A 72,089-nucleotide genomic window follows, 5' to 3' on the forward strand; every position below is an offset into this window, starting at 1 on the left:
AATTGGTATTCAAGAATCGGGGCGTTACAATTCTCCCCCACTTGAACTAGACTTCGTCCTCGAAGTCTGCTGCGGTGAACATCCTCGGATAGTGCTCCCGCAACTCTGCCTCCAACTCCCACGTCCACTCGGACCCTCTTTGGTGCTCCCACTGTACCCTTACCAAAGGTACCTCCTTGTCCCGCAGAACCTTCACCCCTCTCTCCAAAATGGCCACAGGCATCTCCATATAATCCAGACGCTCACCAACCTGAATGTCATCCAACGACACTATCGCCTCCTGATCCATGATACACTCTCGCAACTGTGAACTATGAAAGGTGATGTGAATCCCCAACGAACCTTTCCATAAGGTCTATCCTTCCTGCCATTTTGCCATCTTGACAAAATCCTGATGATCCAAAGTATCGGAAATCCATCTTTCCCTCTTCCTGGGCGAACCCCTTTGTGCTGACAGGACATTGGACTAACAAAATCATACAAAATCAATCCACTAAAACACGCATACTCAGGTCTGGCCCAAATCAGCCTCAGGCTGGAATACCAGGCGAGCCTACGACAACTCCAAACACCCTAGGATGGAATACCCTGGATTGTAATGCTTCCATGAACATAACTCGGGTCTACTCATAACTTGAGATCCAAGGATCTATCCTTGCGTCTCATCCACCATCCTCAGATTCGTCACAACCGAGTGCAACTCCCCCAAATATTTAACAATACACCCAATCCGAACGCTCCTACAACAGACATAACCAACTCAATCTCTATGCCCACAGTCTATGACTGGAATACCCTTACGTGGTCCTCAGCATAGGTCTGGATTGCCTCTGAGCCCACAGCATGAGTCTGTTATGCCCTCCCCGGCCCTCAACGCATGACTGGAATGCTCCAGATGACCGATCGACACTACTGTCGTCACTTCAGTTGCCCACCACTCCGACCCTGCAGATATCCCCTTTCCTCCGCCACTCGAAGGGCCTAATCGATGCTCCTCTCATCAGCAAACAACATAACGATACAAAAACTACTACCGCACATGAATCCCAAGTCATAAACCCACTTCAACTCTTCCTGCTACCGTATGACGTTTCTCAAGCGAAGTCGAAACCTCCTTGGTCCCAAATTGTCTGCCCACAATCCGAACATCGGACACCTCACCGATTACTGAACCAAAACACACACACACAAACAGCAGTCCCACGCGTCTTCCCGAAAAGAAACCGACTGGCTGGACTTGCTTCCACGCCCTGCCACCAACTCCTGCCAACATAATAAACGTTACATGACCCACGTCAGCCTCACATCCTACCTGGTCTTCAGTGACCCATCTTCTCCTTACTTCAGACATGCTATGGCTCTATCACAGATGAAACCAACCCAAGACACATCACAAAAACTCAACCCATCATCGACATACCTACCACCACCGGTCAACCAGAATACACCGGAGTCCTCAGCCTACTCCAGCAGCATGCTCAATACTTGGAACAGACCTATTGATTGTTATAGCATAGCACCCTACTCAATACCCGAACATAGATCTACAAACATATACAGAGTCTTCAGCATGACTGGACCGCCCTACCAGGCCTTCAGTCTATCTGGACCACTCTCAGAACCTTCAGCATGTCTGGACCGCCTCTCTGGGCCTTCAGCCTGTCTGGACCGTTCTCCGAGCCTTCGGTCTGACTGGTACGCCCCACCGGCCTTCAGTCTATCCGGACCGCTCTAAACTGTTGAGCATCTCCCTGGACCACCCCTCCTGATGCTCTCTTCCATGCATCCTGTTCTCACCCACTTGGGGCTTCGAACTCCTGATCTACTATGTGGACTATATCCCCAGCCTAACCCTAGGCCTCATGTCGATCGTCCACCCTCTCGGAAATCCGTGGTCTGTTCCCTGACCCGCGTGTCTACCACACACGCTAAATAACCCGCACTCTCATGCTGAATGTATTGTTGAGCCCTGGAAGCTAACAAAACCCTCAATCTATCAATCCAAAAACCCTCAGAGTCGAGCACACCCTCGACCGAATACTCGAACTGAACTTGATTCTTGACTAGAACTTCAACCTGGTTCCCCAACTTCTGCTATCAAGCACCCAGAAGACGTGTTCTTATGCTTGGGGGTTTTGCCGAACCCCCAATCAACACAACCCTCAAACCAAGCAGCTATTAGGGCCTCCATTCTCCCTGTCGGGTTGTGAAACTTATACCCGTTTCAAAACCTCTCCCACTTCCGCATCTCGGGGTAACACTCCCCCACTTAGATTCGACTAAGCCTTCATAATACATGAAAATTGGAGGATTCTCAATCCTTCTCACTTCCCAACGATCGATCTGATGATAATCAACTCTTTCCCACTAGTGCTCCATTGCTAGTTAGTCCCAATTGATCACACACTTCTAAGAACCATATGAACACAACCTGAATCCCAGTGAAACTGTCAGCCACTAATGCTTGAACGATCCCACACTCATGTCCTGAAGACCAAAAGATAAATGCTCCAACTAATACCTCGGCAACGAACCCCTTCCATTGGCGTTTTCGTCCGTCAATCACGAACGGTTGCTAAGACCACTGAGTCCTGACAATGCTGAATAACCATCCTGTGGAACCCTGTCCGCAGACTTCCCACAAAATACCCCTTTTTCAAAGGTGTTCCAAACAAGCTTCCCGTTCTCGGGCTCTAGAAATTATTCTCTTCAGGGTTCCCACCCTGACTCACTTACCAGCTCATACGCCCACAGCTGAACTGCAGCAGCTGAAACAACCTCTGCCCTAAACCAGGCTACAAACTACTCCCAAGACATAGTCTACAATTCTAAAAGTGCAATAGGTCGCACAATCAATCCTTACCGTCCGATACAAGAGATCTAAGGAAAATCGGACCTCACAAATAATTATGCCACGTCGACCCACCTGCGCTCACCGGCGCTGAAATAATGTTGCCTATTCCTGCAACCCACTGACTCCGAGCTGGGATACAACCTGATCCTGGGGTCACAAGCCTGCTCACTCCTTCGAGCTCGAAAAACTAATAGGGCACAATCCTTGCTCTACAAAACGACAATCCAATCCCTCAATACACCATTCCCCTACCAGCTGCAAAACCCCAGCTGAACATAATCATCACTCCTTTCCGGAGTTCTCGCGACCCATATTCCGGCCTCGAGCGAACCCCCGAGCCTCAAATCTAGAAACTCGCGTGCTAGCCTCTCCCGCTTCACCCGCAGAAATATAACGAGTACAGATCATATTCCCGATCCCAAATAGCTGCAGCACTCTGCTCATCAGAATATGTACCAGTGACAAGTCCCGGTACCAGAAAGCTCGACCAGCTCTTCTCCCTGCCGTCGTTATAGCTGTAAGAGCTGCTGCGGCAGCCGTCTCAACAATGGTTGCATGGCGCTCGACAAAATACTCAACCATGGCGGTTTTGAAAGAGCCAATCATCTCCGGAATTTATCCCCGAACGAGCTCGATCACCTCCTCCGGGATGATCTCCCTCGCGCGATCCCCTGAAAATGCTGGCCTATCTTGGCTGCCCGCTCCCGATCCTAAACTGGATCCGGTCTCAAGACGTTTTGTAACCACCATTCTGGTAAAAAAACCAGAAAGATCTCTGATAACCCCTATAATAATAGGGAACCAACTCCCAACCCAACCCTAGGGGTTGTGACTTCCTTGATACGCGTATGGGTCCGGTGCTTTCAGTAGTACGGGCCCATACTACCATCCACACCTACCCATATTTGTCTCAAGTATCACCACAACACCCTACAATATACATATACATAGCGAGCGATAAATCCTCACTCCTAAAGGAATGCTAAATATCTCATAACTGGCCTCCCGACCTCTCACTACCCACCCATCGATGAAACTTCCACCAACCCCTGCAACACTAGTGTATGCTAGCCATACACAACGCTGGACCCTATAGACTTTCGAATACCCAATCCTACCCTAAGCCCTAATCAATAAGAGCAGAACATAAGGCCAGATCAAACATTCTCAGGCTATAAGATCTTAATTATATACAGCTGTGACGCATACACAAGTAACTACAGTAATGATGTCAATCTCATATAAGAAAAACCCTAGGCTAACAGGCATCATGTAATCAGACAATTCTATCATGCAATTCCTGAAGATCCCTAGCCTTGTACTAGCATGTTGTTCTAACATATCACAATATCAAATAACCGTATCGTATTTTGGGGTCTAATTACTGGCTCCGGCTGATCGTACACTTCGCATCCTCTTTTACTTATTTTGAAAACCATTTAAAATCATTTTGAAAATCTTTCCTTGATTTGAGACTGGATTCACACGAGTGTTCCTCCAATTCACTCAAACCAAGGCTCTGATACCAACATGTAACACCCATAAAACTCGAGCTAATTTAAAACTTTTTAAATCATTTGAAACCATTCAATTATTACAATTTGTTTTCAAAATAGTTTATACATCCGAGTTCCCAGAAATCATAATCGTCAATCGAGGAAGTGTACGGTCACGCCTTCGCCTACCCGCGGTCATCCGCTGAACCTGAAACAATAAACTGAAACTGTAAGCCCGAAAGCTTAGTGAGGTACCCCCAAAATACCAACCTCATATAACCATAATCATATCATATCAACAAATACAGAACAACCATGCATCTCGAGTCTACAGTGTGACTGGTCTGCCCGCACCGGGCCTTCAGTCCACCTGGTCCACTCTCTGAGTCAACAGTATGACTGGACCGCCCGCATCGGGCCTTCAGTCTATCTGGCCCACTCTCCGAGCCTCGGCACGTCTGTTCTGCCCTCTCGGGGCCTTCAGCCTATCCGGACCGCTCGTCGGGCCTTCGGCCTGACTATGTGCCCTCCCGGGTATGCATTCTATCCGGTCCACCCTGGGTATGTTGGCCTATAGCACGAAGCAGGACCCGCCTCAACCCAACCCCCAATCAACAACCATGTGCACATATAACAGATAATCACATAACAGTCTATAGTCAAACAAACCGATCTAACAGATCATATAGCATATCAACATCCTATAACCAGGATACCGACCCAACCAATCACTAACATAACATCATCCTATATACCAGGATACCAACCTAAACCAGGTCACTAAACTTAATACCGTCCTAACTACCGGGATGCAGATCTAACAGATCAGTAAACATATCATGCAAATACCCGGATACAAATCTGATAAAGGGCCGGCCTTGGTGCCGTAGACCCTGTTGATATAGTGAGGATAACTCACCTTGCAATGCCGGACTGAACCACGAAATCACGCTCCCGAAACACTGCCCCAAACTCCAACACCTATAACCATCAATGATCCAATTCATAAATACCCGCTTACCAATTATCCTCAAAAGTCAAAACGGTCAACCCTTGGTCAAAGTCAAAGTCAACTATCAAGGTCAACAGTCCATGTTGACCTCAACTCGTCGAGTACCCTCAGCTACTCGTCGAGTTCCTTGAATAACTTGCCAACTCGCCGAGTCACCATGCCACTCGTCGAGCCCAAGGCAATCTTCATCGGACTCGCCGAGTTGTTCATCCAACCCGTCGAGTTCAAGACCATCTTCATATGACTCGCCGAGTCCCTTCAGTCCTTCATCCATACATATGCTTTTTAAGCCATGCTAAGGCTCCATACTGTAGATCCAACTTCCCAAGGCATGCTTATCATGTGAAGTTGCAAACTTTACGTACATGCAAGGCTCTAATGACTCATAATGCCAAATCCAAGCTTGAAATGGGGTTTTACACTTAAGGAGGGGTTCATACTTGCCAAAGCTGAAAGCTTTATGGACTTACAAATCAAAGAGAGTTCAGATCTGAAGTTACAACTTCAGATCTGAGCTCATACCCAAGAATAGCTTCATAACCAAGCCAAGAAGCCCTAAACTTCATCCAAAGAGATCTAGAAAAGGAATGAGGCCAAGATCATGAATTGATACCTCAAATGAAGCTAGCTGCGATATACTTCAGACCCACAAACGTTCTTGCCTCCAACTTCTTGGTCTTCAAGCTTCTTGCATCAAGGTCTTCTTTCCAAGCTTGAAATTTACACTAATATGGAGCACACACACGAATTAGGGTTTCTGGACTCTCAAGAGGCTACAAAGGGACTAAGGGAGGCTAATGATCCCTTAAATAGGGTGCCAAACCCCGAAAATTAGGGTTTCACCCTCTAGCTCCAACTCGTCGAGTCACTCTTCCGACTCGGCGAGTTGGTCACTTAAACACGTGACCCAAACCCGCTGCTACTCGACGAGTCAGGCAACCAACTCGTCGAGTAGATCTTGAATTCATGAGAATTTATAACCATAAATTGGTATTCGAGAATCGGGGCGTTACAGTTGACTATCACTTTAGAGGTGTAGTTGACCATTAACATCAATTTTCAATTCTATTAATAATCTGTACAACCATATTAACTCATAAATTCCTTGTGCAATAGCATGATACTCTGCTTCAGTACTACTTCTTGACACGACTAATTGCTTTTTGCTTCTCCAAGTGACCACATTTCCCCAAAACTTGGTACAGTACCCTATTGTTGATTTGCTATCTGACCATTTTGCATCAGTAAATCCCTCAATCTTTCACTTCTCGGTTTTTTTTATAGAGAACTCCTTTTCCAGGTGTTCCCTTCAGATATCTAAGTATTTGATCAATTGCATTTTGATGGTGATTAGTTGGAGCGTGCATAAATTGACTTACTTGGCTAACACTATAGGCAATATCCGGCCTAGTGAGTGATAGATAAATCATTTTTCCCACTATTCGTTGGTATCTTTCTCTATTTGTTGGAGGGTCTTCTTCGGTCAACTTTTCTTTCCAATTCTTTTCCATTGGATTAGTTGCTTGTCGGCAACCAAGCTTTCCTGTCTCTTGTAGGAGGTCTAGGATATATTTTCTTTGTGAAATGAAGATTCCATCTTTGCTTCTAGCAATTTCCATCCCAAGAAAATATTGTAATTTTTCTAGATCCTTGACTTTGAATTCTGATTGCAGTAGCCGTTTGAGGCTGTTGATCTCGTCAACATCATCTCCGGTGATTATTATGGCATCGACATATACAATCAAGATACATCGTTTTATGTTCATTGAATCTTTAACAAACAATGTGTGATTTTCTTGTCCTTGGCGATATCCAAAATTCTTCATAACCTTGCTGAAATGAGTAAACCAAGCTCTGGGAGATTGCTTTAACCCATATAAAGCTTTTTTTCAGTTTGCATACTGATCTGGTTTTTTCTTTGTGCTCGAAACCAGGGGGTAGCTTCATGTACACCTCTTCTTCTAGTGTACCGTTTAAGAAAGAATTTGATACATCCATTTGATGTAATTCCTACTCAAGATTAGCTGCAATGGATAACAAAACTCTTATAGAATTTAGCTTTGCAACAGGTGCAAATGTCTGTTCGTAATCGATTCCATATGTTTGAGTATATCCTCGAGCAACCAGACGGGCTTTGTATCTCTCAATAATCCCATTCTTGCCAACTTTCACAGTAAAAATCCATTTACATCCTACTAATTTCTTTTCTTTAGGCATATCAACAACTTCCCATGTCTTGTTTTCATTTAATGCTTTTAATTCTTCAAAGACTGCTTCCTTCCACTTTGGATCCTTTAACGCTTCATGAATGTTTGAAGGAATAGTGGTGTCATCAAGTTGAGATACAAAAGCCCTATGATTTTTAGATAACCTTTCATAGGACAAGTGTTTTGAAATACGATGTTGAGTACAAGATCTTATCCCCTTTCGGATTGCAATAGGAGCATCAAGATCATCCACTTTGGATTTTTCTTGCTGCAATTCTTGTGGAGGATCTGAAGTTGGTTCTGATGGTTGGTTTTGCTGAGTTACACGTGGTCTTCTTAAGTAGACACATAAAGATGGTTCTTCCCCTTGAACAGGTTCCGAAATTTGAATTGGTTCAGGGATGATATTTTCTGTCACCGGGGGTATAGATGGTGATATAGACTCAGAAATAGGCAACATTGGAAGAGATATAGATGGATCCCAATGATTCTCTTCATTTAAACTCTCCCCCTGAAGAGAATCATAAGAGTAAAATGGTTGATTTTCAAGAAATCTGACAACATAAGATGTAGAGAACCTTTTTGTGTGGGGGTTGAAACATTTGTACCCTTTTGTGTAGACAAGTAACCTACAAATACACATTTTGTTGATTTTGGATCAAGTTTTCCTCTGTTGGGACTGATATTGTGAACAAATGCTGAACACCCAAAAACTTTTGGAGAAAGAGAATTAATTAGTCTGGACTCGGGAAAGGTTTTTTGAAGAACACTGATTGGTGTTTGGAATTTTAATGGTTTTAAGGGAAGTCAGTTTATTAGATAGGAAGCAGTTAGGATTGATTCTCCCCAAAAAGATTATGGCACATGACTAGAGAACATGATTGAACGTGATTCCTCTAAAAGATGTCGATTTTTACGCTCGACAATCCCATTTTTCTGGGGAGTTGAAGCACACGAACTCTGATGTAAAATACCATTTTCTGAGAGGTATCTTCCTAAGTTACTAGAGAAATATCCCCCCCCCCCCCCATTGTCTATTCTAAGTATGTGAATATTTCTTTGGAATATGTTTTTTTTTATCATTTTGTGAAGTTTTATGAACACATCCACAACATCCGATTTTTTTAGAAGAAAAACCCAACATTCACGAGTATGGTCATCTATGAAGGTGATGAACCAACTCTTGCCACTTGAGTCCTTGACACGAGAAGGACCCCAAATATCACTATGTAATATGGAACGGTTTTGAGGGTTGGTATACACGAATGGGGTAGTTTCTTCGTGTTTGTTTTGTGAGAATACATGATTCACAATAAAATGAAGAAACACCTTTATTGATGAAGAGGTTTGGATACAAAAGCTTCATATACTGAAAACTAGGATGTCCTAACCGTTTATGCCAAATGATTACATCAGAATTTAAGATAATTGATGCAGATAGTGCTAGACACGAGGTTGGAAAATTAGAATGACCAGTGAGGTAGTAGAGACCATGTTGTACCTTAGCATTGCCAATCATCTTCCCTAAACGCAGATCCTGAAATACACAAAAACCACAAAGAAAAATTACTTGACAATTTTGATCTTTTGTTAATTTTCTCACATACATAATATTATATTTTAAATGTGGCACGTGAAGGACTGATTTTAAGTGAAGTCCTTGAAACTTTGTATCACCCATTTCTATAACCGGTGACACAGTGCCATTTGCCACACATACTCCAGGTTCATCACCACATGTTCTATAGTTGCTTAAGTTTCTACAATCTCTGGTCATATGGTCAGAGGCACCGGTATCAAATATCCAGTCATCTAAATCTGTTTTCTTTGTTAACAGAGACATTTTTATGTTACCGTGATGCGTAGTTTCTATTTTAGGGGCTGGTTCAGGTGCTCCAGAGCATTGTAATTCACGAAGAAGGGAATTTAGAGTCTCCATTTTTTGTGTAGTGAGTTTGTTGATGTTGGAGCTTAGTGGCTGGGTTTGCTCGACTACATGAGCAGAAGGAGTTTCTCTACGCTGGCTTCGTGACTTCCAATCCTTTGGCTTTCCATGTATTTCCCAACAGGTTGCCTTCGTATGGAAAGGTTTCTTGCAATGTTCGCACCAATGACGAGCATCCTTGTTTGCCTTATGATTTTAAGAATGATAAGACATAAGGGCTGATCCTCGCGGTTGTTCTTCCGAAAAAATGCCCTCGTTTGATGTGAGCATAACTCTACGTCGGATTTCTTCTCTACAAACTTCAGAAAAAACTTCTCTAAGCGAAGGCAGCGGTTTGACTCGAAGAATACGCCCTCTTACTTCATTAAGATCCTTATTAAGTCCTTGAAGAAAATCAAAAACTCTGTCTGTTTCAAGCATTTGGTTATATGTGTTTCCATCATCACTGCACTTCCAAGGAATAGAATAGAATAAGTCCATATTATGCCATAAATCAACTAACCGGTTGTAATACTCAGTAACCATCATTGTTCCTTGGCGATTGGATCTTTGGATTGAGCGAATCTTGAAACACTGAGCTGTGTTTTCAAGATCTGAGTAGATATCTTGGACACCTTTCCAGATTTTGTGGGCATTGTTGTAGAATAAAAATGTTTTGCCGATTCGTGCCTCCATAGAGTTGATAAGTAATGCCATGATGATGGAGTTTTCTGCTTTCCATTGTTTATAACCCGAATCGTCCTGTTTTGGTTGACAAGTTTCACCAGTAAGATAGCCTACTTTCCCTTTCCCTCGGATAACCAGCAAAACAGATTGATACCATTCTCTGAAATTCAACCCATTTACTTTGTGTTGGGTGATTTGCAGAGTATGTTCAAGGTCAGGAGTAGAGAGGAGAGTGGATTTTGCTGCAGATGAAGCAGAATCACTTGTGACATCGGATTGGTTTCCCCCGGCCATAAATAGTTTAGTTTAGAGAGAAAAAAAAACTTAGGAAATAAAAGAGATATGTTTGATCAGGTCTAGGATGGACCTGCTCTGATACCATGAAACAAAAGATGAAAAACTTTTCAGTCATTTTCTTATTCACATCACAACTGTTTATATATAGGGAAGAAATAGCCTAAACTAGGAAAGAGATAATCTACTCTAATTACAAAATTAAGGTCTAAAAATACATCTAATATAATGGCAATTAGAGAGCTAATTTAGGCCAATATACAACTCTTAAATATAGCAATCAACAGTTGTATAAGGTACAACTGTAATATTTCCAACAAAGTGTTGGTTGTTGAGTCCAAGTTGAACGCATGTATTTGGAGTCGTTCGAGTCGAGTGTTGACGGTATTGATTAGAGTCGATTTTGACGTGTTTTTTAGGTTACTAGTCGAAAGCAGTTTACTTAGAGTCGAACATGAATTTCCTTGGATTCGAATTCGACTATGACTGATGGTGTTTTTCAATTCGCATCCAGAACCAATTGGGGAAGATGAAGACTCAATGTTTTATTTAGAGCCCCTGCAGTTTAAGAAATTTGACAGTTTATACCCAGTTTCGCATTGGGGGTATAATTCTATGAAGTGAGAGGATTTTTCAGATTCGGTCCCTGAAGCTTATGCGAAATCACACTTGACACCCACTTTCACATTTGGGGTAAAGTTTCGCATTTGAAGCTGATTTTTCGCAACGGGTCCCTGCAGTATTTTCGAAAATGACAAATTTTGCTCACTTTTCGAATTTTTTGAAACTCTCACCCAAAAGTCAAAATCTTCACAACTTTTGAAGATTTTTTCCTTGACTTTTTGTGATTGTTTTTCGTGCAAGATTTTCGTGGTTTCATTTTTGTCACACATCGAAGGGGAGTTTCGTCACGTTTATCCCTCGAGAGCTTCTCATACCCTTGTGGGTTGTATAATCATTTGTTAATTATAAAAAGGGGGAAACTGTTAAAATGGGTATTCGAATATTATCATTTCAAAGCGGATTTGAAGACCGGTGTTACTTTGAGGGGAGTTGGGTCTTGATCGCATGGAGCTTGTTTTGAAATTGAAGTCGGGACATCCAATCCTAACTTTGAGAGGGAGAATGTTAGGGTGCAAACTTCTCCTTGGATGTGGCTTACCCTATTTTGATGTGTAATGGGTTTAGCCTTTCCTATAAATAGGAGGTGAGTGACTTTCATTTAATGTAAGAACCATTTTGAGAAATTAGACTAGTAAGAAAATTCTTACATAACCCAGTTTGTAATAGCTTACTAGATCGAATGAGAGCTTAAACGAGATTATTTACATTGTGTGTTCTTCAATATTGCTTTAGATTCACTTGATCATTACAATTGCGCATAAGTCATCATAATCGGGTCACTACAAACGGCCAATGAATGGTTATAGATTTGTACAATGGACGCACATACACCAGATTATATGAAAAAATCCACCTCCTTTTTTTATTTAATTTCATTTCGGCCATGTTTTTTTTATCGAAAAAGAACTAAATATACCATTTTTCACGATTTTTTTATCATTTTTCCATGTAGATCTATGTTGATATATAAAAAAGAAACTTTTTTTTTTCGAAAAAAAACTCAGTTCATTTTGTTGTTTTTTTTTCAATATTTAGGTTTATTTTTTATCCAAAAAAAACTAACAATATCAAAAATCTTAATTTTTTTGTCATATATTAATATCTAGGTTCTAAATAACGTAAGGCGTGACTTGGAGGCAATGTTAAGCCTCAAGCTTTTTCAAGCCATGACGAGTCAGATCGTTTGTAAGGCGTGACTTAAGGTGGCAATTTTGTATATATATATATATATATATATATATATATATATATATATATATATATATATATATATATATATATATATATATATATATATATATGACTCAAGGCGACATTTTGTCAAAGCTCAGCGGCAAGTACAAGCCTTGGAGCCATTGTGTGCCATGGCTAAGCCATTACGAGCTTTTTAAAACCTTGATTAATAGAAATCATCATCGATAAAAAAAAACACCTTGATCTATTCATATTCACATTGTGAATATGAACTATGAAATCTCAGGTGTAACAATCACAATGTGAATCTGACTTACTATTTCAACTCTTGGATCGATCACAAATTAATTTCGTGAAATTTAAATATGAATTGAAACATATTTCCATGTAATTCTATAATATTTTAACGTTTTGATTACTCATAAATTAGTTTTGTAAAATCAATAAATTGTGAATCTGAACTGTAAATAATTTAGTTTTCATAATTAAAAAAATATGAATCTGACTTACTATTATTCATACGGTGAATTTGAGCTGAATATAATTCAGTTTTCAACAGATTCATAATATGAATCTCAGAAATTTCGAAGAATTTGTTTTTACATCAATATGAATCTATGTATAAAGAGTACCAAAAAATATGAATTTTGATAAATCTATTAATTTGTTTCGATAAAAATATACCTTAACTTTTAAAAAAACAAAGAAAATGAAGTGAGTTTTTTTTAAAAAAATAAAAGTTCGTTTTTTATACAGTAATATGGATCCTTATTTAAAAAGTAGGAAAAATCATGAGTAATGGTATATTCGAGTTTTTTTCCTACAAAAACATAGCCTAAAAAATAAAACTAAAACAAGGAAGTGGGTTTTTGATATAATCTGATTCATACGCATCTAATGTACATATCTACAACCCTTCATTTTATCGTTAATTGCTTTAAATTTTGACGATTTGGATTGGTTTCATTGATTCCTTAACTAATAATGGTTGTGTAGTGGTCTTTTTCATATACATATTTCAGAAATCAAAAAAATGAAAAATATTTATCTAAACTTTTCATCACCTTTTATCTACAATTTAAAACTATATATACAACAAAGAAAAATCACAATTTTAGTGAATAATTCAATACAAGATTACTTATAAAAATATACCATATGTAATATTATATTCGAATATTATAAAAAAATTCAATTATACATACTCTAATATTTGAATTGAATATTAAACAATACATATTTTTATAATTAACATTCTATAGAATAATTCACTAGAAATATATATATATATATATATATATATATATATATATATATATATATATATATATATATATATATATATATATATATATATAATTCAATACAAGATTACTTATAAAAATATACCATATGTAATATTATATTCGAATATTATAAAAAAATTCAATTATACATACTCTAATATTTGAATTGAATATTAAACAAGACATATTTTTATAATTAACATTCTATAGAATAATTCACTAGAAAAAAAAAAAAATATATATATATATATATATATATATATATATATATATATATATATATATATGTTGTGTGGTCATCAGAACAATTATGAGCCAATGAATGGAAAAAAATGAACTGTTATGATCTTAAGGTCTATATTATTAATATGGAATAGCATGTACCACATAATCACCTAAATTTTATTAACGAAATATTTTAGTCAATTAAAATTGATTTAAAAAAGGAAAATTGGAATTTTAAGGGACAATTAACTTTTTAATTCAAAAAAATTTGATTTTTAAAAATTAATTCAATTTCAAATTTTACATGATTTTTAATTAATTTTATTTGCATTCTTAAAGAATGGGTATCCATTATAGATAATTTTTTAGCATTAATATAATATTGGAAAATTTATATGCATTTATTCTTTAAGAATTCAAGGTTCATGAAAATCCATGTTTTTGATTTTTTTTCAAGTTTTTGAATTCAAGGTTCACAAAAATTCATTTCTGCAGGTATTCTTTAGGAATTTTCTATCATTATTGTAGAATGATTGTGTTTTTTTCTCAATGTTCTTGAAAAGTGTTAAAATTATACACATATTCTTTAAGAATTTATTATAATTCTTACATAATGGTTATGTATTCTATAAGAATTCTTGTCGTTCTTAAAGAATGGTTAAGTTATTTTTTTTTCAATTATCTTGAAGAGAATATTAACATAATGCATATTAGATACATTATTTGCATTCGTGCATTAAACAAACTATAAAGCTAGAGAAACATAGTCAAATCGGGTTCTCATTCAACCAATTTTACTTGTTCATAAAACTATAGATCCTTCTGACTTAAAGGTGTCATCTTTGTTTCTGTCTGGAAAGTGCAACATCACTTCCTTATCTACAAGAGACGAAACTTTAATCAGTCGTATATTCATCAAACACAATAGTCATATTATATAATGGTAATAAAAATGTAAATTATATATATATATATATATATATATATATATATATATATATATATATATATATATATATATATATATATATATATATATATATATATATGACACCAAAATCACGTGGTTCCAAGGAGAATTAACAAGTCAAATAATTGAAAAAGCAACACTAAACCATGACATATATTAAGATGATAGAACATATCTGCAATACCCCAGGGACCAATCAGAATATGATGAATCTGTATTTCAGTTGAACCTTTTTATTTTATATACAAAATTTATTAAAAGGATAAAAGACATTAATTAGTTATTTCAAGAAAACGTAAATCAATTTGATGATTTGCAAGCAAGTAATTATCCGATTTTAACTTCCAAGAAAATGATCTGAGTACCAAAATTGATTATTTTTTTAACTTCACTATTTTCTCTACGTGGATAAAAGCAAGTAATTATTCATTCCAAGAGGATGTAAACCAGATATACATCTGCTCAGGATTTAACTTTCGGGTTAAAGAATTGGATTAGATTAGTAAAACTTACTTAAATTATGTTAGGATTAGGGTCGTGATGGTCGTCGGTGGGCGGAGGTTTTAGAGAAAGAAAGGGAGAAAGATAATTAGGTTTAGAGAAAGATGGTTGTTGGTGGTGTTTGTTTCTATCGTGGTTGTTGGCATAGTTGTTAACTCGTGACTCGACTCGTGACTCGAAATCCTAAATTTTAACTCGTGACTCGACTCGTAAGAGTCATGACACTAAAAATTATATATAACATCATGTGTCAACAAAATATAAGCCGAATATTTAAGCACATTTACTAATATGTTACAAATTCACTAGTTAGGGTCATACATGTTGTAGCACCCGATTCCTGGTACGCATTTAATTCAAGAATTTTTATGTTTTTCCCTGGGACTCGACGAGTCGGAGCACCCATTCGTCGAGTAGAGTCGAGACCCGCAGACATCTTAAGTGACCTACTCGACGAGTCGGAAGACGGACTCGGCGAGTAGGCGCTGTGCGAGTAAAACCCTAAATCTGAGGGTTTGCACCCTATATAAACACATTAACTCAGCCTCCCTTGTCCCTAACACTCCCTTAGAGCTGGATATCGAAACCCTAGCCGTTTGTGTGTGTTAAGGCCATTTTGGTGTTCTTGGTTGGTTTGTGAAGCATGGAAGGAAAGGGGAAGCTGGGATTTCGAGTTGGGACTTGTAGATCCAGAGATCTTACTTCATCTTCAGCTCAAGCAAGGTAAATGCCCCCTGTTTTGGTCTTCCTTTTTGGTTGTTCATCTTTAGGGCCTAGAGTCATGGTGCATTTAGGGCTTCTTAAGCCATTTTCGGAATTGTAAGGTGATTCATGGGGTTCTACTTCCAGATCCGAGTCATTTGAGGGGTTTCATGGCATAAAGGTGCCAACTTTATGGCCATGAGAGCCCCATGAACATTGTAGAGCACCTTCTATGGACTTTTGAGCTAAAAACCCCATGCATGTGCATTAAGTTTGGAACTTTACGTATAAAATGGACATTAGGAGGCCAGATCTATGGTTTTGGTGTGTTAAATCCCATGTAGATCGACTGTATAGAAATGGTCAAGGTTGGACTCGGCGAGTCGTTCTTGGGACTCGACGAGTCGTTCTTGGGACTCGGCGAGTCGGTGCGCTTTCAGCCATCTTAAACCCTTCAGCGATGGTCAGTTGTTAGAAGAAGGAGTCCCATAGCTGTTTAGACGTGTTGGGAGACCTGGAGTTCATAGGACTCGACGAGTGCTAGAACAGACTCGGCGAGTCCAAGGCAATCTCCCAACTCTTGAAGATGAACTCGACGAGTTGTTCATACAACTCAGCGAGTCGAAGACAGGACTGGTTCATAGGATGAGGATGAACTCGACGAGTTGTTCATACAACTCGGCGAGTCGGTTGAAGGTTCATTCCATGTTCGCATAAAAGGGGAACTCGTCGAGTCATTTATAAACTCGACGAGTAGAGTCGTGGATGAGGACAATTAAATGGATAGGGACTCGACGAGTTGGCGGACCAACTCGGCGAGTCAGGTCAACTGGAAGTTGACTTTGACTTTGACTTTGACTTTGACTTGGTCTTGGTTAGGGGTAAAATAGTCATTTTACCCTAAGAGTAAATATCAGATTCTGACTAAGTGTTTTGTGGGGATTATAGTTGGAGGATTTTCGGAACAGCAGCAGACAGAGACTTCCCGCACAGATTATCAGCAGCTACTCGTTTGAGGTGAGTTACCATCCGGTAGCGGTGGGTCTACGGCCACAATTCCGGCCCACCAGTAGGAGTTGTATGTTAGATGATTGTCTTTGTGATATCATCTAGGTTTGCTACTACCTGATATGTTATATGTTAGCATGATATGTTATATGTGATAGCAGTAGATTTCGGTTGCTAGGACCGAAGGGTAGGTCAGACACCTCAGATACGTCTGACAGTATGTGATGATATGTTTATATGCTGGCATGATATGTTATATGTGATAGTAGCAGTAGGGGGTGGAATAGTCCCCGAGAGTCAGTTGTTAGGACCGACGGGTAGGTCAGCACCCCAGAATGGCTTGACATGGGTAGGTCGGCACCCCAGAATGGCCGTACGGGTAGGTCGGCACCCCAGAATGGTCGTACCGGGTAGGACGGGCACCCCAGAATTGCCCGGCAGTATGTATTCTATGTGAACATATGGTATGTGGTACGTTGGGGGAACTCACTAAGCTTCGTGCTTACAGTTTACAGTTTTGGTTTCAGGTACCTCTTCAGCGAAGGGGAAGGAGGTGGCGCGGTAGCAGCACATCATACACACACACATTGATTTTCCGCACTTGAGATATTCTGGGATTGTACTCTGACATGTTGCTATTATATGTTTTGGGTTTTCAGACATGATACATTGATTCACAAAATGATATCTTGTTACGTAGTTTTCTTATGAATGTTTTTATAATCAGTTAATTAAAATGAAAATTTTGGACTCGAAATTTGGGATGTTACAAGTTGGTATCAGAGCCCTGGTTTGAGGGATTCGGACACACCCTCGGGGGTGTCTGGACTCAAATCGAGGGATTAAAAGTTTTTTACAAGAAAATGGTTTTCTAAAAGATAAGTTAAAGGAGTTTTGAGAAAGAACGAAGTGTGTGATGTGCGCGACCGGCCGAGCTCAAGTAAGTATTCCCCAAAGTACCCATACAAGTTTATGTTATGTTTATCAGCTTCAGTAGAACAGCATGCTAGAATAGGACTAAGGATCTAGGAATGATGCCTTATGTGCCTGCTTTATATGTTTTAGTTTATGAGAATTGCATGCTAGTATTGAGTAGACAGCAGTATGATAGCCTGTTTAGGTTATGCCTGATAGTATGAGCTTAGCATTGTATGCTAGTACAGTTTCCTGTTATGAGGATAGGATTGTTTGAGATCGTTCCCTTTGTCTGAATGATGCACGCTTTGTGCTATGTGGGACTCTAAATAATAGGAGATAGCCATTAGGTGGATACGTCATGTCACATGTGATCAGGGTTGAATAATCTCAGAGTGCTGGATTTGGCCCTATTGCGCAGCTCTTGTCTGAGTCTAACCGTTGTAGGGACGAGTCTTTTACTCGAAGGATTATCTGAGCCTCGTCACATGTGATGGTATTCAGGTGATGACTAATTGGCATTACGAAGAGGCCTTCAGCAGCTGAGGACTGGTTTGGGTAGAGTCATAGATTTCCCTAGGGCAAGCCTAGGATGAGAGTAGCAGAGATCAGTAGTAGTAGAAGGGACTTGGTGGAGTCGAGGCGGTTCCTGAGGAAAGTACGGATAGATGTGGAAGGTAGTATGGGCCCGTACTACTGAAAGCAGAGGATCCGTACTTGAATCGAGGAAGGATGAGGCAAGACCAGGGAGTTTTTGGATATGAGATAGACTACGGAGACTGTGGCGGAGATCACCGCCAAGTTCCGGGAGAGGGCGTTACTGGTGCCCCAGTATGCGGGAGATGAGGATATGAGGAGGACCCGCTACCATGACATGCTACGAGCTGACATTCGGGAGCATGTTAGTTTTTCAGCTTGCCCTACCCTGGATTCCATGATTGCCAGGGCAATGGAGAGGGAGATTGATCTGGAGCATATCCGGAAGAGGAAGGTAGATGAGGGACAGACGACTGGGGCTTCGGGGAAGAAGCCCAAGGGATCAGATGGTAGGCCGAAAGGCTAGTCAGGACAGGGCCGCTGCAGGAAATGCGGCAGGCCGCACGAGGGGGCGTGTAGGTTGGGATCGTCGAGCTGCTACAAGTGCGGCAAGACGGGGCACTTCAGTAGGGATTGTACCGCCCCTGCACCCACTATTCAGACATCCGAGTTGTTGTGTTTTCACTGCAACCAGAGGGGCCATAAGAAGGCCAATTGCTCCCAGTTGACAGCAGCAGCAGCGCCAGTGAAGGTGCCAGCTCCAGCGACCCTGCGGATTACTGATGGCCGGCAGGGCAAGGCAGAGGCTCCAGTGGTAAGGAGCCGGGCCTTCCAGTTGACTACCGAGGAGGCACGCGCCGCACCCGATGTGGTGACGGGTATGATTCTTCCCCTCTTATCTATTTATATGATGTTTATGATATTGATATATGCTCTGTATATACATGTTTAGGGTCGTTCCATGTGAACGGTATTCCAGTACAGGTGTTGTTTGATTCAGGTGCCACTCGATCTTTTGTTTCTCTTGTGCTCAGCAAGAGGTTTCCCGAGTCTTCGGGCATGTTGGATTGCCCGTTAGAGGTAGAGATTGCCGATGATCGATCGATGCGAGCATCAGCAATATTCCGTGATTGTGTGCTGAGATTATTCGAGGAGCGCTACCTGGTAGATTTGGTTCCCATACCTTTGCGGGGGAACAAGGTTATTATCGGCATGGATTGGCTAAGCCCCAATGGGGCGGTGATCGACTGCGCGCAGCAGTTGGTGCGGATCAGGACCCCAAGTAGGGGAGAACTGGTGATTCAGGGCGAGAGGCCACAACGAGGACCAACTTTATGTTCAGCAGCGAGGGCTAGGCGTTACCTTCAGCAGGGTTGCGCAGGATATGTCGCCTATGTCATGGATACCCGGGAGGCGGGTAAGGCGACGGTGAGTGACGTTCCGGTGGTGCGAGACTACGCAGATGTGTTCCCAGAGGAGCTTCCTGGGATACCCTCGGAGCGGCAGGTGGAGTTCAGGATCGACCTTGTCCCTGGTGCGGCTCCGATAGCCAGGGCACCGTATCGATTGGCTCCTCCCGAGATGCAGGAGTTGTCTACACAGCTGCAGGAGTAGCTAGGCAAGGGATTCATTAGACCGAGCAGTTCACCGTGGGGAGCCCCGGTTCTGTTCGTGAAAAAGAAGGACGGGTCGCATCGAATGTGTATAGATTATAGGGAGCTGAATAAGGTAACGGTGAAGAACCGTTGCCTACTCCCGAGGATTGATGACCTTTTTGACCAGCTACAGGGAGCATCTTGGTTCTCCAAGAGGAGGATGCGCAGAAGACTGCGTTTCGGACGCGTTATGGCCACTATGAGTTCGTGGTGATGCCTTTCGGGCTCACCAATGCTCCTGCCGCGTTCATGGACCTCATGAACCACGTGTGTAGACCGATGCTGGATCGGTCAGTGATAGTTTTCATCGATGATATCTTGGTTTACTCCAAGACGCAGGAGGATCATGAGGAGCATCTGCGAGAGGTGTTGGAGACTCTGCGGAGGGAGAGCTTGTACGCCAAGTTCTCCAAGTGCGAGTTCTAGTTGCGCGAGGTGCAGTTCCTTGGGCACCTTGTCAACCAGAACGGTATTCTGGTCGACCCGGCCAAGGTAGAGGCTGTGATGAGATGGGAGGTTCCGAAGTATCCATCCGAGATTCGGAGTTTCCTGGGATTAGCCGGCTATTATCGTAGATTCATCCAGGACTTCTCCAAGATAGTCGTACCTTCGATGCGGCTGACGAAGAAAGCCATAGTTTTCCGTTGGGGGCCTGAGCAGCAGGCGGCGTTCGAGACACTGAGACAGAGATTGTGCGAGGCGCCGATCTTAGCCCTGCCAGAGGGCGTAGAGGATTTTGTTGTGTACTGCGACGCGTCTATTTCGGGTTTGGGCGCGGTATTAATGCAGAGGGGGTATGTCATCGCCTACGCTTCGAGGCAGCTGAAGCCTCACGAGGCGAACTATCCGACGCATGATTTGGAGTTGGGGGCTGTGGTGTTCGCCCTCAAGATTTGGCGTCATTACCTATATGGGGTCCGCTGTACCATTTACACGGACCATAAGAGTTTAAGGTACCTCATGGATCAGCCGAATCTAAACATGAGGCAGCGTCGGTGGTTGGACGTGGTGAAGGATTATGATTGCGAGATCCTTTACCACCCGGGGAAGGCCAATGTGGTGGCAGACGCGCTTAGCCGCAAGGCAGCGCCGATCAGGGATATCTGCATGAGGATGACCGTGGTGACTCCATTGTTGGAGCAAATTCGAGAGGCCCAGCAGGAGGCCATGAAGGAGGAGCATCAGAAGAGTGAGCGGATTGTAGGCCAGGTTTCCTCCTTTGATTATGATAGCCGAGGGCTGTTGACTCTCCACCGCAGGGTGTGGGTACCGTACCACGGGGGTGTGCGCCAGGTTCTGTTGGAGGAGGCGCACAAATCTCGATTCTACATTCATCTCGGGGCGACGAAGATGTATAGGGATCTTCGTCTAGACTATTGGTGGCCCTGCATGAAGCGGGATGTAGCATGGTATGTGGAGCGGTGCTTAACCTGCAGGAAGGTCAAGGCCGAGCACCAGAGGCCACACGGAAAGATGCAGTCGTTGGATATTCCCCTGTGGAAGTGGGAAGATATCACTATGGATTTCATCACCAAACTTCCCAGGACTGCGCGGGGAGTGGATTCCATATGGGTCATCGTGGATCAGTTGACCAAGAGTGCCCATTTTATACCGATCCAGGAGAGTATCTCGGCCGAGAAGTTGGCCCACATCTACATCCGGGTAGTGGTGGCACGGCACGGAGTGCCAGTCTCCGTGATTTCAGACAGAGATGTGCGGTTTACTTCCAGGTTCTGGAAGAAATTCCATGATTAGTTGGGTACTCGTCTGCACTTTGGCACTGCTTTTCACCCGCAGACGGATGGGCAGAGCGAGCGGACCATCCAGACACTTGAGGATATGCTGCGGGCATGCGTAATGTACTTCGGTGGTAGTTGGGATACTTACCTCCCATTGGCTGAGTTCTCGTATAACAACAGCTATCACGTGAGTATCGATCGTCCTCCCTTCGAGATGTTGTACGGGAGGAAGTGCAGGACCCCGATATGCTGGGGTGAGGTTTGCCAGAGGGTCATGGGGAGTACCGAAGTGGTGCTCAAGATGACGGAGAGGATTCAGCAGGTCCGGAGCAGGCTTCAGACTGCTCAGAGTCGGCAGAAAAGTTATGCCGACAAGCGCCGATCAGACCTGGAGTTCCAGGTCGGGGATATGGTTCTCCTGAAGGTGTTGCCATGGAAATGTGTCATCCGATTCAGGAAACGGGGCAAGTTAGGCCCCAGGTACATTGGACCGTTCAGGGTTTTGGCCCGGGTGGGCAAGGTGGCGTACAGGTTGGATCTGCCAACCGAACTCAGCCAGATCCACAGCACTTTCCACGTCTCCCAGCTGCGGAAGTGCCTGGTGAACGACTCAGCAGTGGTACCCTTAGAGGATATTCAGGTTGATGACAGCCTGAATTACATCGAGCGACCTGTAGCAATCCTCGACCGGAAGACGAAGGATTTGAGGAACAAGAGGGTCGAGCTGGTGAAGGTGCAATGGCAGCACCGGAAGGGCTCGGAATGGACTTGGGAGCCGGTGGATGAGATGATGGAGCATTACCCAGGACTTTTCCAGGAACGAGCAGCAGACTTCGAGGACGAAGTCTAAAATAAGTGGGGGAGATTTTGTTGGATAAGGTGTCTAAGTCCATAACTATTTCTGGTATGTACTTGACCCGACCCGGCATGGTCCATTTGGGTTGCATGGCACCATGCAATTGAATAAACTAAAATGAGAGAAATAACACTTATGGTTTATTAATATATTATAAGTTCTAATATATTAATAATATTATTTAATTAGTTTGATCAAGAATTAATTTAGAATTAATTAAGTGATCAAAAGATAACTAATTAAATATATGGGTAGATTATGTAAATCTTCCATATCTTATATAGTGGGCTAAGAGGCTCCATGGATTATCAAGTTGGGTTCCACCCATAGGATGCTCCATGCATGCTCCATGGGAGTTACAAACCCATGGGTCATGGAAATGAAGAGTCATGACACATTAGGGTTTACATGGTGTAACCCTAGATGTGTCAACACTATATAAGAAACCCATTCTCCACCAAAATTGGCTACACATAAGAAACAAGAGGGCTAGAGCCGATTTTGCAAGTGTAAGATTCTCTCAAAGTTTACTCCTTTGCATTTGGTGTTGTGTGAAGCATTTGAGGCATCACACTTGGGGTGCTAGGCTCACAAGGTTTCAAGGATCATAATCAACAACAAGGTAAGTTATTCTATCTTTCATTCAAGTTAAAAATGTTCCCCATGTATGCTAGATAGGAATATAACCTTGGAATTCAACTTTGCATGATTATTAGACAAACATAGATCCAAGGTTATTAGGGTTGCATGTACACTTAGGAAGTGTTAGAATGCTCAAAACCCATCAGTGGTATCAGAGCCTAGGTTTGTTTGTTGTTTTTTTTTTGTGTGCAAACAGCTTGAAAAAAATCGTTTTTCTGTTTTCTGCTCGTATGAAAGTTTGCACATTTGTTGCTGGAAATGGACTAGAAACATTACCCTAAACTGTTTTGATGTTTTAAAGCTTGTTTTAGATGGTGTAATGTTTATGCTAATCCATTTACAATGGCAATTATTAAAATTACAAGTTTTTTTAAGTGTAATTTTTTGATTCTTGAAAGTGTTCATATTCATGTTCTTGAACTTATGAAGATTAGATGATCATAGGAATTGTTTGTAACCTTCATGGTAGTTTAATTCATGATCATAATGTGTTTTAATGGAGTCCATAACTTGTCCTCAAGTTATGGAAAACCAAAAGTCTCACTTTTATTAAAGCCATTAAAAGAACACAAGAGTTATAAAAATGAAGAGTCTTCATTTTTATTACTCAATTAATTCATAAGTTATAAGAAATGAAAAGTTTTGGAAGTTTACAAAACTTGCCCTCAAGTTTTGGAACATGTAAAGTCTTGATTAAAACTTTAGTTCCAACCCTTAGAATTTTAAAAGTTAAAATTCAACCCTTATACTTTATAATATTATAAGTTACTAATATATATATGTATAACAACAAGTCGTCTTACCGCTAGTACGCCTCATTCACGAAGCCGGTCTATAAGGGGGGTATAAGGTTGTTGCCTATAAAATGGCAGCTTAATGGGTGTCCACTCTCACCCACCGCTTCCTTGATCGGTGGAGGGTCGTTAGCCGAACGGGTAAGACAAGGACTTATAAATTCTCACTAAAAGTATGATGAATATTATAAAGTAACTAAATGCTTTTATTAAATTCCCAATCTTAGTTACTTTAGGAAAATGTGAATAAGGTGCTAATCCATGAAATTACACTTTACACTTTGTTTAAGTCGTTGGTGGAGCGTGTGTGGTTAACCGGCACACTAACTTGGACTTAACAAGGTAGGTAAAGGGTGACTTAAGGTTTACCATAGCATCGGTGGAGCGTGTGTGGTTTACCGGCACATCGATTGAGTGATAAACCTTGAGGGTACCAAGTGATTTGCATGGTTACTTCACACCTCGTTTTGTGATCATCGGTATCCCAGTCACAAAACTTGGAGGGCACACTCGAGATTGAAACATGCCTTTGAAAAGTTCATTGAATCTCAAAAGAATCTAGGAATTTCTAAGAACCAATTAAAAATCTAATATTTATATTTCGTTTTTCATGGTGGAAATTGGTGAATCGTCATTCACCTACCTTTCAAATATGTTATAGCTTGGATTACGGCATACCTCTTCTAAGTTATAATATATTGTGATTGGATCCTAGCCTTAATATTACATTTGGGTGTTTTATTAAGGACTCTCTTAATATCTAAACTAATCTTGTTCTCTTCTTTCATATGTCTTCAAACAATGCTGCTTCTGGCTCTAATCCTAATGACTCCTTTACCCTTATGAACTTGTGTGGGAAAGTCACTTTTGATGGATCCAACTTCAATGAATGGATCAGAAACATCAGGATGATTACCCGCTACGAGGACAAAGAATATGTCCTTGACAAGGAGCTTAAGGAGATTGATGAGACCACTGCAACTCCCCAGGAGATCGCTGACTTCCGGGCACATGAAAGGGATGCTACAAAAGTGGCATGCATCATGTTGGCCACCATGACAGCGGAACTCCAAAAGTCCTATGAGGACTTCTACCCTTTTGAAATGCACCAAGATCTGATGGAAAGATACCATCAAAGTGCACGACAAGAGAGGTATGAAATCATATGCTCTATCATAACAACCATGATGAAGGACGGGGAATCCGTCACGAGCCACATGCAGAAAATGCAAAGGTATGTGGATCGGTTGCTGAAGCTTAATGTGAACTTCCCTGAGGAGCTTGCAATAGATATCATTTTGCACTCCTTACCATCGTCCTATGATCAATTCCTCATGACATATCACATGAATAAGGAAGAGGTCACACTCAGCAAACTTCAGGGACTCCTCAAGACCGCAGAAACAGGTCTTAAGGGTAAGTCGGTTGTTAACACTCCTACTCCAAACTCCGCCCCAGTTTTGGCAATCGGGAAAGGTAGAGGGAAGAAGAGGAAGAGCTCTTCGAAGGGTACCAAGGCTAGGACCCTTGATGGCTCTTCTTCAAGTGGAACCAAGAAAGGTTTTGTCACTCCTTCTTCTGACCCTAAAGAGGCTGAATGCTTCTATTGCCATGAAAAGTCACATTGGAAGCGGAACTGCCCAATGTACCAGCAAGATGTGAAGGATGGGAAAGTTAAACCCAACCATGCAGGTATTTACACTATCTTATCTAATAACTCACCCCATTCTAACTCTTGGGTCCTTGATACCGGTTGTGGTATTCATATCTGTTCTGATTTGCAGGGACTAAGAAGAAGTGAGAATGTGGAGCATGGAAGAATAAACTTAATCATGGGGAATAGGAAAGCTTTACCTGTCACCAAGATTGGAGTTTATACTTTATTGATAAGTAGTGGGTTTAGTTTAGATTTGAATAAGTGTTGTTATTCGCCAGAAATGGCAAGAAACATTATTTCCTTTCATGCATTGTATAAACAAGGTTTCACCTTTTCATTTGATAATGAAGTTGGTTCGATTAATGCTTTCTTTAATAATGTTCTTTATTTTAAAGCATTACCTTGTGATGGCGTGTATGGAACTGTATCTGTGGTTGATAACTTAGGAAATAAATTATTGTGTATTGATTCTGTTAATAATAATAACTTGGATAAAGCATCATTATGGCATTGTCCTCTTGGACATATAAGCAAGAAACGCATAGGCCAACTCCAAAAGGATGGAGTATTGGAGTCATTTGACCTAAAGTCAGATGATAGTTGCGAATCATGCTTACTTGGAAAAATGACAAAGTCACCCTTCACAGGTTCTTGTGAGAGGGGTGAAGGTTTGTTGGATCTTATACACACAGATGTGTGTGGGCCCTTCAAACATGCCACAAGGGATGCTAATCGTTATTATTTGACTTTTACTGATGATTACAGTAGATATGGATATGTCTACTTAATCAAGCATAAGTCAGAGACTTTTGAGAGGTTTAAATAGTTTAAACAGGAAGTCGAGAATCAATTGGGCAGGAACATTAAGATGCTTCGATCCGATCGAGGTGGTGAGTATCTTAGTTCAGAGTTCCTCGACTATCTTAGGGAATGTGGGATTGTCTCACAATTGACACCTCCCAGGACACCGCAGTTGAATGGTGTAGCTAAGAGGCGTAATCGAACCTTGTTGGATATGGTTCGTTCCATGATGAGTCGAGCTTTGCTACCAATCTCATTTTGGGGGTATGCCTTAGAGACTACCGCCCATATCCTTAATCTAGTTCCCACAAAGAAAGTTGTCAAAACTCCTCATGAGATGTGGACTGGTAAAGTACCCAAACTAGACCACATTAAGATTTGGGGTTGCGAGGCTTTCGTGAGACAAGAGACTCATGATAAGCTCAAACCTCGAAGTGAGAGGTGTATTTTCATCGGCTACCCACAGAAATCCTTTGGTTACCTCTTCTACAGACCTAGTGAGAATGTGGTCTTTGTAGCTAGGAGGGCTTTCTTTCGAGAGAGAGAGAGTTCATAAGCCAAGGAGACAGTGGGAGGCAAGTTGACCTTGAAGAAATTCAAGAGTCAAGTGGTGAAGGAACTTCAAACCCTAGCACTCAACTTGAGGAGGAAACTCCTGTTGAGCCAATTGACAAGTCTGTACCTCTGAGGCGTTCCACAAGGGTTAGGAATGCACCTGAGCATTACTATGGATTCCATATTACTGCAGAAGGTGATACACTTATCAGTGATGAGACACCGATAGGTCTGGATGAACCTAACAGTTACGCGGAAGTCATGGCAGGCCCTGAGTCAGCCAAGTGGAAAGAGGCAATGGACAGCGAGATACAGTCAATGTATGACAATCAAGTTTGGAACTTGGTTGAGAATGTACCAGGTCGTAAGACTATAGGGTGCAAATGGATCTTCAAGAAGAAGACCGACATAGATGGTAATGTACACACTTATAAGGCACGACTGGTTGCAAAGGGTTTCTCACAAACTCCGGGAGTTGATTATGATGAGACCTTTTCTCTAGTGGCCAAGATTAAGTCTATTAGGGTTCTGTTAGCCATAGCTGCATTTCATGACTATGAAATATGGCAAATGGATGTCAAAACCGCTTTCCTTAATGGAAAGTTGGCTGAGGATGTTTACATGAGTCAGCCAGAGGGTTTTGTCAATATAGAGTACCCTAATAAAGTGTGTAAGCTTGGGAAATCCATTTATGGGTTAAAGCAAGCACCTCGCAGATGGAATCTTTGCTTTGATGAGAAAGTCAAAGAATTTGGCTTTTCTAGGAGTGAAGATGAATCTAGTGTATATGTCAAGGCTAGTGGGAGTATAGTTAGCTTTTTGGTATTGTATATGGATGACATACTACTCATAGGAAATGACATCCCAATTCTGCAGGAAGTTAAGTCCTGGCTTGGGAAGTGTTTCTCTATGAAGGACCTAGGAGAAGCTGCCTATATTCTAGGGATAAGGATCTTGAGAGACCGGAGTAAAAGACTAATTGGACTTAGTCAGAGTACTTACTTGGATAAGGTGTTGAAGAGATTCGACAAGCAGGACTCCAAGAAAGGAGAGTTACCCATCCAGAGTAATGCCAGATTGAGTAAGACACAAAGCCCTAGTATTGAGGCTGAGATAGCAGAAATGAGTCGAATACCTTATGCTTTGGCTGTAGGATCGATCATGTATGCTATGACGTGTACTCGACCTGATGTAGCCTTTGCTTTGAGCATGGTTAGCAAGTATCAGGGGAACCCTGGCAAGGCACACTGGACTGCGGTAAAGAATATCCTCAAGTACCTACGGAGGACTAAGGACTGGGTCCTTACCCTCGGTGGGAGTGAAGACTTGAGAGTTGTAGGGTATAGTGATGCTAGCTTTCAGACTGATAGGGATAATTTCCGCTCTCAGTCAGGCTGGGTCTTTACCTTAAATGGAGGAGCAATTTCTTGGAAGAGTTCCAAGCAAGAGACAGTGGCTGATTCAACTTGCGAATCAGAGTATATAGCAGCTAGCGAGGCAGCAAAGGAGGCGATATGGCTGAAGAACTTCATTGGAGACCTTGGAGTTGTACCAGCTATTAAAGAGCCAATGGAAATTTTCTGTGATAGTGAAAGTGCAGTTGCCTTAGCCAAGGAACCAAGGGATCACGGGAGATCTAGACACATCGACAGAAAATACCATTTCATCAGACATCGAATAGAAGAAGGACTCCTCGTGGCAAAGAGGGTATCATCGGATGAGAATCCAGCAGATCCCCTCACGAAAGGACTGACTCGGGTTAAGCATCTCCAGCATGCTCGGAGCATAGGGCTGAAGGATGATATTAGATTTAGTAGTTAGATAACCTTGAAATTTGTAAAGTGTAATTGACATTAGATGATGAATAAAAGGTGTTTTATTTATGAGTAAAGTGTTGCTATCTCTTGTCGATCGTTTACTATATTTCTTTTGCATGTTTTGACTTCCAGAATAATTATGTTTGGTATATCATATTATTCGAACCTCCACAGTCGGTCATATGTCGGAAGTAGGTATGAATCAAGACTGTCATGATTGGTTGCAGAGGTCTAAGTTGTTGGACATGGCTACAACACTCATGAGTGCTCATAAGTTCTGAGCATTGGACTCAATCCACGCTCACTGGAATCACTTCATGGAATTTATCTCGAGTGATCGTGAGACGGTAATATCATATAAGTCTTCAAACCTAGATATATGATTTGTTACTTATGAGTTGGTTATGCATTGATTGTACGAAAACGCATTGGTAACTCGATGTTATAAAACGTGCTCTTGTGTATAATTCAATGAGTAGTAGAACAAACATATGAGTCGAAGTTTATATGTTCCTTCTTGGATTAGAAGCTGATATCTGGGCCCCTCGATGATTTTGTTTTGACCTATGTACCGGGCCCGGTCAGAACTAAGTTGATGTGTTCAATTGAGTTCTATGTCAAACAAATCGGAAATCGGGAAACAAACTGCTGGACACAAAGTAAGACACTGTTCCATGTATTTGTCCGGCTGATATCTAGAACAGAGGATTATATGATCACTTATCTTAAATGGCGTATCATCATCTTCTCAGTTCCGAGAGACCTTGAAAGAGCTATGATTGCCGATCGGTTCCTGAAGTATTGCAGTTATAGTTATTAGACTTATCCAAGTGGGAGACTGTTGGATAAGGTGTCTAAGTCCATAACTATTTCTGGTATGTACTTGACCCGACCCGGCATGGTCCATTTGGGTTGCATGGCACCATGCAATTGAATAAACTAAAATGAGAGAAATAACACTTATGGTTTATTAATATATTATAAGTTCTAATATATTAATAATATTATTTAATTAGTTTGATCAAGAATTAATTTAGAATTAATTAAGTGATCAAAAGATAACTAATTAAATATATGGGTAGATTATGTAAATCTTCCATATCTTATATAGTGGGCTAAGAGGCTCCATGGATTATCAAGTTGGGTTCCACCCATAGGATGCTCCATGGATGCTCCATGGGAGTTACAAACCCATGGGTCATGGAAATGAAGAGTCATGACACATTAGGGTTTACATGGTGTAACCCTAGATGTGTCAACACTATATAAGAAACCCATTCTACACCAAAATTGGCTACACATAAGAAACAAGAGGGCTAGAGCCGATTTTGCAAGTGTAAGATTCTCTCAAAGTTTACTCCTTTGCATTTGGTGTTGTGTGAAGCATTTGAGGCATCACACTTGGGGTGCTAGGCTCACAAGGTTTCAAGGATCATAATCAACAACAAGGTAAGTTATTCTATCTTTCATTCAAGTTAAAAATGTTCCCCATGTATGCTAGATAGGAATATAACCTTGGAATTCAACTTTGCATGATTATTAGACAAACATAGATCCAAGGTTATTAGGGTTGCATGTACACTTAGGAAGTGTTAGAATGCTCAAAACCCATCAGATTTGTAGCACCCGATTCCTGGTACGCATTAAATTCAAGCATTTTTATGTTTTTCCCTGGGACTCGACGAGTCGGAGGACCCACTCGTTGAGTAGAGTCAAGACCCGCAGACATCTTAAGTGACCTACTCGACGAGTCGGAAGACGGACTCGGCGAGTAGGCGCTGTGCGAGTAAAACCCTAAATCTGAGGGTTTCCACCCTATATAAACACCTTAACTCAGCCTCCCTTGTCCCTAACACTCCCTTAGAGCTGGATATCGAAACCCTAGCTGTTTGTGTGTGTTAAGGCCATTTTGGTGTTCTTGGTTGGTTTGTGAAGCTTGGAAGGAAAGGGGAAGCTGGGATTTCGAGTTGGGACTTGTAGATCCAGAGATCTTACTTCATCTTCAGCTCAAGCAAGGTAAATGCCCCCTGTTTTGGTCTTCCTTTTTGGTTGTTCATCTTTAGGGCCTAGAGTCATGGTGCATTTAGGGCTTCTTAAGCCATTTTCGGAATTGTAAGGTGATTCATGGGGTTCTACTTCCAGATCTGAGTCATTGGAGGGGTTTCATGGCATAAAGGTGCCAACTTTATGGCCATGAGAGCCCCATGCACATTGTAGAGCACCTTCAATGGACTTTTGAGCTAAAAACCCCATGCATGTGCATCAAGTTTGGAACTTTACGTATAAAATGGACATTAGGAGGTCAGATCTATGGTTTTGGTGTGTTAAATCCCATGTAGATCGACTGTATAGAAATGGTCAAGGTTGGACTCGGCGAGTCGTTCTTGGGACTCGGCGAGTCGGTGCGCTTTCAGCCATCTTAAACCCTTCTGCGATGGTCAGTTGTTAGAAGAGGGAGTCCCATTGCTGTTTAGACGTGTTGGGAGACCTCGAGTTCATAGGACTAGACGAGTGCTAGAACAGACTTGGCGAGTCCAAGGCAATTTCCCAAATCTTGAAGATGAACTCGACGAGTTGTTCATACAACTCGGCGAGTCGAAGACAGGACTGGTTCATAGGATGAGGATGAACTCGACGAGTTGTTCATACAACTCGGCGAGTCGGTTGAAGGTTCATTCGATGTTCGCATAAAAGGGGAACTCGTCGAGTCATTTCTAAACTCGACGAGTAGAGTCGTGGATGAGGACAATTAAAAGGATAGGGACTCGACGAGTTAGCGGACCAACTCGGCGAGTCAGGTCAACTGGAAGTTGACTTTGACTTTGACTTTGACTTTGACTTGGTCTTGGTTAGGGGTAAAATAGTCATTTTACCCTAAGAGTAGATATCAGATTCTGACTGAGTGTTTTGTGGGGATTATAGTCAGAGGATTTTCGGAGCAGCAGCAGACAGAGACTTCCCGCACAGATTATCAGCAGCTACTCGTTTGAGGTGAGTTACCTTCCGGTAGCGGTGGGTCTACGGCCACAATTCCGGCCCACCAGTAGGAGTTGTATGTTAAATGATTGTCTTTGTGATATCATCTAGGTTTGCTACTACCTGATATGTTATATGTTAGCATGATATGTTATATGTGATAGTAGTAGAGTTCGGTTGCTAGGACCGAAGGGTAGGTCAGACACCTCAGATACATCTGACAGTATGTGATGATATGTTTATATGCTGGCATGATATGTTATATGTGATAGTAGCAGTAGGGGGTGGAATAGTCCCCGAGGGTCGGTTGTTAGGACCGACGGGTAGGTCAGCACCCCAGAATGGCTTGACATGGGTAGGTCGGCACCCCAGAATGGCCGTACGGGTAGGTCAGCACCCCAGAATTGCCCGACAGTATGTATGCTATGTGAACATATGGTATGTGGTACGCTGGGGGAACTCACTAAGCTTCGTGCTTACAGTTTACAGTTTTGGTTTCAGGTACCTCTTCAGCGAAGGGGAAGGAGCTGGCGCGGTAGCAGCACATCATACACACACGCATTGATTTTCCGCACTTGAGATATTCTGGGATTGTACTCTGACATGTTGCTATTATATGTTTTGGGTTTTCATACATGATACATTGATTCACAAAATGATATCTTGTTACGTAGTTTTCTTATGAATGTTTTTATAATCAGTTAATTAAAATGAAAATTTTGGACTCGAAATTTGGGATGTTACACATGTCATAAAGTATCAAAAAACAACTAGTGATTAAGTAACAAAGCAAATGACAAAAGGACTTGGTGTGTTTAAATCATAAAACTAAACTTCAGGAATAAAGTGGTCATCATCATCTTCATCTTCAACCACCGTTGTCTCATGGAAACCAATATCATCTTCCTCCTCCTCATCCTCTTCATCTAAGTCAACAAGTTGGCTTTTAGCTTTGTCTTTAACATTAGGCACTTTGTTTAGGTTCATCGGTCCTACAAATAAATAAAGCTTGAATTTATTAAACTTGATACTTATTAATATTATAATATGTAATCATCCCTTTGTATAATTTACCTCTCTTCCTTTTATTAGTACTCGTTCCTTCATCCTCTTTAAAACATTCATGAACATCCATCCATGAGATATCTTCGGGGAGACATACATCCTCCTTTTCAGTAATCCATTCATCATCCGACTCCATGTCCGACAAACATATTGGATCATATGTCTCCCCTCTTTCTTTTCTCTTTTGAAGTCGTGTATCAAGGTTGATGTTATATTTCACAAACACCAATGCATTCAACCTTTGTTGCTCCAAACGGTTCCTCTTCTTGGAGTGTATATGGTCAAAAGTGCTCCAGTTTCTCTCACATCCGATGGCACTACATGTGAGGCTCAAGACACGAATAGCAAGATGTTGAAGTTCTGGGTACTCATCTCCATAACTTGACCACAATTTAGCTACAATTTAATAGAACAAATGAGTAATAAATAATAATGTAATTATTATATATTTTACTAGGTTATATTTTTCCTAAAAGTTACCAGGTTGCATTTTCTTCCTCATTAACACGGCTGCGGATATCCCAAACATCCCGATGCTCTCATTGAACTTTACAAGTTGTTCATGAATTCTCACCATTGTTGGCCTATCATACATCCTTTCAATGACATCATACAATCCACATTTGACTTCTTTATCAGCATTAAAGTTCTCCTCGAAATGAAGACTAGTTTATAAAATAAAAGAAAGTATGTGTTTAGTCATATATAATAAATGTTAGTGAAATAATAAAAATATATACCTAGGATTAAGAAAATATCCCGCGGCATGAAGTGGCCTATGAAGTTGCATATTCCACCTAAGATCAATCTTGTCCCAAATAGGTTTATATCTTGACTCGACACCATGGAAGTTCACTTTTATTTGTTCTTTTGCCCGATCCATAGCTTCATATATATATCCCATTGTCGGTTTCACATAACCATCCATAAGTCTCAATACCTTAAAAATAGGAACTACACAACTCAAAAAAAAAATTTATAGCCTTCCAAAATTTGACATCAACCAAAATAATTCTTTCAACTAACTTCCCTTCATCTTTAGAAGCAAAGGTGGATTCGGCCTGTTCATTAGAAGCAAACAGCTGTCGAACTGGATGTTTTAACTCTTGAAATCTTTTCAATGTAAGAAAAGAAGTAGCAAATCGTATTACCCCGGCCCGTGTTAATTCTTGACCACTGGTGAACCTTCTAAACATGGATAACAAAACACAATGTCTATAAATATAAACGGTTACTTTTCGTGCTTTATCCAAGGTGTCTTTGAATGTTTTTCCACCTCCTATGTCTTGCAACATCAAGTCAATCAAATGGGCAAAACACGGTGACCAATATAAACGAGGTCTCTCTTGCTCCAACTTTGAACCGGCTAACACATAAGCCGAAGCACTATCGGTGACGACTTGGACCACATTCTCCTCCCCAATTTCTTCAACAATTGAATTAAGCATTTCAAATAACTTATTTGCATCTTTAGCAAACGAAGATGTGTCAATTGATTTCACAAATACCGTGCCACTTGGACTATTCACAAGAAAATTTGTGATAGACCTTTGTGTTTCCATCCGTCCAACCGTCGGACATAAGAGTGCACCCCGTTTTCTTCCACTCTTCCTTGTACTTATTCAACCCTTTTCAACACATTCTACCTCTTTCTTTAGGTATGTTACTCTCGCCTCATGATATGAAGGAAGTTTCAATCCTTTCCCATACTCCCCTACAAGTCTCAAAGCTTCTTTTCACAATGGAGACTTCACCAAGTTAAATGGCAACGCTTCACCGTATATAAGTCGACATAAAGCTCGAGTTACGGGCTCTCTATCCTTCAATGCTTGATTCATTGTTTTTTGTTTTCCTTTATTGAAAACAGATTTCACAGCCCCGTTCCCGTCACTCTCAACTTCAAAACATTCATCATCCATTGCCTTAGACTTGTTTTCCTCAAAATCCTTCAATAATTTTTTGAAAAGTTCTTTTGTAACTTCATCAACCACCGTGCAAACAGAAGCATCTATTTTTGTTCCAGCAAGATGATTCTTCATTCTAAATACTCCTCCAGAAAAAAAATTATTGCAATAATTGCATTGCAATCTAACTCTATTTTTTGGGTCTACTTTAGTACAATGTCCCCAAGTGATATCTGGTTTTGCCTTTCCTTTTGGCATAATTAAACTCTACAAACCAAAGAACCTGATCAAAGATAATCACATTACTAAAAAGAACCTGATCAAAAATAAAAAATTGCACACAGGGAAGAAAGAAAACGAGAACACATATAATATTTGAACATATAAAGAAGATAGATAACAACAGGGAAGACATAAAACGAGAACAGGCTAAGAAAAAGTTTATGGGAAAGAGTTAGCTTCCTGAACTAACTCACATAAGTTTAAAAAACAATATATTCCGAAAATACCCCTAGGGACTCTTTTTGTCCTAGAAAATTCGAATCTTTGAGATAAAAAAAACTGATTCAACAAATTTATTCACATTCAATATCATAATCTTATACAAAAAAAAAAGTGAAAAAGAAGAAAAAACCTTACCTGTTAACTGATGAAGGATTATGAAGTGATTAAGCAGTGAAGGAGAATTGCAGGAAAAGTTAAGAAGAAGAATCCTAAGAAAAGTCAAGAAGAAGTATCACAGGTAAAGAAAAAGAACTAAAGAAGACTTAGGAAATGAAGAAGTCTAGGAAAAAAGAAAGAAGAGACAAGAAGTTCAGTTTCAGAAAAGATGGAGCAGACATGAAGTTCAGTTTAAGAAAAAAAGGACAATACCTTTTTACACTTTGAATTTTCTCTCCATAAAACCCATCATACAGCTGGATAATAGTTTTACCCACCGGATAATAACTTTAACCATTGGATAAATGAAAGTAAGCCTCATGTTTCATGACTCGTCCGATTTACGAGCCAACTCGACTCAGTCCGAGTCGGTACTTGAACCGGACATTTTTTACGAGTCAGACAAAAAACGAGTCACCTTACGAGTTGAACCATTTTGGGTATCAAATGGCTCGACTCGTACGAGTCAACTCGTGACCCGTACGAGTTTAACAACTATAGTTGTTGGTACATTCTCCTTTGATATATATGGGGGCCTATGACAACAACCCGACAACAGAATATGATTGAAAAAAAAGTAAAGAATGATTTTAGGAAAAAAAAAACATGTGGCCTTTTTGTTCAGCATCATCGATCCGACGATGGTTCTTAGGTGCATCGGCAAATCAACGGTGGCGGCTTATCAAGTTCTTATGGTGCACTGGCGATGGTGATGTATGATTAGGGATGGATCGATGGCGGAGTTTTTGTGTGATTTAAAAGATTGTGAAAATGAGATCGATGAAGGTTTTCCACGAGGCATGGTATGGTTGAGGGAGCCTTCGATTTTTGCTACATAATGGTGACGACGATGGTGTTACTCTGGTGAAGTGGTGATGAGAAATTTGTGTGAAACAAAGAACACGAACACGCACAGAGGATTATTGAGATGTAAGCAAGATTTAAGGAAACCGATCCATTATTTTTAGATTATAATTTTGGAAAATAAATCAATTATATATAAAAATATTAAATTACCCTTTCTTGGTTAAATAATGATTTATTTATTTTCTTCTAAATTTTGATTGGTGTCTTACGTCTAAACAATAGTTGTCCATCCATATTTGAACTTCTCTCCCTCTCTCTTTCTCTCTCTCTCTCTCTCTCTCTCTCTCTCTCTCTCTCTCTCTCTCTGTAACATCCCAATGATGAGGTATTTTCAATTTCATACATACCTAAGTATGAAAGAATGTTACATTTTGACCCTTGGGTTGAGGAAGGTAGCAAGAATCACCCATAGTGGCATTTTGGTAATTTTGGCAAGGAAGTTAGTACGTTGAGTGTATGTCGTGTATGCTAGGCGTACTGGGGTGGACCCTAGTACGCCGGACATACACCGTGTACGCATGACGTACATGGGAAAACTTCAAACCCTAATTTTTAGGGTTTTGTCCATATATAAGCATCATTATCTCTCCTTCCTAATTCTATATCCAGCCTCCAACCTTCATTTTTTCATTTGCATCCCTAAACCCTTGTGTGTGGTCCTTTGAGCTCAAAAGTGTGTTTCTATGGTGCCTTTGAATCTAGGTGAAGAAAGAAGCTTCATCTTGGAAGATCAAGACCTTCTAGATCCAGGAACACCTCACCTTCAAGATCCATTTTGAGGCATAAAGTTATGAACTTGATGATTCTATGCATAGATCTAACTTAGCCATGGAATTTTCCTTATGGTCCCATCATTTGGGTATTTTGGGTATAAGCTACCCCAATCCATTTAAGTTGTCCTTTTAGTTACTTTGAGGTGTCTAGAAGCATAAAAATGTAGTCTTGGTCATATCTTTCTTCCCATGCATGTGTTTTGAGGTATTAATGGGTTAGGTGGTTAAGGTTTTTGATGTTAAGACTTTATTGGCCATACAAGACCATAAAGTTGAAAACTTTATGGTAAAAAAGGTTATTTGAGACTTGGATATGGCTTTGGATGTGGAACTTTGGAGTATTAAGCTCTTAATGGGGAAAAGGTTGAGCAGGCGCGTACACTAGGCGTACCAAATGGTACGTTACACGTACACGGTCATAACCCCGTAATCTAGTCAACCATCGAGTACGCCCCGCATACAGAAGAGTACGCCCAGCATACTCGGCTGGGTCGACTCGGCTGAGTTGGCTCGACTGGGTGTTGACTTGACTTTTGACTGTTGACCAAGTGTATTTTGGGAAACGTTATTAATTTAGAAATGGGAAATGTTTGGACATTTAGGAAATTGGGCTGAGCCGGTTGTCGGAGCTAGGAGTTATTTAGACTACATTCAGACTGTGAGGTGAGGTCTCCTCACTGTACTTATGGTTCGAAGGCACCAAGGTCGTCCCATTGGATTGATATCCTGGTTTTACCGTATGTTGTTATGTTATAGTGATATGTTAGATCTGTATCTTGATATATATAATGTGCTATGTTGTAGTGATATGTTAGATTTGTATCCTAGTATATAGGATGTGTTATGTTGTAGTGATCTGTTAGATCTGTAGGACTACCTGTACATGCTAGCTATTGATTTTTATGGTATATGTTGATATGTGACGGTATACCGGGTTGAGGCGGTCCTGCTTTGTGCTGAAGGCCAAGATACCCAGGGCGGTCCGGATAGATTGAAGGCTTGCGAGGTGGACCAATCAGACCAAAGGCCCGGAGAGCGGTCTAGATAGGCTGAAGGCCCAATGAGGTGGTCCAGTCATGCTGAAGGATCTATATGCATGTTGTTGTTTGTTATGTTTATATGGTGGTACTTTAGGGGAACTCACTAAGCGTTGGCTTACACTTTTAGTTTTGTTTCAGGTACTTCGTAGGACCGTGGCAAGGTGAAGGCGTGATCATACACATCCTTGGTTTTATGTTGTTGATCTTGGGAGACTCTGATTTTAATTAATGTTTTGGAAACAATGGTTTTGTAAGCACTTCTTTTTAGTAAATGGGTTGTTTTGAAAAGTTTAAATTAGTTGTGATTTTTGAGATGTTACAAGTTGGTATCAGAGCCTTGGTTTGAGCGAATTGGAGGAACATTCGTGTGAATCCAGGCTCAAACTAAGGAACTACAAAAGATTTAAAATTGATTTTCAAAATTGTTTTCAAAAGTAACAAAGGAAGGATGTGATGTGTACGATCAGCCGGAGCCAGTAGGTATACCCACATTTACCACACAGTTATCTGCTATTATGTTTATGATAGAACAACATGCTAGTGATAGGCTAGGGATCTTCTAGAATTGCATGATAGAATCGCCTGATTATATGATGCCTGATAGCCTAGGGTTATTCTTGAATGAAATTGACATCATTACTGTAGTTTCTTAGTGTATGCATCAAAATTATACATAACTAAGATTTTATAGCCCGAGCATATTAGATTTGGCCTTATTTCCTGTTCCTTGTATGGTTGTGGGCTTAGGGTAGAATCAAGTATTCGACTGTCTATGGAATCTAGTATTATGTATGATTAGCATACACGAGTGTTGTAGGGTTGGTAGAAGTTTCATGGATGAGTAATGTGGGGTCAGCCGGTCAATTGAGGAATGTTTTTCCTTTCTCTAGGATGTGAGGATATGATGTATGTGTATTCTAGTGTGTGTTGTTAGGGTTGTTGTGATGATCTTTTGAGGCGAATACGGGTAGGTGCGGAAGGTAGTACGGGCCCGTACTACTGGAAGCATAGGACCCATATGTGTATCAAGGAAGTCACAACCCCTAGGGTTTGTTGTTGGAATTGCTCATATGGTATGATATGCGCCTCATCTGATATTTTCTGGTATATTTCCAGTATGGTGGTTATGAGGCGATTTGAGTCAAGATCCGGATCAAGAGCCGGAGCGGGTGGCCAGGATAATCCAGGATTGACTGAGGACCAGGTTAGGGAGATGATTCATGTTGAGGTTGTTTCTATCGTCTGGGGAAAGATACTGGAGTTGTTTGGGTATATAAAGATCACCATGATGGAGTTCTTTGATGATCGATACGCTGCACTTTCTGAGGTTGCTACTGCTGCAGCTACCGCGACCGTCGCTATTGCATGGATTGATGGGGGGAGAACCTTACCGTACCAGGAATTTAAAAACATGAAGCCCTCGGTGTTTGATGGAGTCCAGTATCCGATCATTTCTTTGAGGTGGTTGTCCGATGTGGAGGGATGTTTCTTTACTTGCTCCTGCCCAACTGACCAGATTCGATCATTTCAAGCGCGCTATGAACCTTCTTCGGTCTGGAATGAAGGATTGGTGGAGACTAGTTACGAGTTCATATACTCCTGAGCAGAGAGTTGCTATATCCTGGGAGCAGTTTTCCGATATGTTCCGCTCGAGATACGTCCCTTTGGGAGAGAGAGAGAGAGAGAGAGAGAGAGAGAGAGAGAGAGATTAGCCCAGGATTATATGGACTTGAGGCAGGGGACGGAGTCGGTGACTGAGATCATCAAGATGTTCGCTGAGAGAGCATTGTTCTGCCCTGAGTTTTCTGCTTTTGAGCAAGCTCAGATGACCCGATACTTGAGCATGCTCAAGACGGACATCCGCCAGTTTGTGTCTACTTAGAGTTATGGTTCACTAATTGAGTTACAGGAGGCCGCGAGGAGGTGGGAGATTGAGATGGAGCTCCAGACGAGGGAGCTGAGGCAGGCCCCTATGCTGTCGCAGCCTGCGGTAAAGCGGTTCAAGGCCGCTGATGTTAGATCTGGTAGTCAGAGGGGCCGCACTTGTGGAAAGTTCGGCAAGGTTCATGAGGGTTCTTGTCAATCTACTTCTGGATGCCACAAATGTGGCAATGAGGTTCAATTTGCGAGGGATTTTTGCCAGTCGGCCCCAGTACCGAGCACCAGGATTTGCAACCATTGTGATCAGGTTGGCCATGTGAAGGTCAACTGTCCATTGCTTTCCGCCAAGCCGAAGTAGGCCTCGGCGCCAGCCACTCTAAGTATTACCGATGAGTGCCAGGGTAGGGCGGAGCCCCCGAGAGATTGGGGTCGTGCTTTTCAGCTCACTGCCGAGGAGGCCAGGGAAGCGCCAGACGTCGTGACTGGTATGTTTATGTTTATTATTCTGTCAATTATATCAGGGTATGCTTATGTTTATGTATATGATAGGTACATTCTTATTGAATTCTTTTCCTGCACTTGTGTTATTTGACTCGGGTGCGAGTCGGTTCTTTATGTCTCGATCTTTTAGTAGGGATTTTGGTATGACCCTTAGCGAGCTGGAGTGTCCATTGCGGGTTTCTATTGCCAACGAACATGGGGTTTTTGCATCCAGAGTGTATCAGAGTTGCGTATTGGAGATCTTCGGGGTGCCTTATCCAATATATTTGATCCTTATCCCTATAGGGGATGTATGTGTGATAGTGGGGATGGATTGGCTGAGCAGTTTTGGTGTTATGATCGACTGTGAGGGTCAGCGAGTGATAGTTCAAACCCTAAGTGAGGGAGAAATCGTCATCTACTAAGAGGGTACCAGGTTTGGATCAAGATTTTGTTCAGCGGTCAGGGCTCGATAGTATATTCAGCATATGTGTATGGGTTATCTTGCCTATGTGGTTGATACTCTGGTGGAGGAGCAGGTCTCAGTTTCAGATGTTCCAGTTGTCAGAGAGTTTGCTGATGTATTTCCGGAGGAGTTACCCGGTGTGCCTCCCGAGAGGCAGGTTGAGTTCATGATTGACCTAGTGTCAGGTGTGGCTCTGATTGCCTAGGCGTTGTACTACTTGGCACCGCCCGAGATGCAGGAGTTATCCTCTCAACTTCAGGAGCTTTTAGGCAAGCAGTTTATCAGACCGAGCAGCTCGCCGTGGGGAGCGTCGATATTGTTTGTCAAGAAGAAAGATGGTTCACACTGGATGTGCAATGATTACTGGGAGTTGAACAAGTTGACGGTCAATAACCTTTACCCCTTTCACGGATTGACGACCTCTTTGATCAGTTGCAGGGTACATCTTGGTTCTCTAAGATCGACTTGATGTCGGGGTATCATCAGGTGAGGGTGAGAGATGAGGACATGGAGAAGACCACGTTTCGGACTCGTTATCGTCTTTACGAGTTCGTGGTGATGCCATTTGGGCTCACCAATGCGTCTGCAGTGCTTATGGATTTGATGAATCGGGTATGCAGGCCGATGCTCGATCTATAAGTTATTGTGTTCAGTGGTGATATATTGGTGTATTCCAAGACCAGAGAGCAACACAAGGAGCACCATCAAGAGATTTTGGGAGTATTGAGGCCGGAATGGTTGTATGCTAAGTTATCGAAGTGTGAGTTATGGTTACGAGAGGTCCAGTTCTTGGGGCATCTCGTTAACCAAAATGGGATCTTGGTCGATCTGGCCAAGATTGAGGCGGTCATGCACTGGGAGGTCCCGAAGTCTCCTTTGGAGATCAGGAGTTTATTGGGATTAGCAGGGTATTATCGGAGATTTATTCAGGATTTCTCCAAGATTGTAATACCCCTCACTCATATGAAGAGGAATGGTGTGGATTTCCATTGGGGACCTGAGCAGCAAGTTGCATTTGAGACACTGCGACGGAGGTTATGTGAGCCCCCGGTGTTGACCCTTCCAGAGGGTGTCGAGGATTCCGTGGTATTTTGTGATGCATCCATCACTATTTTGGGGCGGTCCTTATGCAAAGGGTATGAATGATTGCTTATGCTTCTCGGCAGCTAAAGCCGCATGAGGCATGATATCCTACTCATGACCTAGAGTTGGGGGCAGTGGTATTTTCCTGCAAGATTTGGAGACATTATCTATATCAGGTCCGTTGTACCGTTCACATGGACCACAAGAGTTTATGATATCTTATGGACCAACCAAAGCTGAACATGAGGCAACACAGGTGGCTTGACATGATCAAGTATTATGACTGGGAGATCCTTTACTATCCGAGTAAAGAGAATGTAGTTGCGGATGCTTTGAGCCGCAAGTCGGCGGGATCTTTAGCTGGAGAGATGTGTATGAGGATATCCATTGATTCTCCACTTTTAGATTTGATCAGAGGGGCACAGAAAGAAGGAGTTAAGAAGGAGAAATGGAAACATGAGAGGATCAGGAGAGAGATCGACAGGTTTGTCACTGATAATCGGGGATTGTTGACCCGGTGTGGATGGGTTTGGGTTTCGGTTTCTGGTGGAATCAGGCAGATGGTTTTGGAGGAGGCTCATAAGTCTCGCTTTTCGATACACCCAAGAGCCACCAAAAAGTATCTGGATTTGAGACTAAGTTACTGGTGTCCGTGTATGAAGAGGGAGATAGCCTGATATGTTGAGAGGTGCTTAACCTGTAGGATGGTCAAGACCGAGCATCATAGGCCACATGGAAAACTGCAACCTTTGGAGGTTCCCATGTGGAAGTGGGAACAAATCACCATGGATTATATCACCAATCTACTGAAGACTGCGAAGGGTTTTGATCTTATATGTGTCACACCCCGAAACCGGCGGCGGAATCGTTCCAGGGCGGAGGACGTCATACGTAGTATCACAACCTTTGAACATAGTAATCATAGTAAACACAACCATTACATTACATAAGAAAAGTTACATTCGTTTGAGAGTGGAGAAATACATAGTTTATATACATCAGTATATCAAAAGTAAAGACGAGACTTCTATACACTCCGTCTTCTCCAAAAGTAACGAGATACCTGTCTAACGAGAACCTAAGAATACAAGCAGTTTTAAAATATCAGCATAAAGCTGGTGAGTTCATAAGCATGTTTTGTAAGGAAAAACCGGTTATTTAATCTTGTGATGAATACTTCATTTCCTTTGATTAAGATTGTTGTTATATCAAAAACCATTGTTACTGAGTTATGAATATACATAAGCATGTTTTCCCAGAAAATCCCATATTTTCTAACATGTAAGCTGATTTCCATAGAATGAGAAAAACCTTGACTAATCATCAATAAGTTAAGAAAACCATAAGTTATGATCCTGGAAATTCCCTCCAGTACGAAGTAGGTAGTTTTAATACATAAAACTATAGAAGAAAGAAAGGAATCTGTGACCAAAGGTAGTTTATTTAATACGTATTGTGAGTCGTATAACCATACTAATTTGACCCGTGACCTCCTTGACGTTCTTCAGCCGTCGTTCGATTTCCAAAATTTGTCACCCCAGGCGTGCCCGCCTAACTGTAGCTAGCAGTTTAGGTCTGGGATTGTCAGTCCCGAATAGATCTATCCACAAATTTCACGTTCTCCCTCCAGGAGACTCTGGTTATACTTCCGGAGAGGATTTACTGGTACCCCGAAGGGTATAACGAAGACAAGTCTCACAAGCTAGTATTAACTAATTTACGAGATAATTGGCCATTATCGAGTTTCGAAATCGTTTGGAACATAGTAGAGTATAAATAATTAAATACAACATAATTATTTAGCATGGTACTCTAGATCAGATATGGATAAACTAAATCAGACATAGTTTATATCTTGGCTTTGTATGAAATCTGAATCCGTAAAACAAGTAATAAGATCCCAAATTATTCACATAATAATTTGAATGTTTCGATAGGTTTCTATGCTGTTTTGAAAACTATGTAATTATATTCAGAAAACGTCCCTTGTGCTCCGCATATTACAAAAGGGATATTGTATCTAGAGTTTATCAGAAAATCGTATAATTACATCAGTTTTAAAGTTACGAAAACCTTTATGATTTTCTTGTATTCCCCCCCTAAAAACATGAAAAACTCGGAAAAAGTGTAGGGGTATGAACTCACCAGACGAGAAATGTGCCGGATAGGATGCTAAGTGTCAATTTAGAGCTTGAACACGCGCGAGGATCCTATGTAACATGAGGAGATACATAAGTGTATCTAATTAGACATTGAACTACCAATTAAGTAAGATAATACACCCGAGGCGCGAATACACTTTATTTCAAGTGTTAGGAATGATTCGGGTTGCATCTAAGGAGTGTTGGGCCTTGATATGGAGTTTACTCTTCAAGTGTAAGCCCTTAGGGGTGTTTACGGTCCAAAGACCATATCCCCCATGAGTTTACGGCCGTAAACTCATGGTAATGGTGCATTTGGGTGTTTCAAGGTCTCATGCTTCACAAAGAAGGGTCCTAGGGTTGAATCAAAGGCTTAGGAAGTGTTTGGGGCTTGGAATGGACCCTTTATGGAGTTTACGATTTCTGAACCACTCCTTGGGGATTTTACGGTCGTAAACACATGGGTTTACGGCCGTAAACTCATGTGTTTCCATTTTTCATGTGTTTTGGTGGTTGTAGGTCATGCATGCAAGGTTCTAGACCCAAAGGTAAGCCATTCAAGGTGTTAAGGGCACTTAAACACCCTTTGGAGGTGTTTACGGTTTTGGGAGACCTTCCCAAACCGTAAACTCATGTTTGCACCATTCAATCCATGTTTTAGGGTTCTAAGATCATTCCAGCAAGTTTCTAGGTCATTAGTCAAGCATTGAAGAGGGTTTGGGGCATCAAAACCCCATTTTGGGGTGTTTACGGTTCATGAATGTTCATGGACCGTAAACTCATGTTTACCCCCAAAACGTTATGATCTTGGGGTTCTAAGTTCATGCATGCAAGTTTCTAAGCCATAGCTAAACACTAGAAGAGGTTTGGAAGGGTTTTGGGGCTTCAAAACCCCCTTTTGGGAGTTTACAGTTTTGGGAGGTGTTCCCAAACCGTAAACACAAGTTTTTGGGGTTTTTGAGAGTTTAACCCATAGATTTGCATGCATGTTAAGTTAAACAACAAGCTAGGAAGGATTACTTGCGATTTTGGAGCTTGAATGAGGTGATTCTTGATCAAAACCCGATTTTTAGAGAGAGAGTAGAGAGAGAAAGTTCCAAGGTGGGTGAAAAGGTTCAAATGGAGTCCACTCAACCCTTATATGGGGTTGAGTCCACGGTTAGGTGGGGACACACCCAATCCCGACATTAAACGGAGTTTAAGATTTTACCCGATTAAGTGACCGTAACCCGACTTAGTCGTAAACTAGAAATTTTTCCAAAGGATTATCGAGGGAATTATATGTGATTTTATTGATTTCCTACACGTAGGAAATTATGACAATAACCCTAGATGAATTATTTAACTTAAAAGTTAACGGACAATTTTAATAATAAAATAAATTTTATTAACGGAAAGGGTTACAGTGACGGAATAAATTTCGGGTTGTCACAATATGGGTCATCATGGATCGATTGACCAAGAGTGACCACTTTTTGGCCATCTGGTAGAGCTTCTCGGCCGAAGAATTGGCCGATGTGTATGTTCGGGAGATTGTTGCACGTCATGGGGTTCCAGTCTCCATTGTATCAGACCGCGATGTTAGGTTCACTTCCAGATTCTGGCAGAAGTTCCACGAGGAACTAGGTACGAGGATACATTTTAGCACTACTTATCATCCGCAGAACGAAGACCAGAGTGAGCGGACCATCCAACCACTTAAGGATATGTTGCGGGATTGTACTATAGATTTTGGTGGGAGTTGGGATTCCTACCTACCTCTTGCGGAGTTCTCCTACAACAACAACTATCATTGCAGCATTGGTGCCCCGCCTTTTGAGCTCCTGTATGGTCGGAGATGTCGTACCCTAGTTTTTGGGGGGAGGTTGGTCACGGAGTCATGGGAAGGAACGAGGTAGTCCTTCAGAACATGGAGCTTATTTAGTAGATCAGGTAGAGACTGCAGACAACTTAGGGTCGACAGAAGAGTTATGCCGACTGGCGCCGATTAGAGTTGGAGTTTCAAGTCGACGATATGGTACTACTAAAGGTCTCGCCCTGTAAGGGTGTGATGCGATTCAGGAAGAGGGGGAAATTGGGTTCCCGGTATATTGGACTGTTCCGTGTGATCACCAGGGTAGGCAGGGTGCCCTACCGGTTAGATTTTTCGAGTCAACTCAGCCAGATCCACAACACTTTCTATGTTTCACAGTTGCGGAAGTGCGTGTTGGACGATGAGGCAATGGTCCCCTTGGATGATATCCAGGTTGATGAACGCCTGAATTATATTGAGAGGCCGGTAGTGATAGTGGAAAGAAAGATGAAGATTCTGCACAACAAGGAGATACCTTTGGTAAAGGTTCAGTGGCAACACTGGAAAGGCTCCGAGTGGACCTGGGAGCCGGAGGCAGAGATGCAGGAGCATTACCCTCAGTTATTCACGACAACCGACTTCGAGTACGGAGTCGAGTTCAAGTGGGGGATAATTGTAACATCCCGATGATGAGGTATTTTCAATTTCAGCCCTAAGTATGAAAGAATTTTGCATTTTGACCCTTGCATTGAGGAAGGTTGAAAAATGTCCCATAGTGGCATTTTGGTCATTTTGGCAAGGAAGTAAGTGTTGGATTTAGTGTCTAAGCCCATAACTATAATTGGTATGTACTTGACCCGAGAGTAGCATGGTCCATTTAGGTTGCATGGCACTGGAACAATCTGAAGGATGGACTTTTGAGAAGAGGATATTTATGATTTATTAATATATTATAAGTTCTAATATATTAATATGAAATCATATTATTTAATTAGTATTGATCAAGAATTAGTTTGGAATTAATTTTGTGATCAAAAGAGACTAATTAAATAAATAGGGATTGATTGTGTAAATCATTCATTCTTGTATAGTGGGCTTATGATCCATAATCCATTATGTTGGGCTAAACCCATGGGGTGACCCATGGATACTCCATGGAGGTTAAAACCCATGGAGCATGAGTAATGTGGAAAGTCATGCACATTAGAGTTTGCATGGTGTAACCCTATCTGCGTCACACTATATAAAGGACCCCATAGCTACCAAAATCGACACTTAAGTGAAAGAAAAGAGGGCTAGCCGATTTTGAGTGCAACTATACTTCTCTCAAGTTATTCCATTTGTTGGTGGTGTTGTGTGAAGTAATTTGAGGCATCACACTTGGGGTGCTAGACTCTTAAAGGCTTAAGGAATCAAGCTACAAGAAAAGGTATGTCATTCTACTAGATTTTGTATTACATATACTTCATGGTATGCTAGTTAGGATGAAACCTTGGAAAAATGAAAGTTTGCATGTATAATAGAGAAAACATAGATCCACGATTTCTAGGGTTGCATGCACACCTTAGGAGTGTTATAATGCTCAAAATTCATCAGTAAGTACGATGAGCGTACGTTGTGTACACTAGGCGTACTGGGGTGAACCCTAGTACACTGGGCAGACCCTAGTACGATGGGCGTATACTGCGTACGCATGACGCACGTGGGAAAACTTCAAACCTTAATTTTTAGGGTTTTATCCATATATAAGCATCATTATCTCTCCTTCCTCATTCCATATCCATCCTCCAACCTTCATTTCGTCATTTGCAACCCTAAGCCCTTGTGTGCAGTCCTTTGAGCTCAAAAGTGTGTGTATTTGTGGTGCCTTTGAAGCTAGGTGAAGAAAGAAGCATAATTTTGGAAGATCAAGACCTTCTAGATCCAGGAACAGCTCACCTTCAAGATCCATTTTGAGGTATAAAGTTGTGAACTTGATGATTATATGCATAGATCTAAGTTAGCCATGGAATTTGTGTCCGTTTGGTCCCATCAATTGGGTATTTTGAGTATAACCTACCCTAATTCATTTAAGCTATTCTTTCATTCACTTTAAGGTGTCTAGAAGCATAAAAATGTAGTCTTTGTCATATCTTTCTTTCCATGCATGTGTTTTGAGGTCTTAATGGGTTAGGTGGTTGAGGTTTTCGATTTTAAGACTTTATTGGCCATGCAAGACTATAAAGTTGGAAAATTTATGGTCAAAAACATTATTTGAGACTTGGATATGATTTCGGAAGTGGAACTTTGAAGTATTAAGCTCTGAATGGGGAAAGGGCTGAACAGGCGTGTACGTTGGGTGTACCAAATGGTACATTGTGCGTACGCGGTCAGAACCCCGTAATATGGTCAACCATCGAGTACGCCCCGCATATAGAAGAGTATGCCTATCGTACTCATCTAGGTCGACTCGGCTGAGTTGGCTCGGCTGGGTGTTGACTTGACTTTTGACCGTTCACCAAGTTTGACCAAGGGTATTTTGGGAAAATGTTATTAATTTAGAAATGGGAAAGGTTTAGAAATTTAGGAAATTGGGTTGAGCCGGTTGTTGGAGCCGGGAGTTATTCAGACTACATTTAGACTGTGAGGTGACTTCTCCTCACTGTACTTACGGGTCGAAGGCACCAAGGCCGACCCATTGGATTGATATCCTGGTTTTACCGTATGTTGTTATACTGTAGTAATCTGTTAGATCTGTATACTGGTATATAAATGGGCTATGTTGTAGTGATCTGTTAGATCTGTATATTGGTATATAGGATGTGCTATGATGTAGTGATCAGTTAGATCTGTATGATTACCTGTACATGCTAGCTATTTATTGTTATGGTATATGTTGATATGTGATAGTATACCGGGTTGAGGCGGTCCTGCTTTGTGCAGAAGGCCAAGATACCCAGGGCAATCCGGATAGACTGAAGGCCTGCGAGGCAGACCAGTCAGGCAAAAGGCCCGGAAAGCGGTTTAGATAGGATGAAGGTCCATTCATGCTAAAGGCTTTGTATGCATGTTGTTGTTTGTTATGTTTATGTAATGGTACTTTGGGGGAACTCGCTAAACGTTGGCTTACAATTTTAGTTTTGTTTTAGGTACTTCGGAGGACCGTGGCAAGGCGAAGGCGTAATCGTACACATCCTTGGTTTTATGTTGTTGATCTTGGGAGACTCTGATTTTGGATAATGTTTTGGAAACAATGGTTTTGTAAATAGTTCTTTTTAGTAAATGGGTTGTTTTGAAAAGTTTAAATTGGTTGTGATTTTTGAGATGATACACACATAGACACACACACACACACACACACTCTCTCTCTCTCTCTCTCTCTCTATATATATATATATATATATATATATATATATATATATATATATATATATATATATATATATATATATATATATATATATATATATATATATATATATATATATATATTAGTTTATAACCCGTGAAAACCACGGTTATAAAATTAATTAAATTTTTATAGTAAAAACTCAAAATTATTAATCAATTATTTCAAATAAATTTTTTTAAATAAATTATTAATTTAAGAGATATTTTTTAGTTATATAAAATAATAATCGTTGATTTAAATAAATACATGATATTATCTCACCTTATAATATATATAAATTTTATTTTATTTTTTATTATAATGTTATTAATTTAATATAATTAGAGTATGAAATTAAAATTTGAAATTTGAAATAAAGAATCAATTATTAATTTAATGTAATTAGAGTGAAAAATTTAAAATTTAAAATTTAAAATGGAGAATTAATAGGTTGACATGTGGCATGATAGGTGACATATAATATTAATTAGGATTTTTAATATTGTGACACTTGTCAATAGGAGAATAAACGTATTCATTTATTAGAATAGGGATATATGTATGTATATATATACTACTTTTTTAAATTTTTGACACCTAAAATGTATGAAGAAATCTTGATGAATCCTGGGCCACAATCAAATTGGAAAAATCTGACACGACACCGAAGAGCCTCTCATAATGAAGGCTTTTCCAGGTCGACCGAAGAGCCTACCGTTCGATTGGGATATGTGGTGAGGATGAGTAAAATGAAGTCTTTGTCAGGTCTATCAAAGAGCCTCTCACAATCGAACGATACCTCGGAAAATGACGGTTTACCAGAGGTTGTTATTCACAAATAGAGCTCCATTATACATACTATGTGACCTAGAAACATGTTCCTTACGACAAATCAACAAAAGTTCTATTAATTGTATTTAACATGTGTTTTTATAACTATTATATACCAACTTCAACTTAATTTGGTTAGTTCTACAAAAATAGAAACTTCTTCCATTGCCATTTTTATACCTAAGTCACAATTTTTACATCCAAGACCTAAAAATTGAATAATAAAAGTAGCATGTGGCCTAAAAACGTGCTTCATACGACAAATAAACAAAGTCCTCTTGAAGTATATAAGATATTGATGACATCGTCATGACTGTAGTTATCATATATAATTTAAAAGGACTTTGTTAATTTGTCGTATGGAGCATATAATTATGATTTTAGTTATGATATTTACTGAAGATGATTACAAAAAAAAAAAAAAACCAAAAATGATATATAAATTATCATTATTATGCTTTTTAATAAATAAAAATTAGCTTTTTAGTGAAAGGGATGTAGATGGGATCTCTATTTTGAGTTTTTCTAATAAATAAATATGAGTTTTCTTCAAATTAATTTAGTATATATATAAAAAGAAAAATCTTTAGAAAAGTCCTTAAATTTTAACGCTAGTAACGAAAAAGTCATCATTGATTATTCAATTACAATTTGGCCCTGAAAACCGGCATTAACCTTGTACATGGGTTATTTTGCAAGTATTTATCAGTTTTTTTGGGTTTTATTGCAAACAAAAAAAACTATGATGACTTTTGCGTTAATAAAGTCAAACTACATAGACTTTGTTTTTGAATAATTCCCTTCAGGGATGGTCTGGTAATTCGTGCATTCGTCTCATGAAAACGTGTCAGCCATGAATTGGACACAATACGAATACTTGAAGAGAAATAAGATTTATCTCAATTTTCAAGATGTATTCGTATCATATCGTGTCACTCACTGATTCACATATTCGTGTTTCGATTTGTCAGGTTTGGAGTCCCATTTGTATAGAACCAAAACACACAAATGGGCTTGACATGCCTTCATCGGGTCCGTAATGCTCCATCTGGACTAATTGGTCATTTTTCAAAAAAATAAACTTTTTGAGTTATATTCTATTAATTAACATTAGAGTTGGTTTCAAAAAACTATTATCTATCTCTCTTGTTCTCTTCTAGAGTTATATCACGTAGGCACTTTAACAAACGCCGGACACCTCATAGAAAAAATCATAAAGTAGTAATAAAAAAGAACTCAAAAATTAAAATCACAAACTACAAATCAAGACTTTTTGAACATCGTAGAATCCATGGAAAGGAAAATTTTACATCACTTTCATTATTTGCATCTTTTAGCCCAAAATACTTTGTTAATTGTAATTGGGACGACGAGCATTTCTTTAGATTTTATACTTGTTACTTTTCTAGGTGGTCCGTGGGCATCCGACTAAGTTAATCAAAGCCCAAGATCAGTTGACAATTGATAGTGATAAAAAACGGGTTACAAGTTACAATCGTTAAGGCTACCCCATCGGCACACTTTCACGAGCAGATCACTGATTTTAAGTAAAAAAAAAAATGAAATTAATAACGGTGGCCTAGGCCACATGGACGAGCCAAAATTCACCAAAATTCACCACATCTTATCTGCCACGTGTTATGCATTGAAAGGGGAGTTGTATATATTTTTTTTAGATTTTTAGATAAGAGTTATTATCTTTAAAAATCCAACATTATCTTAATAAAAAAAAAATTAAAAAATACTAAAATTCATGATTTTTTTTCTCTATAAATAGAATATAATATTGATATAGTTCATATCTCATCTTAACTCTTTGTTTCTAAACCTTTTTATTTCTTTGATACCATGGATCCAAATCTCGTTTTAAATCTTGACGATTCTCAAGATTATCAAAACTTTCAAGGTTATGAAAGCTCTCAATTTTTCCCAAATTTGAATCAATTCCATGTCACTAAAAATATTCAAACCTCACAAAATACCGGAAAAAACCCAAGAGGCGATAAATGGGATGCTGCTGAAGATATCGCTTTAATGTCAGCATATTGCATCGTTAGTGAAGATAAGCGTCGTGGAAAAACCAAAAGAAAACATCAATATGGGCATAAGTGAAAGAGCTATATGATGCAAATCAAGCAGAAAACCCAGGAAAGCTTGGTAATAGGAACATAGCTCAAATGAAAGGTCGTTATAAACGACTTAATGAAAGTGCTGGAAAATGGGTTGGTGGTTATCGAGAAGCGTATAGAAAAAGAAGAAGTGGAATGAGTATGAAAGATGTTGAGAATGAAGCTCATAAGTTATATGAGACAACTGGAAGCAAGTTCAATGACACGATTGTGTTTAATGAGGTTATGTGTAAGCATCGAAAATGGGATCTACAGCTAGATCATGATGCAACACGATCACGTCCTGAATATGAAGTGGATGATGAAGAAAGTGGTGGTAGCACAAAAAGATCAAGGTCTACTGAAGAAGGAGACTATTGTGTCCAATCGAACAAAGAAGGGGCAAGTATTGGTGGTTCAACAATTAAACGTCCAACAGGTAGAGATGCAGCTAAAAGAAAAGAAAAAAGGTAAGTCTTCTAATGAAATTGTTGCAGAACTTCGTGCGATGAGACTTAGTAGAGATAGTGAAGTAGAAGTAATGAAAAAAAGACTTGACTTGGATCAACAAAGGGAGCAAAAAACGGATGAAAGGGAGCTAATAAAGATGCAGAGTTTGCATTTGAACACACTCCTACAAAAGGAGCAATTGTCGCCTGAAGAAGAAAACATGAAATGTTTTCTAATGTCTAAGTTTTATGGAAACTAATTACAGTTTAGTGTATGTTTTATTTTCAGTATGTTTTATTTTCGAATGCGAAAACCACTATTTCTCCGTATAGTGGAAGCTGTTACAGCCAATGACCGATATTTTCAACAAAGACGTGATGCCACAGGCAAACAATGTCTTTCACCATTAGAAAAATGTACCGGAGCTATGCGGGTGTTGGCATATGGGACATCAGCAGATGCACATGATGAATATTTGAGAATGAGTGAGACTGTAACAAGGGATGCTCTTGTAAAGTTTGTGGAAGGTGTTATTTCATGCTTTCGTGAAGAGTACCTTAGACGCCCCAATCAAGATGATTTGGCACGACTGCTCCATGTTGGATAAGAACGTGGATTTCCAGGTATGGTAGGCAGTATTGACTGCATGCACTGGGAATGGAAAAATTGTCCGACCGCTTGGGCTGGACAATATGTAGGTAGTAGCGGTAAGACAACAATAATTTTGGAAGCTGTTGCATCGTATGACTTATGGATATGGCATGCATTCTTCGGAACACCGGGTTCATGCAATGATATTAACATCCTCCAAAGATCTCCTCTTTTTGATGATGTCTTGGCAGGTCAAGCACCAAAGGTGAGTTACACTGTGAATGATCGAGAAAATCATATGGCTTATTATCTCACTGATGGCATATATCCTTCATGGGCTGCCATTGTCAAGTCAATAAGTTTTCCACAACTTCGAAAACACAAGTTGTTCGCTGAACATCGATCAAGAGGCTGATAGAAAAGATGTTGAACGAACATTTGGAGTTTTACAAGCTCGTTTTGCATTTCTTCATCGCCCTTGTCTTGTGTGGGACAAAGATATGATGGGTAAAATTATGATTGCATGTATCATCATTTATAATATGATAGTTGAGGATGAACGACACACATACCTTCATTATTATGATCCATCCAAATTTATAACAACAGAAGACGAACAATCATTTGAATACTCTACTCAACGAATTGTAGATCTATCTAGTTATATGACGAACAGGGCACAAGTTCGTAATAGAGATGCTCATAACGCTCTAAAAGACGATTTGATCGAGCATATATGGAAAAAATTCAACACTGAAGAATAATTATGTAGTTTGCATCTTCCGTATTTGTAACTTATTTTATCTATTTTATTAAGTATTTTTCATGAATGTAAAATAATTTTTTATAATTTCATGCTTGAAATAAATAATTTAGTTGTTTCAAAATAAAATATTTAATTTTAATATTTCTAGTAGTTTTTGGTAAAATAAATTACTCCCTCCGTCCCAAAATTATTGTCCACAGACAAAAAACACATAGATTAAGAAAAGCAATCATTAGTTTTGTCTTTTTGAGTAAAATGACCCTCTTTCCCTTTTCTAAAACCAATGGGAAATGTGCGTTTGTAATTATTCAAGTTTACTTTATTAAAGGTTAGGGGTAATATGGTAAAAGTGTAATCTACTTTTGGTAGTGGACAATAATTTTGGGACAAACTAAAATAGTAAGGTGGACAATAATTTTGGGACGGAGGGAATATATTTTTTAAGGAAAAATGAGTTTGGGTTGGGTTGCTAACGAGGGTAAAAAATTAGATTGGGTTGGGTTGTATAGGTGGAAGAGAGAGAAATTAGTTTTTTATTAAAAAGTTGGATTGGGTTAGGTTGCTGATGGGGATAGTCTAAGAGCCTGGTTGAGACCCGTGTTTTCCCACCTAGTTTAGTTCTTTCACAAATGTTCAGCTAATAAACAAAACCTCTACAACTTTATTAAATATTAAATACATTAAGTTAGAGACTCGTGGAAATAACGAGTTTATAAAATAGACAATGAAAATAAATTGATAAAATAAGAAAATTATAAAAATTCAATAGTAAATTTTATTGAAGTATGATCGTAATGTAGGATGATATTGTACTTTAATAAATGAGACTTGAATGATTTAAAATTTTATTTTGTTTTTTATTTTTAAACAAAAGATGGTTTAGATGATTGTAAGATAATATTATTTAAATAAAAAAATATTATCTTTTGATGAAAGAAAAAAAATACATCCTACCAATCTAAAAAATAATTAGTTACTTCAACTATTCATTTCTTATATGATTTGTGTAAATTATGCCTTCCAAATATAGCAAAAGATGAATAGTTAAAGGATTTAAGTTTTAACTTTAGAGTTATTGCTTTAAAATATGTGATCTTTTTTTTTCTCAAGGTGGACTACATTTAAGATATAAAAAGAATGACAATATTATATTTATTTATTAGGTGTGATACTCATGTATTACATGAGTTTTTTTAAAAGAAAAACTAAATACAAAATTCTAAACATTTGAGAAATTTGAATTTATAAGAAAAATGAGAAAATATTGAATTATAAAAATTAAAGTGTTTTGTTTTCTCTTTTAAATTTAAACAAATAATTTAGATAAATAAATAAAGAAAATTAATGAATCTTTAATTTAGTAATTTTGAAATTAGAAGGAAAGTTCATTAATAAAATTGATATGCATTTATTAATGCATTTAAATACTATCTAGAATTTAATAAAATGAAAAAAAAACCATAAAATGACACGTTGAATAAAAATTAATTTAAAATAACCACAAAATTACATATGGCAAAATAAATAAGAATATGACATGTGGCAAAAAAAATCGTTATTTATTAGGGAATATAAGAATAGAGTATGTAAAATGTAATGATTAACGATTTTAAAATTTAAATCTTGATTTTATATTTTAAAATTCAAAATATATGTCACATGACATCATTAAAATCAATCTTTAAAAATGTGTCACTTGACACTTAGGTAGTGTTTGTTTTTTGTCTACAGATCTGCGTGACCTCTTCTGTCTGTGCGGCGCAGACCACGCGCAGACATTAGCCTTCGCAGACTGTTTGTTTTTTTGAAGACTGCAGACCTAAAAATGTCCGCGCGCCCTCTTCTTGGCGCAGATGTGGACCAGAGTCTTCTAACATCTTAAGACATCTTCTAGCCTAAAAAAACATATATATCTTTAACTTTTTTAACTTTTTTTTATTTATATATTTTCCAACTTTATTAATGATAAACAATTTGAAAAAAAATTACAAACTTAAAAAAAACGTTCCACGATACAAACATGATATTTTTGATAAATTTATCAATAAAGATTTATTACAATAATAGTCCTTGAAGTTGTTTATATAAATATGAAAAAAAAAATCATAATATATTCTTATATTTTTTTGCCAAATTTTGTAAAACATTATTTAATACAACATCGTCAATTTATCGAGAAAATATTTATGGTACGTTTTTAATGGATTTAATTGAAAAAATCGAAGTTTATTTCCATCCATTTATGTATCAAATTCGTTGATCACTAATTATAATGTTTAGTTATAACTTTGCAACCAAAGTTGTTGGTTTTTATCAAATATATACGTTAATTCATACCATTTTTATTTTTATTTTTTATACAATAATATATAAAAGTTGATCTAGATTCCTTAATTATTTATAACAAAGTCATAAAAATATTAAAAAATCACTTTGAAGTTTAAAAAAATCAGTTTATTTAGATTTCAGTTTATTTTAGTAGCCCGCAGATGTTAAAAAAACAAACAGTCTTCTTTTTTCAGACTGCAGACGTTTGGTCCACCTCTTCTACTGCAGAGGTCTACAGATGTGGTCCGCAGACTGCAGACATTTTGCCTCAGAAAAAACAAACAACACCTTAGTGTTTGTTCAATTGAGAAAATAAAAAAGGTTGAGAATTGGGGAATCGTTCTCAGCCACTCATTTATTTTTGCCGCAAAAGCCTTTGTTGTACCAGCAGAAATGGATAAGGAATACACATGTGTTTCCAACAAAACATGTTTCCTTAAACTATGCTAATCATTACCTTAATATATATAAAAACATAGTGTTTTTGTTTTTTTAATTTTTAAGAAACTATTTATATCGAAAAATGATTTTAAATATACCAAAATTCATGATTTTTTATTCTCTACAAATAGACATCCATATTGATATACTTTTAAGATAAAATAAAAAATTTATTTTTTTTATATTTTCAGCTATCGTTATTCATAAGTGAATAAAAATGCATCAGATTTTTGCTACGGTACATTCGTTATTCACTTATGAATAAAAATATATAATTAATTTTTTTTACAGTTTAAGTATCATCTATACTACTTATTCATATATGAATAACAAATTAACTGTAACAAAAATCTGATAAATGTTTTATTCATATATGAATATAAAATATGACGACAACTAATACACGTTTTATTCATATATAAATATAATATATAATGAAAGATGATGTAAAAAATATATTTTAAGTAATAAAACTTTATTGCGTGTCATATTCATATATGAACGATACTTAAACTATAAAAAAAGTTACGCATACGTTTTATTCATAAGTGAATAACAAATATACTGTAATAAAAATCTGATAGATTTTTTTATTCACTTATGAATAACGAGAGCTGAAACTCTAAAAAAAATAAATTTTTTATTTTATCTTAAAAGTATATCAATATGGATGTCTATTTATAGAGAATAAAAAATTATGAATTTTGATATATTTAAAATAATTTTTCGATAATAATGACTTTCTAAAAATAAAAAAAACGAAAAAAATATGTTTTTGTGTATATTAAGGTAATGATTAGCATAGTTTAAGGAAACATGTTTGGTTAGAAAACACATGTTTATCCGTTATCTATTTCCGACGGTACGCCTAAGTGTTTTGCGGCAAAATAAATGTGTGGCTGAAAATGATTCTCCCATTCTCAACCTTTTTTTTTCTCAATAGAACTATCTTTTATATATATATATATATATATATATATATATATATATATATATATATATATATATAAGATTTAGATAGAGAGATACATGATAGATATAGATAAAACTATAGATATTGATATAGATAAACAAAATATAAAAAAATATTTAAATTATTTTAGAATTTCCTTTAAAATTGTTGTTTTTTTTAATTGTAACAAAAAGTGAAAATCGGGTATTTAAGTAAAAACATATTTTCCTTTATTTTTCTTATTTTCTTTGATTTTTTTCATTAAATTTATAAAATAATTTTAGTTAAATCGCCTCAGACAATATTTTTATGGTTAGTGGAACTACTTTTCCCTCTAGCTAGCGAAGTGCATTAAGTGGATTCCTTATATTCTAAATTTGAAACTTTTTTTTTTTCTCAAAACACATAGAATTGTGGACGATTTTTCTTCTGCAAACACTAATTACAAATTAAGCATAATTTATTTTTGATTTAGACTCTCATCTGATTTTTTCTTAGAATATGTAAAAAATAATGATTAATAATTTTAAAATTTTAATCTTGATTCTATATTTTAAAATTTAAAATATGGTTAATGATATTTATATATATTTTTAAAAGTATTACATAAGAATGAATTTTTAAGGATGGCACGTGACATTATTAGAACCATACACTCTAGAAATGTGCCACTTGTCACTTAGTGATTTTTATTTACTAGGTAGTATAGAAGTATAGATTCTAGTTAGAACGATAACTATATATTACAATAAAGTTTCTATAAAAACACAATAAACATAACGTGATTATGAATAAATCAAATTTTCTTTTATAAATAATATATCAATTTGTAGACGATTCATCGTTATGATTATGATAATAAATGTCGTGTGTGTTCAATCTTAGAAATCTTGTATCAGTATGTATTATGTGTTGGTTAGTTCTACTGAACTTGATTATATGATCATAATCCCTTTGTAAGTTCGTATATGTCGTTATAGTTTTTGTTCTCCTAGAGATTTAGATTGAACCTGAAAATGAAAGTCCACGACCCACTCATTATGTTTTTGCGTGATGCCAAACTTCTACTCACTGTGTTATGTGTGGTGGAAAGAAAGAACCGTAATTTTCGTATCTATTATCATGGTCTGTGACGTACTAATCGTAAAGCTTTTAAGATAGTTTCCGAATCTGTTTTTTCTCTCACTAACAAGATAATATTATAATGAAGGTGAAAACACGTTGCCGAATCAATGGAAGTATGTTTTTATTTGAAAGATTACTTGAATGGCATAGATATGATACAATATTGTGATTTGCTTGAAGGTGAACTTCTACAACCTGTCAAACAATACATGCATGAAGAAGAAGTTGGACTCTTCTATCACCTACAATGACCAAAATAGACGAGTGTGACATCGAAGAGGTATTTAATACTATCCAAAATAACACCAAGACGATTTGGTCAAATAACAAAAACTATATTTCCAACTTTTAGGTTTACGTTATTGTATTTTTATCTTTACTTTTTTACTATATATTTCAAATAAAATATAATACATATATTTTTTTGGTTGAAGTTAAATAAAACTAAATATCAAGGTTGTCAAGATCGGGATCTTACCTAAGATCATTTTATGTTTTACAATATCGTGGTCGTAAGATCGGATTGGGATCGAAAGATCCTACAAAAATGAAGTCATGTCTAAATTTGCTCGCAAGGTATTGGGTCTGAAGTATACATTATACATTGATATTGATTAAGACGTCGATAGTGGAATTTGATGAGTTTTGGCAAGCAAAAAATGATCATTTTTATAAAACAATTTATAGACGAGAAACGAAAGACTTTAAAAATAACTAATTTATTTTAGACCATTTTAATAAAACCACAAAGAGGGTCCAATTACATGAACTAGAAAGATTATGACAATCATATGATGTTAAGAATACAACATTTGAAGAATTTGATCCCACTTGGTATTGGGGAGTTGATGAAGATGGTAAAAACTCAAAATAGAGTTTCTCTATAATGTATCCACTAACAAGAGTAAGACTTATAGAAATGCTAGTTCTCTTCTTGTATGAAGTACTCCTTAAGCCTTTAAGTGTTTAACAAAATTAAACACTAAAAGAGAAGCACTTCTAAGCATCAAATCCTCAACAAAACTTCAAAATAAAAGAAGAAGAAGAAGAAGAAGAAGAAGAGATAGAACCCGCTGTTCCAGAGAGAAAACAAAATGAAGATGAATAGAAAAAGTTCAAGCAACTTTAAAAGCTATTTTTGTCTCTCCTCTTATAGTAACTTGGAAGTAGTAAGCATTATACCTCATAAATGAAAGCATAGGCTAAAATAGAAGAGACAAAGGGTGTAAGAGGTTGCTTTACAAGCAACCAGGTCTTCTCCACTCAAAATCATGACTTTGACCTCAAAAGGCCAAAGCATGGGTGTCTTCCATCACTTATTAAATACAAGTATGTATACGTTTTATTTCTAGAAACTAGCTTTATATAAATAGACTACTAAAGGTCCAAAAAACATATATACACAACATATAAATCATACGTTATGAGTTTCTGGTTGTTTTTTCTCTCTTTGAAAATACTATTTCAATAAATAATAATTTCATAATTAAATACAAGAGTTGAATATATTTATTAGTAGCCATATTAATAATAAATATTCAATATGTGCTAACTTGCTGAAGATTGACCCTATAGGATCATATGTTATTGAAAAACATTATTCTAAAATGATTTTTGATCATATAGATCAAATAATATCTCACTCGTAGAAGATTCATTGTAGATTGACATTGTAACGTCCGTTTTCAGGATGGATCTATTTAGGGTTTCAAGGAGTTAAAAGGTCGAATTCTGGAAGAAATGGAACCGCACGGCGTGAGCTTTGAGTGGTCACGACGTGAGATGGGTTATTATGGAAATTTTGTTGGGGACTGGTCTTACGACGTGAGACATAGAGGCTCACGACATGAGAACTGATGCAGCCCAATCCCATGATCATTTAGGGTTTTCTTCATATTTAAGTCCCTCTAAACTCATTTTAGGGTTTATTATCGGCCTCCAAAACCCTCTTTCACCTCAGAAAACCCTAGCCTTCACCCATTGCTTGATTCTTGGCCATTTTAGGAGCATTTCTTGGTTTGAAGAAGAAAAGAAGAAGAAAAAGAAAAAGAAGAAAAAGAAGAAAAAGAAGAAGAAAAAGAAGAAGAAGAAGAAGAAGGTGAACGTTTGAAGAGACTTGCAAGGACTCATCATCATCATCACCTCGCATTGTTTCTAGACCCATGTAAGTGTCAAGCTTCCACCTTTATTGTTGTTTGTGGCTAGATCCAAGTTTTGTCCCACTTTTCTCCTTGGTTGAGCAAGTTTGAATGAATGAAGACCATAAAGTTGGCAACTTTATGGGTCATAAGAGTCTTTAGAGTGTCATGAAGTTCAGATCTAGTGAATGATTGGGTTTTGAATCTTTGCAAGAAAGTTGGATAATCTTTTTCTTTAATTTTGGTCCCAAATGAGATCTAGACATGTATTGGACATACATGTCAATAAAGCATCACTTTTAAGTTTTTAATGGAGTAATGAGACCTCTTGGAAAGTTAGAGTAAAAGGCTTAATGGAATAAGGACTTAAATGGTTGGATTTTCACTTCAGATTGTGCTCACGACTTGAGACATAGGGTCTCACGACGTGAGGGTTGAATGACCTCGTTGTTTGTTAAGCTCCTTCGAGCTCACGAAGTGAGAGAAGGCTGCTCATGTCTTGCGGTCAGCTCAGGTGATTTCCTTTGACTGAGTTGGCCAGGTTGGGTCGAGACGAGTTGGAATCAGATCGAGTGGACTCTCATGACATGACCAAGGTCTGGTCACAATTTGAGGCTAGATAGTTGACATTAAGAGTCGTTCACTTTGACCTGGGTTGAATTTTGGTCTTGATAGCTGACTTTAGTGTGTAATCTAAGGTTGTACCTTGCATGAAATGATAGGAGTGCTGAAGCAACGGTTGCGAGGCTTTTATCCGTGGTTTAGCTGATTCGTGATTCAGGTGAGTCTTCCTCACTGTACCTGTGGGTCAAAGGCACCAAGGGCGGCCCGCTGGATTTTGTATCCTGGTATATTGGATTGTTGTTATGCTGACTATTTGCTAGATTGGTAGATCTGTGCGATTACCTGTGTTCACTGAGTATGTGCTAGATTGTTAGAACTGTATTATTACATGTACTTGCTGGTTATTGATTGTTATAGTATATGTTGACATGTTAACGTTTGTTGGGGTGAGGCGGTCCTGCTTTATGCTGAAGGTCAAGATACCCAGGGCGGTCCGGTTAGACTGTAGGCCTACAAGGCGGTCTAGTCAGGCCGAAAGCCTGGAGAGCGGTCCAGATAGACTGTAGGCCCTATGCGGCGGTCCAGTCAGGCCGAAGGCTCACAGAGCAGTCCAGATAGGTTATACGCTTGACACGACGGTCCAGTGAGGCTGAAGGCTTATATATGCATTATGTTATCTGTTTGGTTGTGTATGGTACTTGGGGGGGGGGGGGGAACTCACTAAGCTTTGGCTTACAGTTTTAGTTTATTTTTTTAGTTACTTCAGATGATTGTGGCAAGGCGAAGGCATGATCGTACACATCCTTCAATGACATGTTTGGGAGATTTATGATACACTGATCTAGGGATATTTGTATTTTATACTTGGTTATGATATGGGTTTTTGTTGAAAACAATGAATTCTCTTGATTTAAAAATGAAAAAAAATTATCGTAGTTTTGGGATGTTAAAAGTTGGTATTAGAGCCCTGGTTTGAGAGAATTGGATGATCATTAGTGTGAATCTAGACTCAAACTATGGATCTATAAAGGTTTTCAAAATAATTTTCAAAGTTTTTTTTTTTAAATTGGTTTTCAAAATTGTTTTCAAGTATGAGAAGAGAATGATGAGATGTGTACGATCAGCCGGAGCATGAAAGTACACCCCAAGATACCCACACTATTATTTGTTTATGATGATTATGATAGAACCACATGCAAGTGCTAGGCTAGGGATCTTGAAGAATTACATGATAAAATTTCCTGATGTATGATGTCTGATAGCCTAGGAGAACTTCTGATATGTTAGATGAGATTGACATCAATACTGTAGTTGCTTAGTGTGTGCATCATAGTTGTACATAACTAAGATTCTATAGTCTGAGAATATTTGGTTTAGTCTTATTTCTTGTTCTTTTCTGATAAAGGGCTTAGGGTAGAATCAATTATTCGACTGCCTATGTATGATTAGCATGCACGAGTGGCTATAGGGTTGGTGGAAGTTTCATGAGTGAGTACAGTTTATAGCAGGCCAGCATGAGGGATGATTAGCCATTCTTGAGAGAGTATATGCATGATGTATGTGTATCATATATGTTTGGGCCTAGTGGTCAGGAATTGCGTATGAAGGCCTGCCTGATATTTTTATGATATCTTATAGTCATTTGGTTTCACTGTTCGAATGATGTTTTCTTTGTGCTTTGTGGGACTCATATTGACATGAGTTAACTAGTAAATAAATATGCTAAGTTACATGTTGCAAAAGTTAAATAATTCTAGAATGATGGATTTAGCCCTATTGTGTAACTCTTGTATGAGTCCAACCATTGTAGGGCTGGGTCTTTTAATCGAAAGATTATTTAAGTTTTGGTGCATGTAATTGTATTCATGAAGTGGTTAGCTGACATTAATAGGGGTTTTCCAGTAGTGGGTGGCAGGGTGAGGTGGAGATCCTAGGAAGTGCTTTAGTGCGGTTGCTACGTTTTTTAGAGGGTATTGGGAGTATTATTATGTGTAGGTGACTTAGAGGAAACGAGATTGACTCTTGAGGAAAGTATGGATAGGCGTGAAAGGTAGTATTGGGCCCATACTACTGGAAGCACATGATCCATACTCGAATCAATGGAAGTCGTGAGGAGTCTAAGGAGTTGGTTGAGGGTATATAACATGGTTGGATAACCATGACTCGTGGCAGGGTTTCCATATCTGTCAATCTTCTGGTTATGGTTGTTTAGGATAAGGATGAGTCTGGTGATTGGTTGGGATTTAGTGGCCATATAGGATTAGGTTTGAATGGTGCAGACCTAGGTGAGTTAGTTTATTTGACGTCTCGAGGGCCTTGCTCGATGGTAGTTCCAGTTGAGTCATGGGCCTCAAGAAATAAGTGATTGCTTTGATCGGGTCGAGGATTGCAGCTAAAGGCTGAGTGATTGGCAGACGGATTGGAATAAGACTATCTTCAATAGGATCTTGTTCTTTCAACTGTAACGCCCCGTTTATTTAAATAAATTAATAAATGTAAGTCCCGGACTAATTTGTGAAGAATTTAGAAGTTGGAGGTTAAAAGTGTAAAATCCGGATTTAATTTGTAACTATTATGGAAGGCAGGGACTAAATGGTAATTATTGGGACTTTATTGAAGAGATTTTGGAGGCTTAGGGGCTGTTAGGTAAATTTTAGACTTAAGTTGTTAAAGGTTTGTGAAGGAGGGACCGATTGTGTAAAAAGGAGAGAAATTTATTATGGAGTCGGGTTTAAGACATCAATTCCCGTTTCCCCCTCAGTGCATCTTCAAAACCCTAAACCTAGCATATCCCTTCCCAGCCGCCACCATTTCTTCTTCGGGCCTTCTCAGTCGCCATCTCCCCCGCCATAGTGTGAATCACTGCTGCTCTGGTCACCGGCGAAGTTGAGGACGCAACCACCAGGCCGATACCACCTCAGCAGCTGCCGATGACATCGGGGCCATGTCGCTGTTGCTCTCGGATGTTCCCTCTCTGCGCCGATCAACATCCGCCACCCTAAGGGAGGTCGCGGTGTGCTTTCCAGTTGCTGTGTTGCAAGTTTGTGTGAAGCCTAAGGTTATTGTTCGTTGTGTGAGTACGTCTCAGCCGGAAAACCAAGAGGAAACACCGCCACTACTGTAAAGTGGTGGATGTCATCGCCAAAAACCGCCGTTAGCTGTTGCCGGGAGCTGCTGCCAAACGCCACCGCCACCCCAAGATCACCACTGTTACCGCCGAGTGCCAACAGGTGGTGGCTGTAGCACTATTCCGAGAGCCTTGTTGTCGCCGCCGTGGGCCACCAAGGGGTGGCTGGAGTTGCTTGCAAGATTATAGCGTGGGTGGGTGTATTTTCCGTTGAGTTTGTGTGGTGTGTTTATTTGGCCGGAAAAAGCCACTGCCGCCACGAGCCACCGTCGGCCACCACTAGGGTGGCTGTGTGTGTGTATTATGTTAGTCAGTGTGTGTGTGTCTATTTTTGGTTTCAAGCATTGTAATTGTATTTAACAAAAGAATAATGAAAAGAAACTCAAACCACCACCGTAAGGTGGTGGCCGCCGCCGTGAGCCGCCATTGACCACCACTACCCGAGGTAGTGGGTGGTGCCCGATAAGCAAACCCTAATGGACCTAGCAAAACCCTAATGGGCTTAAATATTAGTTTTGGGCCTATTGGGCCATGGTTGGGTGGAAACCCTAATTAGGGTTTAGAAAACCCTAATTGTGAGTAATTGGGCCTTAGACTTATTTGGACCCACCTTTGGGCCATTGGGATTGGATTGTGTATTAAGCCCAAATTATTCCATATCGTTTATCTAGTAGAGTAAAGGACTTAATGGATTAAGTCCTTAATGGCTTAAGTAAGAAACACTTAACCCTAATTATCATTTTATGTGGAACCCTAATTTCACTTGGGCTTTGTGTTGGGCCATCCAAGAACAAGCAAATAGACTAAAGTAATTAGTTGGGCTTTAGGGTAAGGCCCATATGAAGGATTGGGCCCAATTTGGAAAATTGGGCCATAGATGGGCCATAGTTTGGGCCTAGATGGTTGTATGATATTGGGCCCTTAGAATGAGACATGTTGGACTGGACTGAACAATTGGGCCTTAAGGGAAGTCCATGTAGAGGTTTGGGCCCAACTTGGAAAGTTGGGCCATATGTTGGGCTTTGATCCCTAGTTGACTTTGGGCCTATGGATTGGGCCTTGGGCTTGGGTAAGCCAAGCTAGAGGTAATGTAGTAATTATCCAAAGTATGTATTTATGGTTATGTAGTGGAACCCAATTATTAATTGGGTGTTATTTTGATATTGACAGATCGGGAATCTGTCATCCAGCAGCTATGGTTTTGTCAGCAGGACTTCAGCAGTGTGAGGTGAATCCTCTTCCAGTAGGAACGGGTCTAAGGCACCAAGGTCGGCCCGTATATGTGATACGTTAGTAGTTGAGTGTGGGCGGGGCCCGTATCTCATTATTATCTGAGTATAGATAACAGTCAGATTATTGGATTGCTATTCTTGTTGTCTGTGTGATACATATATGTGTTGTTAGGAATGTGAGTGTGGGCGGGGCCCGTATCTCATAGAGTGTGGGCGAGGCCCGTATCTCGTAGTATCTGAGGGTGGGCGAGGCCCGTATCTCATAGTAGTAGTTGATTATGATGTATGAACAGTAGACTAGCTTTACATGTTGTTTGTGTGATACTTGTATGTTGCGTTTAGTAGTTGAGTGTGGGCGAGGCCCGTATCTCATCATAGCCGAGTGTGGGCGAGGCCCGTATCTCGAAGTAGCTGAGCATGGGCGAGGACCGTACCTCAGAGATAGTGGAGTGTGGGCGAGGCCCGTATCTCCTAGACAGTGGAGTGTGGGCGAGGCCCGTATCTCCTAGAGAGTGGAGTGTGGGCGAGGCCCGTATCTCCTAGAGAGTGGAGTGTGGGCGAGGCCCGTATCTCCTAGACAGTGGAGTGTTGGCGAGGCCCGTATCTCCTAGATAGCGGAGTATGGATGAGGCCCGTATCTCCCAGTTAGCGGAGTGTGGGCGAGGCTCGTACCTCCACGAGTGTGGGCGAGGCCCGTATCTCCTAGTTGCATGCTATGTGTAGATGGTATGTGGTAGTTTGGGGAGACTCACTAAGCTTCGTGCTTACGGTTTTCAGTTTTGGTTTCAGGTACTTCGGTTTTCAAAAGAGGAGCTCGGGATGATTGCAGAGCACACACCATTTATTCAGCCAGGGATATTTATACTCTGATATATATATATTTGACAGACAATAAGATATTCTTCGGATACACGATTCATGATTTCTATATGTTGAATGATAGATATGGTTTTATTAATGATTTAAAACGAAATTTTTAGACTGTATTTTTGGGATGTTACAATTCAACCTTTCGTGTTCATAGGAGAGAGAGAGAGAGAGAGAGAGAGAGAGCAGACATGTGCTCTTCAGAGTTGGGATGTAGACCAACATGGGGCTATGTGATTGCGGTTTTTGATGGCAGTATGCCAGCTTGGGAATGCATAAGAAGATTTTGTGGATTGGTTGCCTTGATATGTGATCAAGGGTTTTTTTTGGATATAGGCAGATCAGTTACTAGATTGATGGTTGGGGAATATTGGACGAGGTAAGTGGTAATCCATTTGTTTCGGGATAGAAAATCGGTGTTATGAATGGACTGTCAGAGTTATTGCTTGTGCATATGCACAAGTTTCTTAATATTAGAAGTGGTTATGATTGTAAATTTTTGAGGCCTTCATCTGAGATTCAGAATATCTTAGGGTTTTCTTGGTCCTTATTTGGAAGATATTCTTATGTGTGTTATACATTCCAAGAGTCAGGGATGGTTTGTACTTGGTTGAGCTGGTTTGAGATATGGTTTGGTTCCAACACCATTGCATGGTAGTTCGAACCCTAAGTGGGGGAGAACTAGGTATTTTGCTTAGAGGATCATCGATCTATTCGAGTTTGTGGTGTCAGAAGAATGGTTCATAGGGATCTGCGATGCGGGTATGTGAAACTTTGGTTCAAGATTTGGTCAAGACTGGGGTGTAGAGCAAAAGGCCATCAGATGTATGTGCTCAGGAATGCAAGAATCGTCTTCACGATAAGAATATGTTGGACAATGAGCTCGTTGTAGCCAATTGTTTCTTTCGGGAACGTCGACGAATAGCTAAAGAGGCGTTAAGTTGCTCAGTTGAGTATCGATTATTGAGAGATTTGTCAGCTTGTTGTATAGATTGATATATAGTCTAGGATGGGCAGTTGCTGATTGATCAATCATTTTCCGACTTTGGTATGTCGGTCCGTCATGTACTATGTCTAGTAGTGTATTGGATCAATGGATTGGTTGTCAATTCACTCTCGATCGTTGGTCTTTTCATTCTTCGTCAATAGCAGAGGTTCTTCGGAAGTTTAGAGTTGTATCAGTTGGAGTTCAATGGATGCGCCAACCTATTGTCAAAATTTGTACATTGTACATTTTTGTTTCTGGGTATGGGTATCCTCAAGTCTTGGGTGTGAAATTATTGTTCATAACAGGCTCAAGTTTGGCAGATTTCTTTGGTTATTGGAGGATCGAATGTTGAGTCGACATTGTTTAGTTTAGTTTTTCAGGTTTGGATTTGGATATGCACAGAATCAGGTTTTGACATGTTGCTTCGACAGGTTTGGTATCTAGATTGACCCATATTTATGTTTGGTTAGCATCAAGATGGATGTTGTTTGGGTTCCTGCAATTCGGTGGATTGATGGTTGGGTATCTTTAGGCCCTTGTAGTGTTGGTCGTGAGTCTTCAAGCCACTGATAGGATGACGACAAGATCGAAGTAGTACCGTGAGCTTATCGTTTAGTGGGTAGCAGGTGTTATGATGTATCGTGAATCAATGGCTGTATGATTCATAAGGGTGGGACCCGGTGGTCTTTTGATTGAGACTCTTAGGTCTCAGATCGTCAGTTTTCTTGACATGTTAGGATGTTAGTCCACTATGGGAGTCAAGAGACTCAATGACCAGCTAGTTGGATCATATGGGCAGTTAAAGGTTGTTGGATGTAATAATTATGCATCTGAAGTCTTTGGCAAAGTGGTGGTTATAGGAACCCCGATTGAGTGCGAGCTATTTATTTGAAGTTTGTTTACCGATGTTGGGTATCGGTTATGGAGACTCGAGTCATGAAGTTCGTTGTAAATGTCTCAAGTGATTTATCAAGTGGATGTACACCTGAGATGATAAGGGATTTGGACGAAATGTGAGATTCTTGGATGGACCATCAGTATACTCGTGAGAGTAGTGGGTTGGTGATGAATCGTCAGGAAAACAAGTGTGTACTTTTTGCGCACAATTTTCGGATTTAGGATTTGGCAGAATTCACGATCGGTATGTTTTGAGTATTCTTTCAACATGTTTTGGTGGTGTTCCTAGTCAGGGACTAGGGGTAGGTTCGACAAATGGATGATCATCAGCCTCAGGATAAGGTTTCTAAAGTATGGACTGATGGGTTCCCGGTTTCGGGAAGTATAATGATGGAGTTAATTTGTGATTGTAGTTTTGAGAGTTTCCGGTTGTGTGGTTCTCACTGGAAGATAGGTCTTACAGTTAGGGAGAGAAAGGTAGTCGTTGCGTTTGAGTGTTTTTTTAAGTTATTGGGTTGATTGTTGGTTGCTGTGGATTTCTATGTGGTCTCTCGACTTTTCTTATAAGATGCATTAATTTCGAAGTGGTTAAAGAGAGTTTGTGGATAGTCAACTTTAACTGGAATGGGCACAAAAACAAGAATATGTCAACACGATAGGTTACAAACCTCAAGTCGTGTGCTAGTGATAAACAATAGGTTTATTCTTGATTAGTTCTTGAAACTTTTCAAGATCTTTAAGACTCCCACTGACTTCTTGACATATAAGATTCTCTTGTCAAGAAACACTCCTTGACAAACAAATATTCAAGAGTTAGTGTGGATTCTTATCAAGGAAAAACACTTCATAGAATTGGTCTTAGTTGGTCTTTGTCTTATCCAAGACATCACAACTACCATTTAAAAATGTGTTATAAACCTACTTAAGACATGTCACTCAAGTCACAATCTTAGAGAATGACTATAAGACTCGATTTTGGAACGAAGTATGATTAATCTTCTCGATTTAACCATTTCAACAGTTCTTGAAGTCATGCAAGTACACTAAGGTGTCCTTAGAGTATCAATTTAGATATGGTTCCATAATCATTAGGATGATCATAAAACACGATATTAAATTACTCTCCTTTCCCTTCATATTGGAAAAACTTTTATCTTTCTGCCTAATTTGATTCTTCTTATTCGTTCTACCATACATTGAAACTTTTCCAATGTTTCAAAATTACACTTAATCTTGTAAGCATAACCATATTTACTAAACTTTTAGCAAATCATGACGAATAGTCTTATCGTTGTTTGTGGTGGACCTGACCAGTGCACAACCAAGTGTACCCGATCCCCTAGTCCTTCACTTGACTCACATATACATGTGAACAAGGAATCAATCTTAATTTCCCAAAGAAGAAGGTTCTCATTCATCATACAATACAAGTTGCATGATTCCAAGTTTCAATCCAATTGAAACTTGGTGATGAGAATCTTTTCTTATTTGGTAAATTTAGATACTACTACAAACGAAAGAATCAAATCCATATTGCTAAAAATAGATACATACAAACATCAATTTTTACAAATGCCATTGTAAGGAAATATAAAATAAGATAAAATCAAAATTTTATTTATTTATAAAATTGCGGAAAAACTTGTCCTCACAATGCAATTACATATGAAAACTATGTTACTACATATTTCTAAGAAATATATCATAACTCTTAAGTAGCAGCTCAAAAATCCGATCATCAAACCATGCGATCGAAAACCATCTCTTCGCGATCAGACTTAGCTTACTCTTCCTTTAAGCTTCCTTTCTTTTCTTCGATTCTTCAAAACATCAAAATGTAATTACATTACATCATGTATTAAGAATCTCCAAATAGGAACTTAATAAAGTTAGATAGTGGACTTACCTGAAGCAGAGTTATACACTCTGACTTTTCCATCCTCATGATCCTTCAGGTAGATAAGGCAGCTTCGCAAACAATGCCCCTTCTCTTGGCAATAGAAGCAAATAGATTCTTTTGGAATGGTACACGGGACAATCTCAGACTTAGTCTTTCCCTTTCCCTTGGGAAGAGAAATCTTTTCTGGACTTCCAATGTTTCCAATGTCAATGTCCATGGAAGTTTGGTGAGTAGATCTTCCAATCAAATTTGCATTACTAGTGTGCGAAATCATTGCTGATCCAACATCAATTAGCAAATAGGTAAGATCGATAAGGGTCACGTCGTGGTCTGTAACATAGTAGTCTTTAACAAACTCACTATATGACTTAGGAAGTGATTGAAGAACCAAGTCAACAGCCAACTTCCTCGGCACAACGACACCTAACATTCCCAGCTTGTTAATGTGTGACTTCATCTCTAAGACATGTGCACACACAGACCTTCCATCTTGGCGCTTGCTTGCCAATAGGGTTTGAGTGACCTTGAAATTTTCAAGTCGACAAACATGTGGGTCAGGGAGAATAATTGGAGGAGGTGGAGGAAGTGAAGTATGATTTCCATTTCCATGATCCAATCGTGGGACATCATCTTCATAAGGAAAGCTTTTTCCATAATATTCGGGAAGACCATAATTGTCAGAACTAGACATCTACAAGGGAGAAATTGAAGTTTAGTTGATTTAAGTCCTCAATATAACACCCAAAATGGAATATTAAGGCTAGGACCCAACACAATATTTTGCAATTCGGAAGAGGGATGCCGTAATCCAATTGCAAAATATTTGAAGGTAGGTAAATGACGATTTACCAATTTCCACCATGAAAAACGAAAACGAATGTTAGGTTTTAAATGAATTGAAATTCCTAGATTCTTTTGAGATTCATTAAACTTTTCAATGGCATGTTTAATCTCGATTATGCCCTTCAAGTTTGTGACTGGGATACCGAGGATCACAAACAAGGTGTGAATAACCATGCAAATTAGCTTGGTACTCTCGAAGATATTTATCATCTAATCAATGTGCCGGTTAACCACACATGCTCCATTGATCTATGACAAACTACGAGCTACCCATTGTCGTCCTTCATTAGTCCCATATTAGTGTGCCGGTTAACTACACACGCTCTACTAACGGCTAATAAGGTGCAATGTGCAATTTCATGGGTTAGCATCAAATTCACATTTTTCCTAAAGTAACTAAGATTAGGAATTTATAAAGTGTTTAGTTACTTTGTATTTCATTATACTTTTAATGAGGATTTAAGTGTCCTATCAAACCTGTTCGGCTAATG

General features: G+C 39.2%; 3 protein-coding genes and 1 pseudogene across 3 annotated transcripts; 2 read left to right on the plus strand and 2 right to left on the minus strand.

Annotated features, from left to right (window-relative positions):
- Positions 1-9,709: 9,709 nt before the first annotated feature.
- Positions 9,710-10,474, minus strand: LOC145158474 (uncharacterized). The gene has a single exon (XM_079077367.1). It carries the CDS (start codon positions 10,472-10,474, stop codon positions 9,710-9,712), a length of 765 nt encoding a protein of 254 aa, XP_078933493.1.
- Positions 10,475-32,756: 22,282 nt separating this feature from the next.
- LOC145158475 (uncharacterized) lies at positions 32,757-34,555 on the minus strand. Its single transcript, XM_079077368.1, has 5 exons — positions 33,998-34,555; positions 33,734-33,933; positions 33,474-33,658; positions 33,003-33,389; positions 32,757-32,920 (listed from the first exon to the last, which is right to left on the minus strand). Exons 1-5 carry the CDS (start codon positions 34,553-34,555, stop codon positions 32,757-32,759), a joined length of 1,494 nt encoding a protein of 497 aa, XP_078933494.1.
- Positions 34,556-42,389: 7,834 nt separating this feature from the next.
- LOC145158476 (uncharacterized) lies at positions 42,390-44,113 on the plus strand. The gene is made up of 2 exons (XM_079077369.1): positions 42,390-42,801; positions 44,085-44,113. Exons 1-2 carry the CDS (start codon positions 42,390-42,392, stop codon positions 44,111-44,113), a joined length of 441 nt encoding a protein of 146 aa, XP_078933495.1.
- Positions 44,114-52,125: 8,012 nt separating this feature from the next.
- On the plus strand, positions 52,126-54,194 carry LOC145158477 (uncharacterized; annotated as a pseudogene).
- The last annotated feature ends 17,895 nt before the right edge of the window (positions 54,195-72,089 follow it).

This window comes from Lactuca virosa, chromosome 2 (assembly GCF_052849685.1).
Source record: "Lactuca virosa cultivar CGN04683 chromosome 2, Lactuca_virosa_CGN04683_v6, whole genome shotgun sequence".
NCBI lineage: Eukaryota > Viridiplantae > Streptophyta > Magnoliopsida > Asterales > Asteraceae > Lactuca > Lactuca virosa.

Bases quoted from the DNA above. Each gene is read 5' to 3' on its own strand.
- LOC145158475 (XM_079077368.1), bottom strand. From the start codon at position 34,555: ATGGAAACACAAAGGTCTATCACAAATTTTCTTGTGAATAGTCCAAGT. The intron at 33,934-33,997 runs GTTGATGTCAAA...CCTATTTTTAAG, and splicing joins TAGTTGAAAGAATTATTTTG to GTATTGAGACTTATGGATGG. The intron at 33,390-33,473 runs GTAACTTTTAGG...ATTAAATTGTAG, and splicing joins GAGGAAGAAAATGCAACCTG to CTAAATTGTGGTCAAGTTAT.
- LOC145158476 (XM_079077369.1), top strand. From the start codon at position 42,390: ATGAGGCAACACAGGTGGCTTGACATGATCAAGTATTATGACTGGGAG. The intron at 42,802-44,084 runs GTATGAAGAGGG...ATGTTTCGATAG, and splicing joins ACTAAGTTACTGGTGTCCGT to GTTTCTATGCTGTTTTGAAA.
- LOC145158474 (XM_079077367.1), bottom strand. From the start codon at position 10,474: ATGGCCGGGGGAAACCAATCCGATGTCACAAGTGATTCTGCTTCATCT.